At 33.4% G+C, this 59,069-nt stretch overlaps 9 protein-coding genes across 12 annotated transcripts; 3 read left to right on the plus strand and 6 right to left on the minus strand.

The window, feature by feature from the left end:
• Window positions 1-134: 134 nt before the first annotated feature.
• Window positions 135-1,683, plus strand: LOC117128334 (SKP1-like protein 18). Its single transcript, XM_033280573.1, has one exon. The coding sequence runs from the start codon at window positions 974-976 to the stop codon at window positions 1,451-1,453; it is 480 nt and encodes a 159-aa protein (XP_033136464.1). The 5' UTR covers window positions 135-973; the 3' UTR covers window positions 1,454-1,683.
• Window positions 1,684-3,855: 2,172 nt separating this feature from the next.
• LOC103839421 (aspartic proteinase nepenthesin-1) lies at window positions 3,856-5,864 on the minus strand. The gene has a single exon (XM_009115925.3). It carries the CDS (start codon window positions 5,316-5,318, stop codon window positions 3,951-3,953), a length of 1,368 nt encoding a protein of 455 aa, XP_009114173.1. The 5' UTR covers window positions 5,319-5,864; the 3' UTR covers window positions 3,856-3,950.
• A 222-nt stretch (window positions 5,865-6,086) lies between these two features.
• On the minus strand, window positions 6,087-8,605 carry LOC103839419 (fucosyltransferase 2). Its single transcript, XM_033278338.1, is given in 10 exon segments — window positions 6,087-7,235; window positions 7,237-7,317; window positions 7,319-7,419; window positions 7,422-7,589; window positions 7,592-7,814; window positions 7,816-7,877; window positions 7,880-7,984; window positions 7,987-8,410; window positions 8,412-8,470; window positions 8,593-8,605. Coding segments are annotated over 10 exon segments (1,266 nt in total). The 3' UTR covers window positions 6,087-7,205.
• A 1,253-nt stretch (window positions 8,606-9,858) lies between these two features.
• LOC117127707 lies at window positions 9,859-12,515 on the plus strand. Its single transcript, XM_033278339.1, has 6 exons — window positions 9,859-10,138; window positions 10,309-10,446; window positions 10,521-11,179; window positions 11,290-11,341; window positions 11,606-12,216; window positions 12,426-12,515. The coding sequence occupies exons 1-6, from the start codon at window positions 9,859-9,861 to the stop codon at window positions 12,513-12,515; spliced, it is 1,830 nt and encodes a 609-aa protein (XP_033134230.1).
• Window positions 12,516-19,018: 6,503 nt separating this feature from the next.
• On the minus strand, window positions 19,019-27,942 carry LOC103839418 (phosphate transporter PHO1 homolog 5). Of its 2 annotated transcripts, XM_033280493.1 has the most exons (10): window positions 27,053-27,942; window positions 25,180-25,646; window positions 24,960-25,089; window positions 24,611-24,731; window positions 24,249-24,507; window positions 24,064-24,168; window positions 23,783-23,977; window positions 23,421-23,705; window positions 23,179-23,342; window positions 19,019-19,272 (listed from the first exon to the last, which is right to left on the minus strand). In XM_033280493.1, the coding sequence occupies exons 1-10, from the start codon at window positions 27,675-27,677 to the stop codon at window positions 19,236-19,238; spliced, it is 2,388 nt and encodes a 795-aa protein (XP_033136384.1). In that variant the 5' UTR covers window positions 27,678-27,942; the 3' UTR covers window positions 19,019-19,235. The 2 variants fall into 2 exon arrangements, with proteins under 2 accessions (XP_033136384.1, XP_009114171.1); XM_009115923.3 differs by lacking the exon at window positions 19,019-19,272 and having other exon boundaries at window positions 22,768-23,342; window positions 27,053-27,677.
• An 803-nt stretch (window positions 27,943-28,745) lies between these two features.
• LOC103839684 lies at window positions 28,746-29,459 on the minus strand. The gene has a single exon (XM_009116177.1). The coding sequence runs from the start codon at window positions 29,457-29,459 to the stop codon at window positions 28,746-28,748; it is 714 nt and encodes a 237-aa protein (XP_009114425.1).
• A 599-nt stretch (window positions 29,460-30,058) lies between these two features.
• On the plus strand, window positions 30,059-34,667 carry LOC103839417. 3 transcript variants are annotated; one of them, XM_009115921.3, is made up of 8 exons: window positions 30,066-30,526; window positions 30,788-31,649; window positions 31,744-31,983; window positions 32,052-32,366; window positions 32,463-32,944; window positions 33,022-33,115; window positions 33,189-33,607; window positions 34,469-34,667. In XM_009115921.3, exons 2-8 carry the CDS (start codon window positions 30,792-30,794, stop codon window positions 34,470-34,472), a joined length of 2,412 nt encoding a protein of 803 aa, XP_009114169.1. In that variant the 5' UTR covers window positions 30,066-30,526; window positions 30,788-30,791; the 3' UTR covers window positions 34,473-34,667. The 3 variants fall into 3 exon arrangements, with proteins under 3 accessions (XP_033136380.1, XP_009114167.2, XP_009114169.1); XM_033280489.1 differs by lacking the exon at window positions 34,469-34,667 and having other exon boundaries at window positions 30,059-30,526; window positions 32,463-32,941; window positions 33,189-33,925; XM_009115919.3 differs by lacking the exon at window positions 34,469-34,667 and having other exon boundaries at window positions 30,061-30,526; window positions 33,189-33,925.
• Window positions 34,665-36,527, minus strand: LOC103839683. Its single transcript, XM_009116176.1, has one exon. The coding sequence runs from the start codon at window positions 36,525-36,527 to the stop codon at window positions 34,665-34,667; it is 1,863 nt and encodes a 620-aa protein (XP_009114424.1).
• A 6,930-nt stretch (window positions 36,528-43,457) lies between these two features.
• On the minus strand, window positions 43,458-50,412 carry LOC103839416 (phosphate transporter PHO1 homolog 5). The gene is made up of 10 exons (XM_009115918.3): window positions 49,803-50,412; window positions 49,081-49,438; window positions 48,864-48,984; window positions 48,646-48,775; window positions 45,528-45,648; window positions 45,171-45,429; window positions 44,991-45,095; window positions 44,712-44,906; window positions 44,349-44,633; window positions 43,458-44,266 (listed from the first exon to the last, which is right to left on the minus strand). The coding sequence occupies exons 1-10, from the start codon at window positions 50,410-50,412 to the stop codon at window positions 44,030-44,032; spliced, it is 2,421 nt and encodes an 806-aa protein (XP_009114166.2). The 3' UTR covers window positions 43,458-44,029.
• Between the last annotated feature and the right edge of the window lie 8,657 nt (window positions 50,413-59,069).

Here is a 59,069-nt window from a genome sequence, read left to right on the forward strand (position 1 = left end):
ATTGTTCTACAAAATCAACTTCAATTCATCAACAAATGAATAATATATAACAAAACCTAGATAATGTATAACAAAATGAAATGATTCAAACCTTAATCAAATCAGACACACGAGAGAGAGAGAATGAGATGAATAGACGTAGAAACGACAGATCAATTGAGAAACGATGACGACGACGATAAATAAACGGAGAGACGACGACGACGGATCAACGGAGAGGCGAAGACGACGACGGAGAGATGACGACGACGACGGAGAGATGACGACGACGAAATACAGCGATGAGGAGAAGAAGAAGCGATGAAACGAGGACGGCGACAATTGATTTCAAATTTGTTTTTTAAATTAGTTAAAGAAGAGGGCATAAGGGTAAATTGCCCCTTTAATGAAACCTATTTTTGTGATTTCTGATCCTGAGTGCTAGTTTGGGGAGAAAAACTTGGTTTAGTGTTCTTTGTGTCATTTTCTCTTTTTAAAAATAGCAAACTAAAATAATGATTTGTCGTAATACGATTGGCCGTTTAACATCTTACGTGAATGCTTTCAATGGCCTCAACTTTTATATAGTATATATATAGATTGTTATCTTGACTGAGTATATCACAAAGCTTCTAGAGTCTTCTACGAAATATAGAATCTCTGGACCGTTATTGATACATTGATCCCAAATAAAAAAAAAGAAGATATTTCAAAATCTCCATTTATCATATCTAATGGTTAAAGCCCCGTTATTGATACATTGATCCCGAAAGTTATGGAGTAAATTTAAAACCCCATTAATTTTCCATATTTAATTCTCCTTTTCCATATTGTTTTAGGAAAATAATATTTTCCATATTCCATAACTCACCGACCCTCTCAACATTATAAATAAGAGACTCATTCCCTCACCAAGACTCATCCTCAAGTCCATTCTACAAAACAAAACCCTAGAACTCTTCGCCGCTTTTAACCTAACTAATCAAAACAAACAATGTCTGAGTCAAACAAGAAATTTACATTGATAAGCTCCGATGAGGAGCCTTTCGAGGTGAGTGAAGCGGTTGCGCGTGAGTTCGAGATCGTAGCGCACATGCTCGAAGACGGCTGCTCTGGTAGCAGTATCCCGATCAAAACCGTCAACAGTAATATCCTCGGCAAAGTGATCGAGTATTGCAAGAAACACGTTGAAGTTGGTAACATCGAAGGAAACTCGGAGGAGGCTAAGAAGGAACTCGAAGAGTTCGACAAAAATTTTATTGCTGTGGAGATGGAGACGCTCTTTTCACTCATCCTCGCAGCTAACTATCTCAACGTCAAAGGCCTTCTCGACATTGGTTGCCAGAAGGTTGCAGATACCATCAAAGACATGGAACCAGAGGAGGTTCGCTCTATTTTTAAAATCCAGAATGATTACACTCCTGCAGAAGAGGAAGAAGTTCGCAAGGAGAACATTTGGGCTTTTGAGCGCTAATTTTTTTTCTAGTTTTCTGAATTTTGGTGTTATTTGTTTTTGTTTTTTTGATGACTTGGTTTGTCTCTTTTCTTTAAAATTCGTGAATGGTTTTTAATAGTTTTCTCCAAGTATGCCTTATTGAGTTATTCGTTTATTTAGTTTTAAGAGTTTTTGTTCCGTTTAGTTTCATGGTTATCATGTTGATCATGAATGCCTTTGAGTTTGAGATCGTTAGCCAGCGAGGATGAGTTTTACTTCCGTCTAGTTTCATGGTTATGTTGATCATCATTCTTTACTTGGACCGGTAAGAACTCTTACGAATCTTGATATATTTCACGACCAAAAAAATGACTTGAGATCTTCATGTTTATGTTCAATATAGACGTCGCCGCCGCTTTTTTTTGTTTTGTTTTGTTTGGGCCAATGTTTCTATTTAGGGTTTCTCTTAGTGTTATTGGTTTATATATTTTGATTGATTTAAAAATCCAAGTAAAATATACATATTTTTAAATTTTTTCGGATTAGTATTTACAAATCCGAAGGTTTTCCCTTAGATTTGAATTTTTGTATTTTTAACAAAAAAATCCATTCAAATACATTATAAAATCAAATTTATCAGTAAATCTTACGATTGAATAACACTTGATTTGATATAGAATTTATGAATCATTAAACCAATAACACATGATTTTAATATAGATTTGAAAATCATAGAACTGATAACACTTAGTTCAAATTTTCAAATCCATTAAAATACAACAACCAATAATCCCCATTTAAAACCCCCATTAATGGATTTTCAAATCCATTAAACATTTCTTACACAGAAGTCTTCTCCAAGCACATAGAAGCTCAAACGAAAGTAACCCACCGAGAATCGTATCCTTCAATGGCTCTATGAACCATAAAAATGTTAGAATCAAATTCTTGGGATTTTTTGGATGAATATGGAGAGAAAGTAAATATATGTTGTTTTTAGTTAATAAGAATTGAGAAAGTGTAAATCGATTTTTAGGTGCAGTAAAAGGTTCAAATTAGTTATTCATGGTGGTTGGTGTATTGATGGCAATGATAATATTGTGAATACTTAGAAGATGTGGGTGATAGAGTAAAATATGCATTTAAAAAAAAAGTGATGACATTTCGTTAATAATCCGAACTTTGAGGGTAAAAGAGTCAAGTCAAAGTTCAAGAAAAAACATGGGTTAGTTTTGTGTTTGACTTTACGTTTTGAGTCATATTTTGTAAAAAGTCCACTCTTTTAAGTAACTTGTAATATACATTTTAAATAAGATTTTAAAATCTAGTTAGCAAAAAATTTTTTTTCTAAAATCTACGGTTCAAAAAAACAGATTTAGATCTTTATATGCAAAACAAACATTATTTTACAATAACACTAGGGGGTAATTGGTTAGGCTATAGATGTATAAGTTTTGTGGTAGGATTTCATTTGTAGTTTTTGTTGTTGTAGCTATGTTTTTTGATTTTTTTAAAAAGTGAACGAATAAAAAATAAGGTTGTAGATGCTGTAGTTTTTATTTAGGATTTATTAAATGATTAAAAGTTGATTGGAAAATAAATGCTGTAAAAATATTGTTAGCTTTAACTTTCAAAATAAAACTACATCATCATTGGTTAAGATTATTAATTTAAAATAAAGTAAAAAAAATCAAATTAAAACTTAACCATTCATCCCCATATTTTAGAGATTTTTGCAGATCAATCTGAAAACATAGTATTTAACTATTTATGATTATGGTTTCACATGGACATATGAAAACAAATAATATAACTCAGTTTTAGCCTAGGTTTTCAATTAGTTACTAGATTTTGTCCCGCGCTTAGAAAGCGCGGGTTTATTTTTTGAATTTAATAATTTTTAATATAAATTTTTATATAAGATAGTTTATAAGTTTGACCATATTATTCGGAACCAAATAATCAACCCGTACCAAATTGAAAAAATAAAACCAAACTTGAACCAAAATTTATAAATAACCGAACATATCATGTATATTTATAACCAAGATAAATAGATACCTGAATTTTTAAAATACAAATTATATACCTACAAATATTAATTATATGTAATTTCTAAATAACCAAATATCTTAACTATATTATTTATAAGCTGAATTATCCAATAAAAACAAATTACTCAAACATGTTTTTCAAATATTAAAAAAATATCTTAATAAGTCCTCAACATTCAGTCTAATTTTCCACTAAAAGGAACCAAAACACCAATAAGTGGTATCCACAGTCAAACCAGTAAACGCAGTCACCATATATAATCTAGTTTCAGTTTAATAAAGATCCATTATTTAAAATCCTTTAAAATCTAAAACCCATATTAACTCGTGAATCTATACCAGATGACATGGTAAAAATCTAAAATAACATGATCATATTTTTTTAAATTTCATTAAATTTCTAATATAAATTTTACTTGACATTGTAACAACTCACAAAGCATGAAAGTTTATTAATAATAAGAGAAGCAAACAGTTAAAATCTACAATTTTCCACATTCAGCGGGAACAAACGAGACCTTATCCTTCTCAAGATCATGAACAACATTAAAATTCTGTTGCTGAAAGTTTCCAAAAATAGACATCCCATTAGATTTCCCCATAGCCAAACACAAAACGCCCGTACTCGGATCCTCCACCATGTAATTCTCTCCGGGAAGCTCCAAATCCGCACCCTTAAAATGAAAAACAAGCTTAGGAACAGCTAAGTTCTTCGCCTCATTAGGTAACGTATAACACAAGTCAAGTCCTGTGGATCCTGATTCATCTACTGGTAAACTCATCCGAGAAGTAAACTCCCTCTTCAAGGTATTAAACACAACCTCCTCTAGATACGTGATGGTCGTGCCAGAGTCTATGATCATGCCTCCAGTTCCATCTTCAGCTAGTTCGAACATAGACTTTTCCATAGAAAGACGTTTTGATCCAACGGTGATGCCTTGTAGGTCAAGGTAATAGAACGAGGGCTGTCTAGGGTTTCGTAGCAAGGACGTGGTTTTGATGAGTTCACCTTCTGACCTTCCACCGCTTTTCTTGACGATCTCCGAGGCTAGAGATCCAATGAACAGCGAGCTAGACGCTTCGGTATCATCAATGGTGGTTAAACAATAAGAGAACTTAGTCTCCTTGAGCTGAGTTATAAGCGAGAGAGGTCCACGACCAAGACCTACAAGACCCGACCCTTGTGAAAACCCGTCTCCTTGGTTCTCATCACCACACCCAAACCCTATTCCCGAAACCGAGTTTTCGCCACCGAAAGTGAAAGTTTCCATGGACAAGACCCCTCTTGTGGACGAGTAATCTCCATAGGTATACAAATACTCACAAGCTCCTCTCTCTTGGTTGCAACTAGACCGAGGCAAGGCTTCACAAAGACCAGAAGAGCATCCAATTTTTGAGTAAGAAGAAGACTTTTTCGGGTCGAAAATAGGAGTTGGTTGGTCGTAACAATCCGTGCATGGCTTGCATTGAGTCCATATAAGGTCACTTCCAGTATCTAATACAGCCGAGTATTTAACCGGAGGGTTTCCTATAGCTAAATCCATAAGAAACTCACCGCTTCCGCCATGAGTAGGTGCTTTAATGTTGTTAGTATCATCAGGACCTGATGATTCAGCCAAAACAGCTGCAGCTCCTAACCTGTTTAGCCTGTGGAATCCACGGTTAATACCTCTTTGGATCTTTTGGATCTTTGTGAGGTTTTTACCGGAATCCACATGTTGTAGACTTAATCGTAAACCGGATCTTGGAGGAGGATGGTTTGTTAATGATTTTCTTGATGATGAAAGAGCGATGAAACATGAGAAGATGATAAGAAAGAAAGGGAGTAACAAGGAGGAAGAAGAAGTCATGGTTTGTGTGTGTGTGATTGGATTGATGTGAGGATTAAAGAGTGTTAGTTACTGTTTATATAAAGAAGTTTTCGGACACAAGAGAAAGAGTTAGAGAGTAAAGTTCGGCGTGTAGGAAAATAGACATTGTAACTTTTTCCTACTTAAACTGAGGAGATGCTGTTTGAGAGATCCATTCAAACAAGCAAGGCCTATTCTTCCTCTCGTTAACTGAGAAAACTTTGAAACTATTTTTTTCTCACCTAAATCTATTGATAAAAACATAAGCAATTATATATGGGGCCATTGTTAACTAGATGAATGACTAATAAGATGAAGGAATTAGATGAAAAAAAATGGAATAAATTTATATCATCCATTTCTTCATCAAAATTGCAATGGAATAATTTCTTTGATTTTTGTTTACTTTTATTGTGGAATTGGTTGAATGCTCATTTCATTTGACTCAACGTAAATGGTATATATTTGCATGAAAATGATAAAATAAATTATTGCACATCATGATATTCCATAAAATAACAATCTAGTTGCAACTATAAATGGGCTCAAAACTATATTGAGATTGAATTTGTCTGTTGTTCAAAAAAAAAAGATTGAATTTGTCTAAATATTGGTAAACTGATACTGTAGATTAAGATTCTGATAATCTGAATCTAAATTTTTAATTTTTAATTAAATTGTAATTAACTTTTCTAAATATGTTGATAAAAACAATCAATTTACTACATGGACCTAGTGTTAACTAGACCCACTTAAACATGCTCATTCTTTTTTTTTCCCGTCAAAGATTGATTTTATAGATATTCATCAACAACTGATACAACACCAACAAAGACCAACGAACACATGATTAATTCGTGGTTAGCTAAGCTGACGGATAAAGAAATATCCTCGGAAACGAGATCCCACGCAGGGGAAGCAAATGCCCAAACGAACCCAACATTAAAGGGCGAGTACAAACTACAAACTTAAGCTAAGCAATTAGGTTTCAAGCTAGCGGTAATACTCTCCGCCGAACAGGTATGGCAGGCATCAAGAGAACCTATGAGACTGTTTAGCGGGATTGCCCTCGGCCAAACCACCGCAAAACCACTTTCTCCTAGAAACAACGAGGACACTCCTCAAGAACCAAGCAACACGAACTCCATAGACCGGCAAGCGAGAACCTCCTTCGATTCAATCACCAAACCCCCGGAAACGGCTTAGTCGAACGCGACTGTTGAACGCCTAGGTATGAAGCCACACAACAAATCTCCACGAGATCTGAACAAACAACTATGAGCCAAGCCCACCAATCCATAAACAACACGCACAGGCCACAAACGGCAGAAGGATGGATTAGACGGGATCCATAGCAAACTCTAACAACACAACTGAAACCTGTAAATGTGAAGACGTAACCGAAAGCAAGAGGGATATGCAAAATCAACAAAACTACACAGATCTAGACAGATATTCTTAGACAACAGGTTTTGTAGCTAGACCACACCGTTAATCATAAGATCCGGAGCTTTTATCTAAGAAATCTACACAGATCTGAGAGTATATGTCGATTTGGAAGAAGCACATCACTCACAAAACGAACCCTAAGTCGCACACCGAACTACCACAGAAAGAACTTGAAAGAAAATGAAGGTTTGGAACCGGCGCCGGTGCTAAACAAGCCACCACGCGCCGGTCGACCGAGTTGACTCAGAAGGAGAAGCGACGGGAAGGGGGAGACGATAAGAAGGAGAGAGAAAGGTGAATTTCTTGTAGAGCTCTCAACATGCTCATTCTATGTCTAAAGAAACCACTCATAAAAGAACATCAACATCTTGGGAATTAGTCCAAACATGATCATCCACTGTCTTAAAAAAAAAAACTTTACACTGTTTTGTCTTCAAGTTATGAGTTGTCAACAAGCTTAAGTCCCCATTCCCCAGCTTATATCCTCACAGTATCTCACGTGCTTAACGACGTCACCCGTGTCAGATCGCTTATTTGTTTTGCAATCATATATAGTAAGGAGGAGCATGGAAACAAGGACCTGGTGACATAGCTCTACCACAAGGAGGATTCATCATATCGGTTTGATTCTCTTGCTTATACATAACCCAAACGTAGACCAAGCACTAATAACCAACTTATAAGTCAAGCTCAATAAGTACATTGCCCCAAGTTTTCCTGTTATGCATTAGCTTTGATGTCCTTCGTGACTTGGCTGATGTATTCCAATCACATCTCTAGTTACCGTTGGATTCTCCCAGTACATTGTTTTCAAGATCTCAAGTATCCTGTTGTTAAAGAAGTGACCAACACAGCTTTGAGTTTAACCTCTTCTGATGGCTGCTTTTGTTCTTCTCCTGGTTTGATCAGTTTTGGTAACACTTCTTGGCTTTGAACGCAAGAAATGATCTGCTTTGTGACTTGTGGAGATACACCTGTTTTCTCATCAAAGACTCTTATCTGAAGACCTATCTTCTCATCAGCTTTGGCTAAGTAAGCTTTATAGTAAGTACCTTGTGATTAGTCCCCACACATTGTTTGAAGGATGGAAAAGGTAACGACCCAAGTGATCAACCACGGCACACTCTTTAGTAAACTCTGATCTTCTTCACAGAAGAACATTTTGTCATGGTCGTTGTAGTCATGAGCTAGATGGATGTAAAGATGAGACAAGACACGCTGATCAGTTTCCTCTTCAGCATATCTCCATGGAAATGAGCTGAGTTTTGAGCAAAGCCACTAAACTGATTAGCTAATGTGAAGTCTTTTGGTAACAACCAAGTGGTGTCTAGGAACGGTTCCCAGAATAATAGATCAGCGAACTGCTCTCCTCCTTCAACGACCAAGACTCTATCTGTCAACATTGCACACAGAAACGCTGAGGCAATACTTATAATCCTGTTGCCTAATCCACTAAACTCCATCAACACAACATACTTGCATCCTTCTGAGTCTAAATCACCGATTTGTTTCGGTTTAAGCAGTCTTTCAGCGTTGGTATATGGTCTGGTTCCTGGTCCACATCGTTTGTGAAGCTCTTCATAAGCTCTAAGCTTTGAAAGGAGATACAAAGAAGGTTTATACGGTGAAGGTTGAGATTGGTAATCTACTCATGCAAGAATCTTTGTTGAAACCAGACACAAGTAGTCCTCCAAGCAGAGAATCTTATGGAAAAACATTCAAGAAAATTTTATAAAACCATCACAAAGGCAAAACGTTTTAAACATATTTATAAGGGCTAATTGGCGAAATAGCTAAGTCTGGGAGAGAAATTAAGTATATTAACATGATTTTGACATAATTAAATGAGTAACAATTGTTTCTCACCTCATCCGGTTCTACCCTCCACGCTTACAAGTCTTCGGTGAAAGAGAGATAAATGACGTTTTGCAAATTAAATAGATGACGATGTGATAGAGAAAGAGATGACGTTGCGGGAAGGAGGAATGGATGATATTCACCATGCACTGTGCAGATCTTAAGGAGAGAGTAGAAGCCACGTCCTCATGAAAATAACCGCATGCTATTTACTGAGTTCAGTAAATATGTGGATGAGAATAGACCACCCTCAGAAAATATCTAGTATTCCATATATTTTGACAGTCTGTCCATCTCGTTGTTAAGTAAGAAAAAGACATTGACAAAGGTGAAAGCAGAGAACGAGTTAATGCTCAGCAGATTCGAACAGGTAATCATCAGTAACAACCAACTAATCTTTGTATTTATCTGTATTTGTAGTTGATGATCATTATAGTATTTAATATGTATGATTGTCTCAATATGGAATGGACCATTTGATGTAGATCTGAGATAGTAATTTTTTTCCTCCAACCTACAGATGACAGGGCAGGATAAAGTCTTGCTTGTACATGGGACGTGGGTCCGTGATAGCGATCAACGGTGGATATTTGAACCTGACATAACGGCCAAAGTAGAACATTTCATTCGAATTTTCTCCGGGATGACAATGACAGAGTTATTGACTTCGGTGAGAGAACGCTATCAACTATCATCGACAGATGCTACGCTGAAGCTTTCATATCAGTATCCCGAATGGGTGAGCTTTGGAGATGGAGAGCTCGAAATGCCTCAGTACATAACCGAGGACACAAAAGTCGGTGTGTTTCTAAACATGAGGAGATCTATTGAAGAAGTTCCTCTATATGTCTCTATCTACCGCCAATCACATGGAGGGAAGCTATTTACTAAGGGGCGCGAGATAGAACAGAAGGTGCCTATGGCCGAGGATGTTGGAGATGGAATCGATGAAGAAGACTGGCATACCTTTGCACTATCCGAAACCCCACTGACCATTCCACTCACTCAGCCGAAAACAAAGGCGATTCCACATTAAGTTCCAGACTATTCCGTTTCAAAGGCGGTGCGATCTGAAGAACGACTCCCTACTATTCCACTTTCTCCAGGTGGAATAGTAATCACAGAAAGAGGTGATCCCACCCGCGCTACCAGTCGTCAGACAGGCCCGAATGATAGGGAAAAAACAAACGTCCTGTGGAAGAGGAAACAGATTCAGTCTGACTCAGATGATGACATGGTCGTTCCTGTTGTTCCCCCAGTTGTTGGTGAAACCAGAGAAGGGTCTAGGCCGGTCCGGAGACGTCTATTATTTGGAAATGCTGGCATTCCAGACACTGACGGTAGAGTTGGAGATTCAAACTCTGGTTCAGTTGATTCTGAAGAATTACCAGTAGACGATGGTCTACACTGGGGTAAATTCGATGAAGCACTCCACGAGATGCTAAACAACCCGTATACGCCAGCTTTTTTTGGAAGGGATGCTCCACTTGTATTCAACAATCGGGAGGGAACAGGTAAAAAAAAACTTCTAAGTAAATACAAATGTAAAGCGACATGATAAGGAATGAAATTTAATAGAATGGATTTCTCATGCTGCTTTATATACTATATTCGTATAGTAGAAACTAATTCCATACTATATAAAACAATTGACATGCAGCTGAATGTTTCATTGACTTTGTAGGGGTTGACACGGCTCTGGCCGACATCCAATACGAGGGAGATGACTTTTATGTGGGTCGTGTTTTCAAATCCAAAGCTGACTGCAAAATCAAACTTGCAATACATGTTATAAACCGAAAGTTCCATTTCAAGACCACTCGTTCAAGCCCTTCCATACTACTTGCACAATGCGTTGGTGATGCATGCCCATGGCGCGTGTATGCGTCTTGTTAGATGCAAGTGGGAACTTCCAAGTCAGACAAGCTAACCATGTTCACTCTTGCACCGTTGACGACCGTAGAAACTACCACAAACTTGCAACGACTGTCGTGATTGGCCAGATATTGCAATCTCGTTTTGTTGGTATTAAGAAGGGCCCCACTGCCGCCGCAATAAGGAAAATATTGCTAGATGAATTTCATGTCAACGTTTCATACTGGAAAGCTTGGAGAGCTAGAGAGATGGCGATGGAGCATGCAATGGGGACAATGGTTGGAAGTTATGCACTGATACCTCCATATTTGGCACTCCTTCAGTCTTCTAATGTAGGAACCGTATGCTACCTGGAAAGTACGGATGAAGAAGAAGGTGGAACACGGTTTCAATACTGTTTTGTTGCTTATGGAGCATCGGTGACAGGGTATTCGTCTATGCGGAAAGTTATTGTTGTTGATGGGACGTCGCTTAAAGGAAAGTATGGTGGGTGTCTACTTTCAGCCTCAGCACAAGATGGGAATTTCCAAATATTTCTCCTTGCGTTTGCTGTTGTTAATAGCGAAAACGACGATGCTTGGGAATGGTTTTTCCAGAGGCTACAAACTTTTGTTCTGGATACCCCGGGCTTGGTTTTCATCTCTGATCGCCATGCAAGTATCGCCATTGGACTGAGGAAGGTAAATATCTGGACAATCTACATTGAACATTAAAGTTAGCACATTCCATTTTTTCCAACTATACTATATGTAACATTCACTGACTATATAATATATTTGTACTTGTACAGGTATACAACCATGCTCAGCATGTGTGTTGTCCATCTGTGGAGAAATGTGATGGCAAAATACAAGAGTAGCAGACTCGCCAACCTTATGTCCGCTGCTGCAAGAGCTTTCACCGTGACTGAATTTAATAAGAAGTTTATTGAAATTCAGAAAATCAGCCCAAATTGTGCGGCTTACGTGGTTCATATAGGTAACGATTATATCTGATATTATATAATATCCGACGATACTATACTATATTGCTTTATTTCTATTCTATCTAATACAAATAAAGTACTAAATATAAAACTGCCCACTACTTATTAATGTTGTTAACAGGGTTCGACCAGTGGACTAGGGTTCATTTCAGGGGGAATAGGTTCAACATCATGGATTCAAACATAGCTGAATCCTGGAATGGGGTGTTTAAGGAAGCACGTGAATATCTCCTCATTACCATGTTTGAGTACATACGTACAACAGTTATGTCTTGGTTCGCATTGCGTCGAGCGAAATCAACCCGGGAGCAAGGAACTATCACCCCAAATGTCAGGAAACTCGTGGAGGAAAACTTTGATCTCTCCACCGCTATGGCTGTACGTGATATAGCCGATCTTGAATACCAAGTGCAGGACCCCACCGGGGAGTGCTTCACAGTTTTATTGGGTCCCGGTACTTGCACATGTTGTGAGTATCAACTAATAGGGATACCCTGTATGCATGCGCTTGCTTGTTCAACCAGGGTTGGATTTCCATCTGATGCGATGGTGGCACCGGCTTACCGTGTACCAACATGGCGCCAAGGCTTCATTGGAAAAATATATCCGGTCCCATCTGTTGGTGGATTAGAACTCGGATCTGGAACTAGAGCTCCATTACTTCCACCGGCAGTACGCCGCCCACCTGGACGTCCTAGGAAAGTCAGCATCCTATCACGTGGGGAGTACAAGGTAATCTACTCTACCATTTATGAAATTTGTAATCAATGAACGGAATAGTTAGATCAACTTATGGAATAGTCAGGCCGAGTAGGTAATTGTTCAAATGGACTAAATATAAAGTACAATATGTAAATATTGTCGTAATACCTATTAATATGGAACGTTATATATTCTACATTTAGGCAAGAATGATATCTGTTTAATTGGTATGTAGAAAGGAGGAAGCTCGTCAAACAGGAAATGCAAACGTTGTGGCCGTTTGGGACACAACAGGGCATCCTGCCGCAACCCAATATGATAAGCTATAACTATGGAGAAGGCAGTTCGATGAAATCTTTTGGGAACTGGGTGATTATGCAGTAGCCAGTGTCGTCTAAAGACCGGGCATGTACAGGAAGTGGAAAGGGGCGAAAACAGTGTTTTAACCAAATAGAATGGTATATGCTTTACAGTGATATATCTATCTATTTGGTATGTACATATTATGTTATGTAAACCCCTTTAAATCACAACTCTTGTGGTTGTTGTACGGAACACCCCAGACCTTCTCTTTTGTCTAATATTAATAATGCCGTTCTCCACTATTTGCTCACACCTTATAAGCCTTAAGCGTTTAGGTTGTTGTTTCTATACCATTTATGATTAGTACTATACTATTACTAATACCTTTAAACCGTTAACAATAGAAATCCTAAACACAACATCTCTACTCTTGCGAAAAACTAAATTCTAAATCCAATACAATAACACCTTTTAATAATACAAAAACCTAAACATCAACACCCCCACCCTTACAGAAAACTAAACCCAAACCTCCCCCCCCCCCCCCCCCCCCCCAATAACCATAAACAACATAAATATCTTAGAAGTAACCCAAAAGATTCAACGTACTATACCATTTGTTCTAAGACTATACTATATTAAAGTTAATATGGTGAAGCTGAAATTCACATACAAACCAATAACCATTACAAAAGGAACTCTATACAGTTAAAAATTTTTTTGCAAAACACCCCCTAAAAAGACACATAAACCCAACAATCCAACCCCAACAAACCAAAGAACACATCCTCAACACTAAACCCAATACCTTTACACTCACTAACAATAAAAAGAAAACCTAAACCCGTAGGGAAAACTAAACCCAAACCCCCCACCCCACCCCCCCTAAACCCTAAACCCAATACAATACCCACTTGTATGATACAAAACGTAAACACCAACACCACCACCCTTTTTGAAAACTAAACCCAAACCCTCCCCGACCCCTTAATCCTATAGACAATACCATTACTCCTTGCAATGTGAATTTACCAACCGTCATATATGGAATAGATAGTATCGGAAGATTGGTCAAATAGTATGGAATATAGATGAAATGTGTAGAATTTACATAGGATTTTGTAGATGAACATAAACTTGGGTATGACTCAAGATAGACTGACTTAGCATAACCTTCGTTACACATGTTGTACAATCAGTACTCTAAACGGTAAACACTAACTGCTGAAAAATATACTATTTTAATTGCATGGAATAAAGAAACCTGGGACTGAGGACATCATAAGTTAAACATAAGAAATCATCGTTTGTTATTCTGAAGAAACAAAGTATCACAGAGTAAAACATAAAGAGGTAGGAGAAAGGAAATTCAGCAACACAATGTGGATTACATCAAACACGAATGAACATAAAGTAGTACAGTTCTGAAAACGACTAAACTGCAGGATTAGGGGGGACCACCTTAAACATACCCAGGGTAGAGATCGCATAGTTCTCCGCTGCAACACGAACCTCCTCTTCAGTGAGAGCCAGATCAATCAAAGACTCCATCAGTTGAGTCGGTCTGTTTACCCGGAGATAGTCCTCCACCCCTTTCTCCTTCATCCAGATTCTGTCCCAAACCAATCGAGGCGGTCCCTGTTGCAGCAACATCCTCTCCATCTCGCGGTGTTGACTGGAGAATAATACAAACAAGTAATATGATATGGAATAGTCTGGTGAGATTATGGAATGACATACTATAGAAGAATAATTTCATTGTATTGAGATTTACCTCGGGAGCACCAGTATGTGTAGTGGGTCGATCGGGATTAACCTCTGTATAGTTAAAATCATCATTCTGACCTGGGAATGGTGACGAATGTCTCCCAGGACTGAACCCATACGTTGCTCCCATATCCGCACCTCTAAGCCCGGACTTCAGTAACTGATTGATCTTATCAAACTCCCCTGTGACCTTAGTTTCCAAATGGGCAATCGCGGATATAGCTGCTTGTAAGTCGGTTCGAAGGCCTCCCACTTCAGAGTTAAAATGGCCCTTCAAACTCAGAATATAGCCCTCAAACATTGCAATTACCTTATCCTCGTATACGTCAGCTGCACGCCTAAGTAATGTTTCGACATCAAAATGGAAATTCTCACCACCATGCGGGACACCCGAGGGGTTAGCTGATGATTGCCCTCTCGGATCTCCAGGGTAACCACCACTCTCTGCGCCACCATGATGAGCATTATCCTTTTCAACCGGTTCTGGAACATTTTCATCACTTGACTCCGAAGTTTGTGCATGACCCTTCTTCAGTTTAACATCATCCGCTTTCACACCACCTGACCAAGTGTTATGCTCAAATGGGTAATCATCGTCAATCAAAGAACCAATGGTATCAACACTCGTATCTTCCTTATCTCCCAACCCACGATAAAGATCCTCCCTCACTTCATATGTGCTAATCAAAGACCGTACATATGCCTGCAACACAAATACAGGATAGAGAAAGTCAGGAAATAGTAAGTAAGTAGTGTGGTCAAATAAAGTCAAGTGTAGGTCCATGAAAGGGAAATAGTATGGTTTCAATTGACATATGGAATGACATATATATGAAATAGACAAATACATTGACTAACCTGTCCCAGTTGATCAACCGTCTTGGCCGAGACAATGTTGACTACCACCTTTCTATCAACAACTCTCCTGATAATCTCTTCGCTGGACAAGCTGGAATCTGCTAGAGGATCCGCACCGCCAGTCTTAATAATGATAGAAGGACATGCAGTCACAGTAACCAATACCATAGCATGGGTAAATCCTTGAATGGCCATTGTATCCTTCACATAATTAACTGCAGATCTTGCTTTTGTACTTCTAACCGTCAGTAAAAATGACTCCCTGCCCCATGGATACTTCAGGAAAGCGTCAAGATCACCAAGCATGCTCACTATTTTGGGTCTGATTTTTGTTGTCCCACAAGTTGGACACAGAATTCCTTCCACCAATACCAACAACGAAAGCCGCAAACGGGTTAACCGATCCTTGTATTTTTTACCCCTCACAAGCCGCTCCATGATCCATCCCGGTGTGGGCTTCTCCTCTCCATGAAATAAATCATCCCATATTGACATAGATGATTTCCCTTTACCGGACGCCTTCCCTCGCCCGATACCTCCAGTTAACCCAACCCCATCGCCACAGTTCAGTCCGGTGACCATAGCAAAGTCTTGTATGGCATAGCGTATCGACTTCCCAACGAAGATCCACCAAAGTTCATAATCTTTTGCAGTGACCAACTGGCGTGAGAGGCAGTAATGGAGGAACATTACTGAAAACGTATGCGAACCCATCTGCAAAACTCTCTGGAACTGCGACTGATTCAACATTTCCAAGTCTTCTTCCTCTAGTGCACTCTTTATGATGTCAATCCACCGTAGGTTGAAGTAGTTATTAACCCGTTTCCGCCCTGATGGTTCCGAACCCGCTTCAAACATTCTCAGAGGAAGACCTAATTCGTTCATTTTGGCACTGCCTAGCATGAAAACAATGCAACCCGTAAGAGTGACAGAGACATGAAATAGAGTAGCTACTTGCAATACTATTCCATATACCTATAGAATGCGATTCCAGTGACGGAGATGGTCTAGTATGTGCACAAATATGAAGTAGAAGATTCTGCAAACCTAACAAAAATCAATTACAATTCAAGATAGTTATATAGTCATATATTGTACAGATAATTACGGATCCAAACAAAAAAACCCAAAAAATGAAAACGATAGACAGTGAAATGGGTTTCATAATCCTCATTCTAGTATTGATTTCCGTTGCTATCTGATACTGAATATCTATCCCTACCGAGATGGCAATAACAAACTGTATAGAATGAAAACAATACCACACATAAAAAAGAGATTCAAAGTAAATGGAATAGCACACGGCATCACTATGTTATTCACATACTATATTACAATTGAAAAACAGAAATGGTCTAGTATGGTCAGATTTATGAAATATCCTAAGTCCCGGATTGAACAATGAAACCACTTTAATATTCAAAATCCTATTTTCGTGTTCAGATAATGACGGTTGAAAACCAAATAAACAGATAACTGAAAGCGACCACGCAGAAATCACAGTTACAACATTCCAAACAAAGGCACGGACTCGATTTTTGTTTCTATCTGCAATTTACTACCACGTGCAAAGACCAGTAAATCGATACAGTACAGAAAAGAAATAGACAATTAAAGCTCTCGTATAGTTGAAAAGAACAAAGAAACGGACAACAAGACTCAATTCCGGTCGGAGTAACTGAAATTTCAAGAAAATAGAAAAATAAATTCGAACTCACGAGAGTACCGGATGCTTTCTTGCCGGAAGAAGAACTGTAGAATGCCTTCCGTGTTCCGATTCGTCGGTCCGTGAAGTAAAATCGCGGTGACGAGCAGTTTAAAGTTTGGCAAAACACGGCGTGAATTTGCGGTGGTGATGAAAGAGAAGAATAGTGCTTAGTTTACAGAGAAAGGTATGGTAAAGTAAAAAAGGATTATGTGGGTTAACGATGCGCCACGACAGTTGCGTTAACAGTTATTTTTTTTAGTTAATTTTTATTTTTTGCCCGTTACTCCCGGTTAATAAGGAGGGCAAAATGACAATATTTTATAAAAGGTGAGTCATATATCGGTGAGTTAGGGAAATTAGCCATCGAGTGAATTATGCGGTTATTGGACGTCATACAGTGCAATTCCCCTATTTATAATCTCTTTTTTTTTTTTTTTTTGGTACACCTTTTGGATTATGATCACTCTGCAAGGTTGAATCATCTGTGGATGTCACATTTGGTTCTGGTTTTATTTGCATGATTCTTGATGCTTCTGCAAAGCCAGGGAAAATCACCATGAAATAAGCTAAAGATCTCAGTGATCCTCATTGCTCCAAACAACCTGTATCTCTTTTCTTGGACGCCAATTTGTTCTTCAGGATGTTTATCAATGGCTTTGGAAATAGATAATCTCCTTCTGGAATGATACAGATCCATCAAGAAACCCTAAGAATTGGGAAAACGAAAGTATATATCAAATCTAATCTCTTCTCCCTTTCACCCTTCTTCATCTGCTAGATAGGAAACAAACAAAAAAAAAGAGTATGAGAAGATGTAAAGACAGTCAGATTCACATTCACTTATAACCTTACCATAAAAAAAAAAAGAAACTGAAACTTTGGTAATAAAGACTTTTTGTATATATCTAATTTGAGCAAATGTCAAATTCACAAATCTTGACTTAACAAATACGCTAATTTAAGAAGATAGAGCGTGTTACCTATATTAATAAAGTTGCATGGAAAGGCTCCTCAGGCCTCCACCTCAGCACTCCTATGTCTAAATTTCGCCACGTGTCCCTATTTTACAAAGCTTTTGTTCGTTTGATTTCATTTACGTTTCTTAAATTATGTTGTTTCGTGGGTTTAATTTTGTTTTATCCATTTGTTTTTGTTTCGTGGGCCATTATCTTTCTCTCTGAATAGTTTAATGTGTTCCTGGGCTCTGGGCTCTTCTCTTCATCTAGAAAACTTAATTTGTTTTTTTAGGGTTTCTATGTTTCGCCATCGGGGTCTCTCCTGCTCCATCCTCTTCCAGAATCTGAGACTCCATCTCTATAACGTCTTCGGTTTAGAGATTTTTATTGGGCTTTTCTACTACTTTTAAACAAGGCCTATTGTTAACTAGGATTTGATTTTATTTTCCAATACGTTTCTGCTCTGGATAGAAGCCGTGCCTCTCTCGATATCACGATCTCTCAGCAATGAGTGTGTAACGGCTTGCCTTTCCAGAAATTTACTCCATTAATGGAAGCATTTGCTCTACTACTATGTTTGACGAAAACAGCCGTCAAGCTCTTCTCTTCCAACTCGATACCGTTCCCCTATCCCTTCCCATTGCATCTGTTGAGAAACGTTTACAGTGAGGAAATTCAGCCAACGATACTCGCTCATGATATATATATTTAGAAGTGTTTGAGAGGCCCGGAATGATAAGAAAAGTCGTGCGCGAATGGGTGTCTGATATGCTGTTGATTGATGGGAAGGTATGTGTTTTTTTTTGTTTATCATTATTAGTCTTATATTAAGATCTTTTGGATTTTCTGAATTTGCTGAGAAAATATCCGTAATGGTAACAGTGCTGAGATGTATTTTTATAGAATCTGATGGTAAGATCTTATATCAGTTTATGCAAACATAAGGCTTGATGGTAAGATCTTATATCATTCGTGCACTTGGTGATTAGATTTAACATGAAAGCTTTTGGTCATTGTTTCGGGAAGAATTGTTTTAAGCTTTTATTTTATTTTTAATTCTTACACTTAAACCAATTTTTACGTTAGATATATGTATGCAAGTTAGATTAATCTTGAGAAAAACTTTGATCCTGAAATTTTGGGTTGTGTGGACAGATGAGCATGAATCTAGATGGCTGGAAGTTCCATGAGATGATCATTTCTCCTTGCAAAACTTGCTCTTTTTCTCACATTGTTTTTTTTTTCTCAGGGCTGTATTTGATCCAATGGAAGGATCTATGGAATGACCCGAGAGAGCAAAATCATGCAGCATTAAGGATCAGATTTAACGTGGGGAGGAAATGATCTTATGGCGCAAGAACTCAGTTCTTCTCAACAACTCACTAACACGAATCTGAGCAGCTTTTTCATGTCTGATCTTCGAGTCATTGGTGAGATTCATCATGTTGTAAACAGAGCTACTTTGATTGACCCATCATCGCTCGATTTTTTTTGTTATTAGCGACGATGAACAGAAACAACTCCTCGACGGAAGACGAGGAAGGAATTTCTATGCTTTTCTCAGATTGTCCGACTCTTTGGAGAATTGGTGAAGTCTCATCTGCAGAGTCTGATAACAGATAGCTCACGACAAAGACAACAACAAAGCCCAAGTCGTTGAAGAGAAACAGAACACTACCAAGCCTCAAGATGATTTTGAAAAAGGAAGTTTCAAGCTCACATACAATGAGAATTAATTGAAGTCACCAAAAACAGAGAACGAAAGAATTGGTTCTTCAAACATCAGCTACCAACATTCGACTTCTTTGTCAGATAATGTCGAGCCAGATGCAGGGGCGATTACACAGATGAAAGATATGATATACACAATGGCTGCGTTTTGACCAGTGAGTTCTGGATTGGAGAGAGTTAAGAAAACTCTGAGGAAGAACGTGAAGACGGATCCTTAAGGAGAACTTTTTAAAAAATTGAAGCATCACCATTATTTTTTCAGTTCATGAAATTTCTACCTTTTTCATCTTTTATCATTTTGAAAAAATCTATTAAAACACATTCAAATCCTATGAATAATTTTAATCAATATTTTTCTTTCAATTGGATCAAACTTTGTAAGTTCAATCTTCCTATAAATAAATAATATTTAAATAAAAACTCATAATATAATCCACTGTAAATAATTATGAAGATAGATAGAAAATTAATTAAAATAAATTTGTTTACAATTTTGATATTCACAATTCACCAAATCCCACTCTAACAACCTTTTAATATAGAAAATGAATCTTATATATTTTTGTTACCAAACACAGAATTTGAACAAGTAATAAAAAAAAAGTTTACAGAAGAACGAAAACAAGAGAAATCTATTTGGAATAATCAAGCTCAGGCAACGGAAAAACTACTTTAAATTTTTAGTCACCAAAAGAAACCTTTAAAAAATAGTAAAAAACAAAATGATCGAAACACAACTAATAATCGATACATAATCGGCTGAGATTTGATTAAAAACAGTTAAAAAAAGCAAAATATATTAAGTAAAAGAATAAAAATAAATGGAAATAGACAATTTAAGGTAAATTCCCACAAATACTACATTTATATTAACATTTCTTATGTTTACACTAACCACTTTTAATCTAATTTTTAATGAAACGTAACAAATATTTATACCCTTAGGATTAACTAATATAGGCTTAGGGTTTAGACTTGAGAAGTGGAGTAGAGTTTTTGGAATGTGAAATTTAAGATTCTAATAAATATATAAATAAACACTTAAAAATATAATTTAAAAAATAGTTTTAAATATAATTTTCAATTTTTAAAAAGAAATTTTGAAAAAATTAAAAAATTTTGAAAAAATAAAATTCAAAAAAAATATTTATAAAAAATTCGAATTTGAAATAGTATATTTCGAAAACATAAAAAATAATTTTTTATTTATTTTTTATTTTTATTATTTTTTACTTATTTATTTAAATAATAATTTATTATATATATAAATAACAAAAGTATAAAAGTCTTTTGCCACTTAGGGTCTGACTGGTTTAACCGCAGCGGTTGCGGTTGCGGTTGCGGGAGTTTGCGGATGCGGGTGGTTGCGGTTTCTAGCGGTTTTAAGAGATTTGTACGACTGGTTCTGCGGTTATAAATTTGTGCGTTTGCGGGATACTTATGACTGGTCAACTACCAAATGCATCAGCAGTTAAATAATAAATTAACAATATTTACATTTTATACAATTATAAAAATATCAAAAATAATAATATTATAATAAATATAAAATTTATATTTAGAAAGTTATAGTTTAATTTTTTTTAAAATATAGAAAATATTTTTATTTTAAAGTTTTATAATATTAATTAAAATTTAATTGATATATTTTAGCATTTTTATAATTTCAATTTAATTTTTTTATTGAATTTTTTTATTTTTGTATTTATATTGTTTTGGAAAAAAAATAATTTTTTTTTATCCTCCCGCAAACGCCCGCAACCGCAAACGCTAGCTGGAACCAGCTTTTGAATTTATGAGGTTCAGAGCGATTTGGAGCGATTTGGAGCAGTTTAGAGAGGTTTGAGCGATTGTTGCAAAACGCCAGCAACCGCTACCAACCGCAAAAGCTGCGTTTGCGGGTGGTAGCGGGAAAACCAGTCATACCCTTAATGAAAAATGTATTTTTGAAAATGTTCATTTAGTCGTGGTAGAGATAAAAAGTGGTCCCATAAAAATGGTAAAGATGAAAGTGTCCCATAATATAACCCAAAATACCTAATTATAGAATTTTTTTCATAAAAATATATATAAAATATTAAAATATTGCTTTTTACATTTCATCAAACCAAAATAAACAAGTTTTTTAATAAATAATGTGACACATAAGAATAGTTTTCTATTCTTTTTTTGTCACAAACTCAAGTTAAAGAAACTTAATACCAAATTCATGAGAAACCACAACCAAATTATTAATATATAACTAAAGTCTATATTTTAAAAATAGTTGAGAAAACAAACAATAAATATAAAATAACAAATTTGCAAGACCAATAACACAAATTTTAAAATGATTGCAAAACAATGAAAAACACAAAGCATAAATCAAAAATTATTGTATCCAATCAAAATAATAAAATCCATCAAACTTTCGTGTTCAATGTGCGAAGAACTACTAGCATGTTAAATCAAATACATATGTTACTAACATCTTTAGAAATGAACACAATTACATGAAAAAGAAAAGATGAGAATACATAATAAATTAAATAACGATACTTTAAGAACATACACATTACTACTATATTATGTTTAGAGAAAAATTGTCAACTAAATCAAATGAGGAAGTTGTTTTCCGTTCATCAAATATTCACAACATTAATAAATTACAATAATTAAAATGAGATAATATGAAAATAAATGGTTGTAAAAAATTAAAAGAAGTCATATTGATAATAATTGTCATACAACACAAGTAAAAATTAATACAAAACATATACCACTGCAATAAATAGCAGTTCCGCACGTAGCGCGGACAAACCACTAGTATACATCATATAATCACAAACAAACAACAGAGAATCATACTAGCTTAAGTCCCTAGCTTATATCCTCACAATGTCTCACATGAGGAATCAAGAATCCTCTCTGTCTATCGTCACGATCAACCAAAAGGGACTTTCCCTATAAAGATTTGGTCTCCTTCACAGAAGAACATCTTGTCATGATCTCAATAATCATGCATGGACAAGGTGAAGATAAAGATGAGACAAAAAGTTTTATCTGTCGGCAACCACCTGATTCTTCAGCATATGTCTATAGCAACGAGAGGATTCTTGATTCAACGTATCAAACTGATCCATTTTCAGCTAAAGAACAAACAAAAGGACATTGTTTCAACTAAGCAACCTTGGCCTAAAAAGATACTCAACTTATTTTCTCAATACCCATTAATGTTTCCTTCAGTGAAACCTTTTGAGTATTTTTCTTGATGCAATAATATTAGAGAGTGGTCATTTTTTTAGTTCTGTTTTTTGGTGTCTTTCATCTCTATATACATGAGAAACTTATGACATTAAAAAAAAAAAACTCAAAACGAGAAATACATAGTACATTGCTTAATGGATTCTCTACCTCCCATCAACTAGATAGTAAATCCTAGTCCTAGAACTAACCACAACGTCTAAAAAAACTCTTACAAGCCACTGAGACTAACATCTCCTTCTTGATCTTTGATGGGTCAGCTTTTGTATACCCAGTCTTCTTTCTTACTCGATGTGGATGAATATAGTTGAATAATCTGACACTAGACAGTTTCAAGACAAGAGACCGAACAACTAGTTGTCTTTGTCGTCATCCTCATCGTAGTTGAACGGCAATGGAACCGTCTTGAATGCTCTGTACTTCCCCACATTGTTCAAATGCTCATTCTCTAACCTGAAGAAATTCCATATCCCACGTCGGATAATCTCTAGACTAGCTACAACAGCAACCATCGTCTGTTTATGCATAAAGGAGAAGTTGAAATCCAGTACGGTCTGCACCCACGCAAATCTAAGCAAGACGTTCAAGATCTGCACAGTTTTGTTTTTTTTAAGAAATAGAAAAATCAGTTTTGATCTATCAAGATGAGGGCTTATAAGTGCTCTTACCATGGCGATGAAGTATACTTTCTTTTGAGGAATAAGGAGTTTATCCCTGAGCCAACGGTTCTTAGAAGTCCTGTTGAGAAGACCCCAGTCTAAAACCAAGTCCCAGTAAGTACAGAAAATGGCAGCAATAGCTGAGAAGATCCCAGCTAACATTCTCCACACAAATTGATTATCCTTGTCCACACTGTAAGCTGTCCTTAAGCAGACAGCCACTATAGTCAAGAAGTACTTGATCCCATTGTATCCTTGTTCTGCGTTTTTCTCTTCAAATAGACGTCTCAAGCACTGCATAGAGATCATGTTTAAGCAAATGTTATAATATGAATGAAACAACAGACAGCTAGATTTTTTTCTGAAGGTACCTGAAGGAGACGGCAGACATATGGGACGACAGCAACAATGAATAAGAAAGCATTGTAGGTGTCTGAGTCAGTGCAAGTGTTTTGTCTGAGTTTGTAATCTCCCCAACCGTAGTGACATATGTAAAACTGGACGCTTCTAAGAGCTTGCACCTGACTTGTTAACTGATCTCCCAACAAGAAATCAGGTAAAGTTACCTGCATGAGGATAAATGCGAAAAATCAAGATTTAAGACAAGAGCCTTTTATCATCATCAGTGAGATCGTTTTAGTTTCTGTTCTACCTTGTAGAGAGGAGCAGCAAGGCAATGAATGAGGCATGTGAGGAAGAACAAGCGACTCGAGCGGTAGAAGATGTTGAATGGTAAGACTAGAACTATAAACATAACCTAGATCACAAAGTAAACCATGTTAGCAATAACGTCATATATTCAAAAGCTGGTTCTTTAAAAAAATTGTATGGACTTACAATGAGGAGGATAAGAGGAAGAAGTTCGGTTAATGCTTTGTAATCATTAGTTTCGGGGTCAACCTCCATGTCAAGATTGGCAATAACACAAAGAAGGGCTAGAACTCCAATGCTGAAGCCCACAAGTAGGACTTGTCTATAGCTAAGTTCTGTTCCTTGCTTGAACCCGAATATGAATGAATAATTCACTCGATACCGCCTCCAATAGTAAATGTTTGCAGCATACATAAGTATGTGCAGCACAATGAACCCAAACAAGCTGCAATAACAACAAAGGAAGGAAGAGTGGATTCAAACAAACAGTTTTCCACCTTAAAATGTTTGGTACAATTTAGTAGATATAGAGAGTAAGTAGTGATTACCTGTAAAGAGGGAACATGGTGTTCATGTACTTTTTGTGGCCATCCTCCTGCAATATGTTCCGGGTGCGTATGATGGCGAATAGAGCCACTACTAGAGAAAACATGCATCCACCCAAGAAACCTGAAAACTGAGACCCAAAATTAGAAACTGACTAGCATAGGCTGAAGGAGACAACATAAAAAAAAATTTTGGTTCTGGAAATGTCTTAAATCTCGGTATATAGTTTTCCAAAAGAGGGAAAAGAAAAATCATTTTGAGGTAGTATAAATACGGATTTAAGAGGTAATTCCACAACAAATATACAAACCATATAAAAATGTTTTGAGGTAGTATAAAATATGATTGTACCTGTGGAGAATGTAATACGATGTCTCTCTCTTTGAGCTTGGGGTCTCAAGATGTTCATTCCTTTTGTTCTGTTAGCATTGGTGAAATGCTTTATGAACGTAGCTTCAACACGCTCCATTAGTCTAATAACCTGTGACGACAGTGGAGTAGGAGCAAGAAAAGATCAGCTAAAAGGAGAGACATAATAAGAATCAAAGGGAAGACATTCTTCTTTTTTTACCTCATCAGAGCCACCAAGGTAAGAGTTATCAATCATTTTCATGTAAGACTTTGTAGCATTCCTCGAAGTGACCTTATCATACTTCTTCAATATCTTGGAAAACGCCAACACATTCAAGAAGCTGTAGCTTTTGAGTAGCCGAAGCTTCTGGTAGAACTCGACGAAGGCGCGTCTGAGCTTCTCCTCGACTCTTCTCAGGTTATCTCTGCTGAACTTCATCTCCGGGTTCGAGGACTTTAAAACGTGTTTAATTGTGGAACGAGGTGTTTCTTTCGTATTGTTGATCTTGACACGGTCCAATACCTCGATGGAAGATGGTCTTACAGCGTTTAGTCTACTTATGTCCTCGAAAACGACTTTATCTTCTTCTTTCTCCACATCATCTTCATCTTCGTCTTCGTCGGATTTACCAGCTTTACTTGATCCTCCTTCCTGTATTGCTTCTAAAGCTTGTGCTCCAAGTTTCACTGCAACCAAAACCGGCATTTGAAATAAATCAGATTTCAATTTTGAGTGATTCGGTTTACAATGGTTCGATAAAACCGAATCAATCATTTATCAAACCGAAGAAATAACCAGAGAGAGAGAGAAAAAAAATCATTTTAAATGAGATTTTTAACATTAAAATAAAAACGCTCAAACTAATTTTATAATTTTATTTAATGAATTAAACCCTACCAGATCATAATTACCATTACTACTGGTAAATTTTTAATAATTTTAACATCAACATTATATATGTATAAATTAAAAATGTAGGGGTTTCTACATTAAGTAAACATAGTTTAGGGGTTTTACCATTAAAAATCTAAAAAATCAATATTTATAATATTATATAAAAATTAGTAATTTTAATTTTCAAAATTAGCATTTTTAACTTTTTTTGTAAATGTATGATTTTGATGTGTTTTTAACATCATTATATATGTATAAATTAAAAATGTAAAACCCCAGAAAATATAATAAAAATTATCTAAAAATTTATTATTACATTTTTATTAGACAAGATATAATTTTTATTATATTTTCTTGTTTTTTATATTTTTAATCTTTTAGTAATTTTACTACAAGTAAATCTTTAGATAATTTTTATTATATTTTCTGGATTTTTTACATTTTTAATTTATACATATATAATGTTGATGTTAAGAACACATCAAACTATATTTACAAAAACTTTTTAAAATTCTAATTTTAAAAATTTAAGTTATTAATTTTTAAATAATATTATAAAACTTTGATTTTTAAAGATAAAACCCCTAACTAATGTTTATTTAATGTATAAACTCCTAAACTAAAGATTTATTGGTAGTAATGATAATTATGATCTGATAAGGTTTAATTCATTAAATAAAGTTAGTTTGAAAAAGTTTTACAATATTTAGTTTGAAGGTTTTTATCCAAAACAAAAGGTTTTAAGTTTTAAACGTTTAAAATCCTTTTAATGTTGCCTTTGTGTCACTGTCAGATAAATCCGGAAGCAATCATCAATTTAACAGCTGTCGCTAGTCGGTTCAACAAAAAGATGTCAATTTAGAAATTTGGTAGGGGTCACGGTTCTATAAACCCGAGAATCAAACCGGTGAGAATGCACAGTCACGGACCCAACTCACTAAGTTAGGTAATTCGACATAAATTCGAAATAATCAAGGTTCAATAATATTACTCGGTACATAACAATTCTACATAGCCGAAATTTATAATCAATATAACCAGAAAAAAAAAATCAATTTCAATCCATCCCGTGTTACGGGCCGTGAAAATCGGAATCAATTATCAAGCTATCACTTTCAATATAGTGACTCGGTACAGCTACGGTTCGATAAAACCGATTATATTGCACATCGCCGACTCACTAAGTTAGGTTACTTACTGGATCTAGCACCGGCGGGAGTAGAAGCTGCGACGGCGGCGGCGGAAATATCGACATTAGAAGCTAAACGAGTCATCTCCACCGTCCGCTCCTCCCACGGCCAACCATCAGGATGCTCCACTTTCACCCTAAACGCGATCAGCGCATCCATCTGTTTGTTAAGCATCACAGCTTCTTTCATCACTTCTTCAACTTTCTCCTTATAAAACTTCTCCACTTTGTTGAACTCGTCGTCTAGCCGCCGGAAAAACACCGTCTCGTACTCTCCTCCTTCCTCCGCCGCCATCAGAAACGTCGTCTCGTATCCGTGACTCGCCGAGTGGACCAGAATCGGCGCCGATTTTATTCCTTCCTCGATGTCGTCGTCTGAATCTGAAAATGGACCGATCTGTGCACCACCGTGGCCGTGGGGATGTCTCTTTCTCCCCGACTTTGCCAGTAAGCCGCTGAATGTTCGGTAAATAGTCAGTTTCCGGTGGAGATGATGGCCGTGACCGTGGGGAGGATTGTTTTTGCGTTTGAATTTGACGATCTCTTTTAATAGAGATTTGAGATGATTGTAGTCCATGTAAGCTTCGTGCCACTCCGGCACCATCTGCGACGAAAATTCTTTCCCGAACTTCATTATTTCTTGTCTGAAATCTAAGCTTTTGGTTTTTTTTGGTTGTTTATGTGTCTGAAGAGTGGTTAAGAAGACAGGAGTACTTATAGGGATGTGTTAATCAGTGACAGGTCGCAGTATCTATGTGTCATTATATATTGATTTGAATTAAAATGGCAATGTGTATCAATTTTTGATATGGTTGAAAGTTGTTGAAAGTGGAGACCCATTTACCAATGTTTTCAGAAAAAGTTAACCAAAGCGCGTGGGAACTGCCCCCACGGACATCAAACATATTTAGAAACGAATAAGCAAAGCTGATTATTTTAAAATAAATTTCGATAGCAATCCGAATTATTCAAATAAAAAGATTGAGAAATTGGAGTTAGTAGCCTTTTTATAGCCACCTTTGTATAATTACTTTTTTAAAGTGCACATGAAGGTTTATATAGTTGCTATTAAAAACTAATTTAGATTTAATCTAATCGACCAAATTATAAAAATGAATTAGTGCATTAAATTCGTCAGAGGGCACATTAATAGAGTTCTCCATGAGGCGGACCAAAAAAAAGTGACATTAACGAGTCTTTTAATAGTAGAAGAAAAGAACGTCGCAGTTTAAGTTAATCTGAGATGACATTAACTAGATACACCATAGCCATGGGCACAGAAACCGGACCAAAAACCAAATCTAATTATCCGAAAAAGGTATTCGAGTATCCGAAAAAACAAATTTCAACTTTTTATATAAGATAAAATGTCATCAAACCCACTCAAACCCGGATGGATAGGAAGAGTAAAAACATCATAACCACCAAACCATATTATCTTTTAAGTACTCTCTTATATTATATAGATGTGATATTTTTAGATTAAAATACATTAAATACTTACAAAACTAGCACTTTACTAACTCGAAGTCTGGTTAGATTGACAAATATGTAAGTGCATAACCACTAGACCACTTACACTAACATGTTAACTAATATATTAGATTATATATTAAACGGGTACCTGAAACCGAACCAAAATCTCATTAGTATCTATTGGATATAAAAATATTAGTATCTTTTTTTTTTGGTCAAACCTTCTTCATATCAACTTAAAAACAGAGTTTACAACCGAAAAGTTATTCCCACTCGGGTTGTTTGACAAACAAAACAGAGCATTTTTAGCAAGAGAGTCTGCAACTTCATTGCGGCCCCGAGGGATAAAACAAAATGAGATAGAGTTACAAAAATCACTCAACACGCCGAGGTCATGGAGTAATCCTTGCAGAGCCACCACAGTTTTCTTTCTTGTGATGAGGTCAATTAGACACTTAGAATCTGAGAAACAGATTATGTCTGTTAGACCATGAGAGACAGCTTCCAAGAGTGCTGTTTTAAGAGCCATAGCCTCTGCCACGAGCGCTGAGGCCACATTTCGACGAGTCACAGTTCCTTTGAATAGAACCGAGCCGCCAGCTTTTGTGCTTACCCATCCCATGCCTCCTGCCAGAGATGTTCTATTCCAAGCTGCATCTGTATACAGAGCTGAGGTATTTGCTGGTATCTGCGGAGTTAAGTTCATAAGTGGACAGTCTTTAAGTGAAACAGAGTTTGGTTTCTTGGTAGGGAGCCTTGTCGCGGTTAGGAGATTGGTCGCCTCCTGCCATTTCACAGCCGCCTTTATAGCCTTGAGCATCCTCTCTGTTTCCGAGAAAGACTTATCCTCGAACAATAACTGGTTCCTACTAGTCCACAAAACCCAAAAAATCCATGGGTATAAGGGAGTTACCAGACCAGTGGGAGGTAGATTAATCATCCTAGTGCATGTTTGAAGAACTTCCGCCAAAAATTATTAGTATCTAAGTGATATAAAATGATTTATTCGATATATCTAGAACCGAATGGTTCCTATCCAAAACCGAACCAAATATCTGAATACGCCATATAAAGTTCACTATCACATGGAACACTGGGATAGTGCTAGCTATATTTTCTTTATACCTAAAGTATTCTCCTAAGTCGAAGCTTGGTCTGGAACTTAGTTCGTTACTAGATGATTTAAATCTTGTGGAAACCCCCTTGGTCTAATGGTTTGACTAAGGGTTCATTAATGCTTATACACCAGCAGGTCCTATTTCAATTCCCGGAGAAATCGATTTATTAAACAATTATACATGCTACAGAGAAAAGGCTTACAAGGAATCCTCAACATGGTGCAAGTAAAACTTGGTTAGGCGTGATCTTCATAGGACGGCTCAGGTGATGCAGTTAGGCGTAGATCCTTATAAGGCAAGTAGTATTGTCGGTTGTCGGATTGTCTATGTAATATTTCTCATAATCGTAATATCATAATAAATCAACGTTAAAAAAAATGATTTAACACTTTATTTGGGCAATTCGTTATCTTGTTATCTACTTTTCAAAAACAATATGGTCTCAGTTAGTCTTTATAGTCATTCAATTTTTTCTTGGGAAATTAGTTAGAATAACATACATTTTATGAGAAATTACTAGAGTAACACACACAAAAAAAGAAAAACGTGATATGTTACAAAAGTTCAGAAATACCCCATTATCTCATTAAACACATGTGTAATTAAAAAAATAAAAAAAATAAAACCCTTAGCCAAAAATGTATCACTCCACGCTTTTCCCTTTCACTCCAAGATTTCCCCTTTCTCAATAGACATGAACCCTAAATCCCAAATTGTCAATTCTTCAACAATCAAGGCTCATTTGTTTCTGAATTGATTTCTCCTTGATTCCGACTTCGGGCACCGTTTTCTATCACTAAAAACTGCGGATTCACAAAGGGAAAGTGAATTAGAGAGGCAAATCCGACGATCCAAAATTACGTTTCCGAAATCGAGAGTTCCATCTTATGTAAGTGGCTTTCTACTCTTATTCTCGTTGATTACTTCAGTAGTACAAACTCGCATCCCCCTCAATCTGTTTAGTTGACACATAAATCGTGCCACCAAGGGTAAGTCGCAAAATTTTTTTGATTTTGGTGGTTCTGGGTATCATTGAATTTTATTTTACGGGTTGGATTGCATCTTTTTTTCATATATTATTAATTGATAGTTGGTAATTAAACATATGTTTTTCTAACTACATTGTACATTTTTTCTATACTTTTTACAGAGAGATGACTCTATCAAACAGTGCAAAAACATATCCACCAAGGTTGTATGAAGAGGGGAAATGTCCATTGCAACATCGAAGCATGAATCACAACTCTCACTTGGCTGCTTTGCAGATGGTCGAGGAAGCAGTTGGCTTAGATGCGTGGGAATCCATTAAAACATCATCTGTTGGAGTTATTGTGAAGTTGAAAGAGATGGATTATACATGGTCAGCCAAGGCAGTTCACCATTTATTGACAAACCAATTGGTGGTTAATAATATCCATGAGATATGGTCTATCATAGAAGGTCAACCAATTAGGCTATCTCTATATGAGTTTGGTCAGATTACAGGTTTTAATTGTGAGCCTTTCGACATAAATGATAAGGTGGAGGTTGATCATAAGCCGTTTTGGGAAGAGATTGGTGTGTCTCCTTCACATGGTCCTATGTTTTCTGAGCTGCGCTTGTTGTTAACTCAGATTAGGAATTGGTCATTTGAGAAGAGAAGAATGATTGGCTTACTCAGTGTCTTATCTATTGGAGTACTTGGCATCTCTCCTGGCAGTAGAATTCCTTTGGAACAAGCAAAGAGAGTTCTAGACATAGAAGCATTTGAGAGATACCCTTGGGGACGTGTCGCATTTTCTAGCCTAGTAAATTCAGTGAAAGTTATTTCATTTGAAGAAAGGAACAAGTATACTCTTCGCGGATGCGTACATGCTCTCCTAATCTGGGTGTATGAGTCGATACCTGGTATTGGAGAAGAATATGGGAATCGTATAGAGGGTAACCAGGTTCCTCTTCTCTCTTGGTCTGCATCCCGTTGCCGCATAAACTGGAATCTGTTTTATAAAAAGGAGAAAAGTCTCCATCAGAAGGTTAAGTTTTTTTTCATGATTGTTAGCTCTTATTAAAAAGTGATCACTTGACATATTAAAATACTAACATATCTTTACATTACTTGATTGGTAGGTACGAGTCAGACATCTCATTGTCAAATCAGAAGCTGAGATATACCCTCAATGGCCGGAGGACAAGGTTGATGATGATCTTCACAACTTGATCACAGACATTCTACATGGCGAGCTCGATGATACATATTGGAACCAGAACACACGTAATGCACCAGTAGCAAACAAAGCGAAAAGAAAACTAGCGAGCGAATGTGAAGCGTGTCTCAAGAAAAAAATGCCAAAAGAGAGGACATCTGATGTGAGTATATAAATTTTTTTTACGTACATGTTTAATGTTTGTTACTGAGTTTGTTTACTGGTTTATAGTATGCATGTGGATCCGGCCTTAGGTTCGATGGAGATGATGGATTCAAGCATGATTTAATTGAAGCAGTGAAGACACTGACTTCAACGGTTGCAAGTATGGACAAAATAGTTGCTGAGAAGGTGTTGACTGCCGTAGACACAACGATTGAGGCAAAAGTAAATGCAAGAGTTGGTCAAGCCGAGCTGGTACTTGCGAAGCAAATCTCAACGTTAAAAGAAGATGTTGCTATACTTCGAGAGCAGATGCAAGCCATTGCCCCAAAAAATGATGCACACTTTGTAAACCAAGAAGATGAAGTCAACAGCAATGACCCCGTTAGTGTTTTGCTTCTCGTACTAGTATATCTATTTCAGTTCAAAGTATCTAACTACTCAAAATTAACTTGTTATTTATTTTACATACTGAAATAGTCATGGATGGTCCAAGACAAGGCACCAACACATTTGGATGCTGCAGCAGTGCAATGTGTGGTTAGAAAGAAAGCCAAAAACTCAGAGGTCAAGCTAACGTCTCATGTTCTACTTGCCACTGATGGTGAGAAGGTTGTTGGAAAAAATCAAGCAAAAAAAGCCGCTGGAGATTTGAAAACAGTGAAGAAGGAGAAGAATGTAGTTCCACAACTCAGAGATTCTGCTGAAACATGGTCTAATTCAGAAGACAGGAACAAATATGGTAAACTAGATGCCACATTAGACCAGTTGGCAGCATCATTCTTGGATGGACCTTTGCAAAAACGCAAGCCACAGCTGACAAAGACTCAAGTGTATCCATATGTGGGGAACTCAACTGTGAAGAGGATCATAACAGGTGTCTCTAAAGCCTACCATGATCCTTTAGCTAAAGTAGATGAGACAAAATTTAAGAAGCTACTAGATTATCTGCACAATATTGCGTAAGTGTGATGACTAACATTTCTTATTTGTTCTCATTACTGTTAAACTAACTTGAGCTTGTTTTTATTCATTTCAGTGGTGATAATGATGTAGACACTCACTTCTACATGAGGCTAATAACGCCAAGAGATGATTGGGAAACAGATGAATCCGGGTGGCTAACAGATTCTGTAAGTTTCTTATTTTTTCTTGTATTTACGTCGAATTTGGGTGGCTAACGGACACTCATTTTTTTTTTGACAGAATATGGCATCTGCAATGCTTATGTTTCATAAAAGACATATGAAGGACCCGTCACCATACTCTTCATCAAGGATCGCTTTTCTTGACCACTGGTTTGTCAAGTCGTGGGTCAGAGACTACAAGACATACGATCCTAAGACATGGAAGTTCTCCGACACTTACAAGAAGGTCTTCAATGGAAATTATCCTACAGAGTTTTCCAACAACAGACAGTGGCTGAAGGATGTGGATCGATTGTTTCTTTGCCACTTGATAAATGGTAACCATTGGGTCGCTTTAGAAGTGGATCTTCTGAAGAAAATAATCCATGTTTACGACAGCATACAGACAGTTGTCCCAAGCATCACGGATCTACAAGAAGAGTGTCGTCCTTTCATGAAGATGATTCCTCTATTGCTGAATGAAATGGTTCCAGATAGGAAAAAGAGTTCACAGCAGTTCAAGATTTCAAGACTTAAAAGTGTGCCCAAGAATAAAATCCCTGGTGATTGTGGTGTTTACGCTCTGAAGTATATAGAGTGTAAGGCGATTGGCTGTGGTTTTGAAGGACTTTCTGACCAGTGTATTCCATCAATGCGTATTAAGTTAGCTGCTGAGATCTATGATGAAGTTTCGGGTCTGTAGTATTTTCATGTTTTAGAAAGCAAACTTATTTACTGCTACGTAGTGTTTCATGTTTTGGAATCATTATCTACTTGATGACTAGAAGTTGTGTAACTTGATTATGAATTTTAAGTAGAACTCGTATGGGTGACTATTACTTTGAGACTAGTTGTTTATTACTCTGAGTCACTTAATTTTAGTCTAACCAGAAACAAGAAACAAGTCCCGAGAGTTGTCTCAGCAGAAACACGAGTAAATAGTTTAACCAGAAACAAGAAAAAATGAGTTGAATTGTCTCAGCAGAAACAAGAAACAAGTACAAACAGAAACAAAAAAACAAGTCAGTCAAATTGACTAACCAACAGGACATGTTTTACAATTGTGACCAACCTGATTACAAATTGAACATTTATGCTCTTTTCTTGGGCTTTTATTACTTTCAACTTTCTCAAACCAAGATTTCATTCTTGATTTTTTGGGTCTCCCTGGTGGTTGTCGAACTTCAGGTGGCAAACAAATTTTGCCTTCGACATTGTCAGGTACCTGCGTCTCAGAATCTCTTGGCATTACTGCTGTGGAGTAAGCATTGTACAAATAGTTCGAACGGTAGTATGGATGACACAGTGAAATCCTTGATAACTTTCTCGCCTCAGCTGCTGCAATTGCATGAACGCAAGGTAATTTTTCCAAGTCAAATCTGCGGCATGAACATCTCCGCTGAGTCAGATTCACTATGTTTGTAGATGAGACACTTGACACCTGATATTGGTGATTATCTATCTGTTGTACGTTTAAAAGCTTAGCGAATTGTACACGACCCTACACAAGTATGTCTGCAATGTTAGTTTTGTGTTCCATAAATAATAGTTCATTTTAGAAACTCATGTTTACCTCTAAAAGCTTCTCTACTCCACGAGTTAAAGTTGTTTTCATGCAATATGCATCATTCTTCCGAGTCGAAAACCAGCGCGTCATCATTTGCCTTATTGCTTCTAAAAGTCTTACAACGGGCAAACTCCTTGCATCTGAAAGCACTCTATTTATAGATTCGGCTATGTTAGTTGTAGTCAAATTATACCTATCACCAGGAAAATGAGCACGTGCCCACTTCCTTACATCTGCTTTGTGCAAGTAGCCATGCAATGCCGGATGCATAGATTTGATCTCCTCAAATATGGTCTCAAAATCTGAAAGTCTGTATGAATTTGCTGCCTTTTTAACCAAGCCAAACAACTCCCGACCTCTAAACTTTCCCAACACATTCTTGTATAAGTGATAAGTGCAAACTCCACGGCTGGCCTTTGGATATACATGGGTAATTGCATTTCCAATTGATTTGTGCCTATCTGAAATAATAGCAAGTTTTTCGTCATCTGGAATCACACAGTTGAATTGTCTGAAAAACCACTTCCATGATTCATCGTTCTCCGTATCGACTATCGCAAATGCAATTGGAAAAATCTGAAAATTGCCATCCTGTGATGACGCAATTAGTAGAGTCCCTTTGTACTTTCCTTGCAAGAATGTGCCATCGACAACAACAACCTTCCTCATGAATGGAAACCCCTTGATGCTAGCACCAAATGCGAGGAAAAGATACTTGAATCTGTCACTAGAATCTACCTCTAGGCGAGTGAATGTCCCAGGATTTGCCTCCCTAATCATGTGTAGATAAGCAGGTAAATCATGATATCCACTCTCAGCAGATCCCCTAACCAATTCTCTTGCATATTGCAGCGTCCGATGAGCTTTCCAGTAGTCAATCTTTATTCCAAAGCACATGTTAAGCGACTGCATCACATGACTGGGCAAAATGCTTGGCTCCACTCCACCAATGAATTCAGTGTATAAAGCTCCAAGAATCTCTGGTGTTGCTTGTCTGCAACGAGCTGATCTTTCTGTAACTGAACAAGTATGTTCTGAAACATAGCCGCGTATAGTAAAGTGAGGACTATCACTTGTTGGTGATGCTCTTAATTTCCAACTACAACCTCTAACCCAACACTTTACTACTAACAGATCAGGTGTTGAGTAGTCGACATCGTAATCAAATTGTTGCACTACCGTCAGCATCTGAAGTCTTGTTTTCAATGCAGACTTGGACTCAAAACTTTGGCCAACAACTATATTTAGTGAACTCAATTGTTGTCTGACATGCGTAGTTACAGCCTTTGTTTTTTTCAATGTAGTTGCTAGCCCCACCTTTGGCGTGTGCCATTTCTTCGTATTTATATCTACTCCTGGAGGTACTCCGTAGGCTATAAAGTCCTCATCATCTGATGTCGCACCATCTGAATCATCACAATAGTCAAACCGCTCTCCATCGGTGTCTGAGTCTTCAGCAGGACTAGGATCAGATTGATTCACGACACCTCCATGAGTGCTCTTTTCCATCGTCTTCCTATTGACTCTGCAAGTGACCTCCACGCATAGCCGAACGTGGTCAGACTTCAGGTGACGAAAGAAACCTTGTAATTGACGGAAATTCCCAATTCTCACTGGTGGTGTGTCAAGAGTTAGCTTCAACAAACTCTTCCTACTGAGCATGTAACTCAACTCGATACAAATACTTCTCTTATCTAACCCGTAGTCCTCATAAACCATGTTTATCATATCTTCGAAGGTTGTATTGTCAGTTACAGGAATAACTTTGCTTCCTCTTCTCTTATCAACGTGAAACATCCACCTTTCCTTCTCCAGTAACCACTGGCCACAAACTGCTATAACTTCCTCCATAAATTTTCCTTGGGAACTTGAGCGTAATCCACTTGTCAAAAAATAGAAATCGTGACTTGTGGGAGAAGAAGATGTTACGGCTAAACATAAATCGTGACCTAGGTTAGTTATTGTTTTTTGGTTCATTAGTTAACCCTTTTTTGAATTAGATAAGTTAACCAGATTTTTTAATTAAAATTGGTTAATTTACTAAACCGGAATCCACCAAATTAAAAGGTCTGCTGATACCTCGTAAAATTAAATATGCTACACAGTACATAAAAGCTTGCTATCAAATAGAGTTATTTTTGTAATTAATTTATAAGTCTGCCACGAAGGATACTTATTCGAAATGTTTGCTGTAAGTAAATGAAACAAATATAAGTCTGCTACCTCGAAAATGAAATAATATGCCAAACTACAAAAAAAGTCTACGACAACATTTTGGTTTACTTTGTAAAGTCTACGACATATTAAAAACCTGCTATCATACGCAAGAAAACTGCTATGAAAAGGCTGCTAACTTACAAAAAAACTGCCAACTTAAATAAATCTATGGTAATGAATAGTAGACTTATACTGAAAGTCTTTGACGAAATAAAGTCTTTTTTGATAAGTCTGTTGTATGTTATAAATCTGCGATAGCCTAGATAAACTGCCATAACGTGTTACAGATTTAAATCGGCAGACTTATTTGTCCGTCGTGGCAATTTCGTAAATATATTTTTTTAAGTGACGTGGCAAAAAAAATAAAATGGCATTTTTGGTAATTATGTTTTTTGTTACTTAAAGAAAGAAGGGCATTATGGGTATGAAAAACATTTCTGTAATTAAAAAAAGTTATAAGCTAATCTAGTAATAAAAACAATATTTAGTGTTATTTGAGTAATCTTCCCTTTTTTCTTTCGTAAAAAAAAAACTCGTGGAAGTATTAGAAAATATGTGAGCTCTCGAAAACTTGAATAACATTTCAATGGAGTAATATAAACAGAAATAATTTCTAAAACTAAACATATTTTTACTTAAAACCAACAGAAACTTCAGAAACTGAATTTTCTTTTTGGTATTCTTGCCACGTTCTCAGAAATTGAATTCCTTTGAAAAATCAAAATCTCAGAGAGTGAACAAATTATAAAAACAAACTTATAGAGTTTTTTTCTAACACCACAAACTTAGAGAGTTACTGAAGGCATAATTGATGTTCTTGTCATGAAAATAAAAAAACAAATCTTTATAAGAAAAAAAAAGAAAAAAAAGACTAAAACTCTAATCTCTCTTCTCTCTGGCGGCCGCCGGAAATCAACATTTTTCTTTTCTATTCTTCTCATGTCTCATGTTCTTATTTGTTATCTTCTTGTATTATTTATCTGCGTTTTGTGGTCGCGGTGAGATTATTTTGATTATTTTTGAGTCAGATTTTGTAGCTTACGAGCAAATCCGATGATTTTCGACGAGTACTATCTCGGTGTGGCAATGTGTGTTTGTCTACTCAGGTTTCTATATGGATTCTGACCAGAGTTTTTAAGAGTTTCTGGCTCGTGGTGGAGCAAAGGTCTTCTCGTTAAGTTCTGGATTCTTGTGGAATGACGGTTTTAGTGTTTTGTTGATTTGCTTAACCTCCTCAATGTTTCGGTGGTAGGTTATTTTTTATCTTTGTTAATAAGCTAATAGCTACTGTTAGACTATCATAGGTCAGAATTATTGGTGGGAATTATCTTATAGAAACGGATCCTTAAAATTTGAGTTCTTTGCAAGCCACTATTGTGGATAAAAGAAGAGCTAGTTTCAAGAATCTGAGCTTATGTTTTTACAGTTAGGTCTCTAATTTTGGATATTTCATATCGATGGCAAACATGCAACATAACCGTATTATCTTTATGACTCCTTCGTTCATGCTCATTATTATTTTTTGTATTCATCGCATTACTCTCACTTGTACAATAGAGTGGAAGCGGTAAGAGATCAGAGATCATGGTCCTCTGGCTCGTCATGTTCTCTTTGGCTGCAACAACTACTCAATGAGGAAGCTTATCAGTAAGGTTTACGTCTTGAGAATTAGTACAAAAACCAGTTTGTTGATTGGCACTATTTCATTTTTTGGCGGATTATTTATATATTCTCTTTTGAGCTCTTTATGTCACCTACTGATGATTCTTTTAATTTATTTAGTTTTTTTTGTAAAGATGGTTGTTTGAACTTTGCTTTCTTATGGCTTGAAACTAAACAGTGTTAAAAAAAATTGATGTTCTTGTCTATGAAAATAAACAATTAACTGGAAATAAATCATGATTTAATAAACAAATAAATAATTAAGTGTAATAATATTAGCTTAATAACAAAATATATTTAATATTTTTTAAGGGAGGGTCCAACTTAAAAATCACACATGAAAAGAGTTGAAACTTCTACTTTAATAATATAGACTAGAACTTGATCCGCGTGTTCGCGCATGTGTTAGTGTTTTTATTTATGTTGATTTTTGCTTTCCATGTGAACATTATATTTTTAGATGTGTGACCATTTTGTTATACAATTGTATCGCGATATTAATTTTTATTTTTTTTTATAAAATTTTATTTGTTTTCCATTTTAAGTGTTATATTTCTTTTAAAAACAACTACATTACAGATGTATCATATATTTGTCGTAATCTATTGATCATATTGAAATTGTTTAGTAAATAATAATATGGTATCAATTTTAACGATTTTATATAAGATTTTATTAGTTTTCCATTTAAAGTGTTCTATTTAAAAAAAAAATAATATACATTGCAGATGTATCATATATTTGTCGTAATCTATTGATCATATTTAAATTGTTTAGTAAATAATAATATGGTATCAATTTTAACGATTTTATATAAACAAAATCTGTATATTGCAAGTGAATTTTATGTTTTTTCAGAAATAAAGAAGAAATATTTATTTAGCAATATGTAATATACTTTCTTGCATAGCACATTACTCCTAAAAAATAAATATAGATAATATCTAAAATGTTACATAGCACATTATTCCTAAAAGTTATTGAATTAATATTGGCTATATATATATACTTTTTTTTGAATAATCCAGTATATCCTGGCTTCCACCGAGGTGGGTTCAGAATTTGCAGCGAGTGTTTGTAGCAGCTTATATTATTGGCCGGTCATCAGACGTTAGACAAGCCCGGATGTTAAATTTTGTTTCCAATGGTCAGCGGGATTCGAATCCATGTCCATATTGGAGTCGAAGCTCCCTCGAGATCACTGAACCATATTATCGTATTATATTTTCGTCCACTAATCTAGTCATATCATATTATATTATTCAGCCTACCTTGCACCGATATCTTGGCTTATTTTATCGTACCTATACCATCTAATTAATTATATCATCAGTTTGATAAATACATAAGAAAGCGTGTACAGTCCACACTTAGCTTTATCATGCTCAGAAACTAGCTACTTGAATAATTTCTAACTTGCTGAAGATCTCAAACTTCTATCTTAACCATAAATTATTCTAGTTTCACAAAATGTAAAATACTACTCCCTTTGTTCTTAATTGATTAATATTCTAGTTTTTATTCATATTTTAATAAAACACACTAAACTTACATAATTTTTTATGTTTATATTCTTTCTACAACTTTAAGCCAATAAAAAATTAATTAATGTAATTTAGATTTTTGAAGTTTGCAATTAGTTTATAAAATATGCATTAAAAATGTAAAAAATAAATCTTTTAAAAACTTTATTTTTCTCTAGAATATATATCTTTAAAGAACGGAGGGAGTACTAATTATCTTGGTCTTGGTTTGACCTCGCCAGTGATATTGAAGTAACCTACGTGGATCTCTATCTATTTGGACTTAGAAAGTCATAGTAAATATAACACGTTTTTTTACTTTTTTTTGCGCACCTACACGTTTTTTACTTCTACCAAAGAAAAAGGCACACGCATTTTTACCATAGATAAATCTTCAGGGTTTTAAGTAATCACAAATTACGATGTAGGAAGTACAAGGCCAATGAATATTATTGTCTTTCGAAAGTAAGGAAATCATACTATATAAAAGTGATTAAATTCAAAGCTTTTGGGACTATCCACTTTAGTCAAAATATTCTCATCCAAAAAAATTTAAAAATAGACATCATTTAAAAGATAATTAACTAATATATGACTTTTGATATTACTAGAAATTTCAAATTTGTAATTGCTAATTTATTAATAGAATCATATATCTATATTGAATTATGTTATATTTTTAATCGTTAGACTTCAAGGGTAAATAAATTATTAATTTATAATATATATGGTTTATAGGGACTAAATTCAAGGCTTTTGGGACTATCCACCTCAGCCAAAATATTCTCATCCAAAAAAAATTAAAAATAGACATCATTTAAAAGATAATTAACTAACATATGACTTTTGATATTACTAGAAATTTCAAATTTGTAACTGCTAATTTATTAATAGAATCATATATCTATATTGAATTATGTTATATTTTTAATCGTTAGACTTCAAGGGTAAATAAATTATTAATTTATAATATATATGGTTTATAACTTTATATTGTAGTTATAAATAAAGAGAAAATAATTCTACTATATAAAAGGGACTAAATTCAAGGCTTTTGAGACTATCCACCTCAGCCAAAATATTCTCATCTAAAAAAAAAAAAAAATAGACATCATTTAAAAGATAATTAACTAACATATGATCTTTGATATTACTAGAAATTTCAAATTTGTAACTGCTAATTTATTAATAAAATCATATATCTATATTGAATTATGTTATATTTTTAATCGTTAGACTTCAAGGGTAAATAAATTATTAATTTATAATATATATGGTTTATAACTTTATATTGTAGTTATAAATAAAGAGAAAATAACCGGAGAGGGTGAAGAAGCTTATGTAAAATTATGTAATTAAAATGGTAAAATGGTGAGTATGATGAGGTGAATCTAAGAAAATTTGTTGTACAAATTATGGTACTTTCTTCGTCCACTAAAATGATTTAAAATAAAATATATATTCACATAAATAAGTTAATATTTGTTGTTTTTTTTTTGATAAGATTTTAAGATTATCATTTTCTGAAAGGTTACACTGTTGTTTTTAAACAACTTATTACAGCAAGAAAAAAAAAACAACCAACAACAACTCAAGGTAAAAAAAACTTTAAGGAGGTCTTATACAAGAAAGATAAAAAAGAAGTAGAGAAGAGGAGAAAGAAGAACTTGCCGGGTAAGAGAGAAGACGGTCACGCATCATATGGTCGAGAAAGGCAAAGATGACTGATGAAGGTGAGGAGACAGCTGTGAACACACGAGCATTACGCACTTTCCACAGCAGGTAGATGGCTGACTAAAAGTAGAGCTTGATGACTGGAGTAGCATGCGCATCTGCGTTGACGCGAGGTTGATTGATCCTGGCTGCAATAGAGTGTAGATCAGTCGGAGGAGAAATCCAAACTTCAGCAGCAAAAAACTCCCATATCAAGCGAGAGAAAGAGCACTCAAAGAAGAGATGATGGTGAGTCTCTATTTCCAGATTACAAAGGACGTACGTTCCTGAGACATTTAACTCCCAACGCCTCAAGCGATCCTTGGTTGGCAGTCTTCTCCGCAAAGCCAGCCATGATATAAACGCATTACATGGAATATGTTCCTTGAACCAAATAGTCTTGTGCCAATATTTGTTGTTGATAGTGTTTATATTCTTTTCTGACATTAGTATCCATATTTTTTAGTAAACTGATCCAAAGAGATTAGTTCGTGGAGCTAACCAAAGGAGGATTATAGTGTTTATTTTGGAAAAAGTAATAGGTTGAATGATAAATGGTGTGCGTGCTTTTTCACATGGAAATCTGCACATATATTAAAATTGTAAGATTTGAATCATAGAGAAAATATAGTGTATATGACTGAAGTTGGTCCATTACGAAACTAAAGATGACTAAAATTCTTCTTTGTCAAAATGCATAGATGTGAATCTTATATGAATAGAGTTTTGCATTGCTTATAGCAGTGTAATAAACTCTGTGTGTAAAAGAGAAGAAATGTTATATAAGTGAAAACAAAATTATGATTTTTTTTTCTTGTGCCTATAGGCTCTTCGCAATTTGAAGAAGAAAGAACATATTCTGTGAAAATCTCTGGCTCGGTCAAATTTTATCCAGTTGTTTATAAAACTGTTGTTATCTGATTCATGTAAATTTTCAGTGTTGATTTAAAAGCCCAAACAATCAATCTATACTAACTTTTTGATATTTTTTTCTGTGATTTGAATTTAAAAAGAGATAAAACTTTCGATAAGTTATGTAAACTCAGAACAAGTATTTAGCTTTAGAAATTATTTACATGTTTCAAACTTATAATATATACATATATAATGTTTAAAATTATGCATATAAAACCTGTGTAAAATGTGCCTGAATATGTTTCTCTTCTTTAATGTGTTAATTGTACTATATATAACATTATTTTAAAATTTCAAAAAGTTTATATCACATACAAAAAACCATCAATAAAAAATATAATTCTCCATCTACAACAAGAAAAATGAAAAATTATAAACATATAAATTTAAATTAAGAAAAACTAACATTAGAAAAACAAGAAGTTAATGTAAAAGAAAAAAATCGACAAATAATATTATAAATAAAATAAATTTATAAAACATAATCCGCGCGAAGCGCGGAAAAGATCTCTAATGAATATAATGTCTTGTAATATCTGACAAGAACGTTCCACTTCGTGAATTCACAAAAAAAAGTTTTTAACTTTAAAGTATAAACTCCATGTCGGCTTATGGCTCCGGAAAGATGGTATCTTTGCCGGCTTTGTGTATGTTTCTCCCGGTTTAATCTCTCAATCTAGGGAAAATTGTTTTTTAAAGCAAAAAAATGATAAATTTGCCTTTTTAGACTAATCTCGTATACTTTATGTCCCATTAGGTTAATTATTTTCAAAATGGCAATAATACCCTTCAAGTTGTATTTTTTTTTTTTATAAAAAAAATCGATTTTTTTCAAAATATGAAAGTTAATATTCCCAAATATTTTGTTTCCATATTTTTAGAAACTGATTTTTCATCCGTAACATATATTTGATTCTTGATACCCATGAATGTTTTTTATTTTTTGCTAAAGATGATACCCATGTGTTTCCTTCAATTAAACTTTTTTTTGTTCTATGATGTCTTGATGCAATAATATTTTGAGAGTAGTCACCTTTTAGTTCTACTTCTAGGTGTCTTTCCTCTCTAGTCTCCATATACATGAGAAATGATATCAAAAATTGAGAAGAGTACATTGCTTAACGGCCTAGAATCAAATAGTAAGTCCTAGTTCTAGAACTAACCACAAATTTTTAAAAAGCTCTTACAAGCCTTGAGATTAACATCTCCTCCTTGATCTTGATGGCTCGGCTATTGTATAATCCAGTCTTCTTCTTACTCCATGAGGATGAATTCAGTTGAAGCATCTGACACTACACAGTTTTAAGACAAGAGATCAAACAACTAGTTGTCTTTGTCGTCATCCTCATCGTAGTTGAACGGTAATGGAACCGTCTTGAATGCTCTGTACTTCCCCACATTGTTCAAATGCTCATTCTCTAACCTGAAGAAGTTCCATATCCCACGGCGGATAATCTCTAGACTGGCTACAACAGCAACCATCGTCTGTCTATGCATAAAGGAGAAGTTGAAATCAAGCACGGTCTGCACCCACGCGAATCTAAGCAAGACGTTCAAGATCTGCACAGTTTTTTTAGAGTTAAAAAATCAGTTTTGCTCTATGATTCAAGATTATGAGGAGGGGGATTTTTAGTGCTCTCACCATTGCGATGAAGTAAACTTTCTTTTGCGGGATAAGGAGTTTATCCCTGAGCCAACGGTTTTTAGAAGTCCTGTTGAGAAGACCCCAGTCCAAGACTAAGTCCCAGTAAGTACAAAAAATGGCAGCAATAGCTGAGAAGATCCCGGCTAACATTCTCCACACGAATTGATTATCCTTGTCCACACTGTAAGCTATCCTTAAGCAGACAGCCACTATTGTCAAGAAGTACTTGATCCCATTGTATCCTTGTTCTGCGTTTTTCTCTTCAAATAGACGTCTCAAGCACTGCATAGAGATCATGTTTTAAGCAAATGTTATAATATGAATGAAACAACAGACAGCTAGATTTTTTTCTGAAGGTACCTGAAGGAGACGGCAGACATATGGGACGACAGCAACAATGAATAAGAAAGCATTGTAGGTGTCTGAGTCAGTGCAAGTGTTTTGTCTAAGTTTGTAATCTCCCCAACCGTAGTGACATATATAAAACTGGACGCTTCTAAGAGCTTGCACCTGACTTGTTAACTGATCTCCCAACAAGAAATCAGGTAAAGTTACCTGCATGAGGATAAAGGCAAAAAAAAAATCAAGATTTAAGAAAAAGTTAAAAATACAATTATCATTCAACAATTTATGTTCTACCTTGTAAAGAGGAGCAGCAAGGCAGTGAAAGAGGCATGTGAGGAAGAACAAGCGACTCGAGCGGTAGAAGATGTTGAATGGTAAGACTAGAACTATAAACAGACCCTAGATCACAAAGTAAACCATGTTATATAGCTGACTTTGGCATTCAAAAACTGGTGTTTGGATTTATGGACTTACAATGAGCAGAATAAGAGGAAGAAGTTCGGTTAATCCTTTGTAATCATTAGTTTCGGGGTCAACCTCCATGTCAAGATTGGCAATAACACAAAGAAGGGCTAGAACTCCAATGCTGAAGCCCACAAGTAGGACTTGTCTATAGCGAAGTTCTGTTCCTTGCTTGAACCCGAATATGAATGAATAGTTCACTCGATACCTTGTCCAGTAGTAAATGTTGGCTGCATACATAAGTATGTGCAGCACAATGAAGCCAAACAAGCTGCAAGAACAAAAAAAGGTAGAATGTATCTGAATAAACATTTTTCACCTTAAAATGGTCAGTACAGATTAGTAAGAATGGAACCAAATCAGGTTTACCTGTAAAGAGGGAACATGGTGTTCATATACTGTTTTTGGCCTTCCTCCTGCAAAATGTTCCTGGTGCGTATGATGGCGAATAGAGCCACTACTAGAGAGAACATGCATCCTCCCAAGAAACCTGAAAACCGAACCCAAAATTAGAAACTGACTAGCATAGGCTGAAGTAGACAACATAATTTTTTTTTAATTCTGAAAATGACTTTCGACAATCTATTAGGATTAGGAAAACAGATTTTAATAGATAACTAGATTTTGATCCATGCAACCGCACGGGTGTTTGTTTTCACTTTTCTATACATAAATTATTGTTTTAGAACATAAGTGTTATATATTTTTAATGTTAATCATATACTTAAATATTTATATAACTATTTCAAATACAATAATTGTATAATTTACATGTTATAATTAATTAGTTGTTTAAACCTTATGTATTTGCCACTTCTTATTATATATTTATCTTATTGTATTTGCATTTATTTATTAAGTAAATTAATATATTCATGAGAAAATATATTTAAAAAATATTTTGTATTTAATTTATGCTAAATTCTGACCCGTATTTCAAAACTGGATTTCTTTTTACCAATATTTTTATGCTTATTCATTTTAGATAATTTATTATTATATATATAAAACTATAAGATATGTTAATTTTTAGACATGTATTATATAGTTTGTTAATTTTAAGCCGTTCTATCATCATATTATATTTTATATAAATAGTTTATATTTATGAAAATAAAATTTATAAATTTATCAATTGAATATAATTTTATCATATTTATTTTAGTATAATAATTATATTTTAACATGATCATGACTCTAAAAGTAGACAATATAGGATATAATTTATTTATTTTCATTTATAAACGATAACTAAAAATACATTAAGTTATTGTTTAAATATTACACAGATTTATTAGAATTTTTAAAATATAATATATAAATATATATTATATTTAAAATGAAAATATATTAGGATTAAAGTAGTTACAAAGATTTTATATTATTAACTTTAAAGAAATACAAGTTAATTTTTATACATGTATTATATAGTTTGATAATGTTAACACATCTTACCAACATATTAGATTTTATTTTTGAACATAAATATTTTATAATTACGAAAATAAAATACATAAATATATAAATTTAATATAATTTTATTATATTTAGCTCAATATAATAATTTTAATTTAATATGATTGATTATGATTATATAATAACTAAAATTTTATAGATTTTTTTATTTTTCATTTTATATAACTGAATATATTAATGTATAATAATATTTTAAACTAATTTCAAAATTAGTGAAAATATTTAAATATAATTTCGAAAATGAAGATCTTGTAAAAATCTTTATAAACAGATTTGTTAGAATTTTAAAATAAATATATTTATATTTAAAATGAAAAGATATTAAAAGATACTATGATTAAAATATTTTAAAAAATATATTTATTATTAGTCTGAATTAAAATATAATATGAACTTCTATGAATAGGTCCATTAGGTCCATTTTTAAAAAAATCACACATGAATCAAGGTTGTGACTTCTGTTTTAATATATAAGACTAGATTTTGACCCGTGCAACCGCACGGGTGTTTATTTTCACTTTTCTATACATAAATTATTATTTTAGAACATAAGTGGTATGTTACAAAAAAAAAAAAAAGAACATAAGTGGTATATATTTTTAATGTTAATCATATACATAAATATTTATATAACTATTTCAAATACAATAATTTTATAATTTACATGTTATAATTAATTAATTGTTTAAACCTTATGTATTTACCACTTATTATTATATATTTATCTTATTGTATTTGCATTTAGTTATTAAGCAAATAAATATATTCATGATAAAATATATTTAAAAAATATTTTGTATTTAATTTATGCTAAATTCTGACCCGTATTTCAAAACTGGATTTCTTTTTACCAATATTTTTATGCTTATTCATTTTAGATAATTTATTATTGTATATATAAAAGTGTAAGATATGTTAATTTTTAGACATGTATTATATAGTTTGTTAATTTTAAGCCGTTCTATCATCATATTATATTTTAAATAAATAGTTTATATTTATGAAAATAAAATTTATAAATTTATCAATTGAATATAATTTTATCATATTTATTTTAGTATAATAATTATATTTTAACGTGATCATGACTATAATTTATTTATTTTTATTTCTAAACAATAACTTAAAATACATTAAGTTATTGTTTAAATATTACACAGATTTATTAGAATTTTTAAAATATAATATATAAATATATATTATATTTAAAATGAAAATATATTATGATTAAAGTAGTTACAAAGATTTTATATTATTAACTTTAAAGAAATACATGTATTATATAGTTTGATAATGTTAACCCATCTTACCAACATATTAGATTTTATTTTTGAACATAAATATTTTATAATTACGAAAATAAAATATATAAATATATAAATTTAATACAATTTTATTATATTTAGCTCAATATAATAATTTTAATTTAATATGATTGATTATGATTATATAATAACTAAAATGTTATAGAGTTTTTTATTTTTCATTTTATATAATTGAATATATTAATGTATAATAATATTTTAAACTAATTTCGAAATTAGTGAAAATATTTAAATATAATTTCGAAAATGAAGATCTTGTAAAAATCTTTTTAAACAGATTTGTTAGAATTTTAAAATAAATATATTTATATTTAAAATGAAAAGATATCAAAAGATACTATGATTAAAATATTTTAAAAATTATATTTATTATTAATCTGAATTAAAATATAGTATGAATTTCTATGAATAGGTCCATTAGGTCTATTTTTAAAAAAATCACACATGAATCAAGGTTGTGACTTCTGTTTTAATATATAAGATATAATTATCTTAAATAGAAAAGTAATACTAGGATCCAATCCGCATTAATACGATGGTAATATTTTCTCTTATGTTTGTTTGATCAAATCAAGACAAATGATTGCACGTTCTAATCATATGTGAAATTCAGTTCAGAAATTTAATTGAAGAAAATCTCAGGTTGTTAATGCATTATGATAAGATATATCTTATTATGATTGTACCTGTGGAGAATGTAATACGATGTCTCTCTCTTTTAGCTTTGGGTCTCAAGATGTTCATTCCTTTTGTTCTGTTAGCATTGGTGAAATGTTTTATGAATGTAGCTTCAACACGCTCCATGAGTCTAATAACCTGTGACAATGGAGGAAAGACCAGTTTTTTTTTAAAGAGACATAAGAATGATCAATCAAACTGGATAAAAAATAAGACATTGTTTTACCTCATCAGAGCCACCAAGGTAAGAGTTATCAACCATTTTCATGTAAGACTTTGTAGCATTCCTCGAACTTACTTTATCATACTTCTTCAATATCTTCGAAAATGCCAACACATTCAAAAAGCTGCATATGTTTCCATCAAATATCAAAACAATTAATCATAAAGTTCCAAAAAAAAAAATTCCAAAGAATCAAATCATCCAAAATTCAAGAACGTACCTGTAGCTCTTGAGTAGCCGAAGCTTGTGGTAGAACTCGACAAAAGCGCGTCTGAGTTTCTCCTCGACTCTCTTCAGATTATCTCGGCTAAACTTGAGCTCCGGGTTCGAGGGCTTTAGAACGGATTTAATGGTGGACCGAGGTGTTTCTTTTGTATTGTTGATCTTGACACGGTCCAAAACCTCGATGGGAGATGGCCTTGCAGCACTTAATCTACTTATGTCACTGGCCGCTGTGTCGTAAACGACTTTTTCTTCTTCCTTCTCCTTGTCGTCATCATCTTCGTCTTCGTCGGATTTACCAGTGCTGCTCGATCCTCCTTCCTGTATTGCTTCCAGAGCTTGAGCGCCAAGTTTCGCTGCAACCAAAACCAGAATTTGAAATAATCAGATTTCAGTTATGTGACATAACCGTAATTAAATCATTAATCAAAACAAAAAAAAATCAAAAGTATTCCAATTTTGCCCTCTAGGTTCGGTAGAATAATACTCACTAGAATATAACCATACAAAAATCAATTTAAATCTGGCGGTTGAGTGTTATGGTCTGATAAAACCGGAATTAATCATTACATTACAGCTGAAACTAGTTGCTGCAACTAATTCAGTTTAGATATTCGGTACGGTTACAAACCGGTGAGTTAACCGGAATCGATCATTAATCTAAAACCGTTTAATATATGCACATACAGTCACATGCACTCTTGAGTTATGTTTACTTACTGGATCTAGCTCCGGCGGGAGTAGAAGCTGCGATGGCCGCGGCGGAAATATCGACATCTGAAGCTAAACGGGTCATCTCCACGGTACGTTCCTTCCATGGCCACCCATCAGGATGCTCCACTTTCACGCGAAACGCGATTAGCGCATCCATCTGTTTGTTAAGCATCACAGCTTCTTTCATCACTTCCTCAACTTTCTCCTTATAGAACGTCTCCACTTTGTTGAACTCGTCGTCTAACCGCCGGAAAAACACTGTCTCGTACTCTCCTCCTGCTTCGGCCGCCATCAGAAACGTTGTCTCGTATCCGTGACTCGCCGAATGGACTAGAATCGGCGCTGATTTCAAACCTTCCTCGATGTCGTCATCCGAATCTGAAAAAGGACTGATCGGTGCACCACCGTGGGGATGTCTCTTTCTTCCCGATTTTGAGAGTAAACCGCTGAATGTACGGTAAACAGTTAACTTCCGGCGAAGATGTTGGCCGTGAGGATTGTTTTTGCGTTTGAATTTGGTGATATCTTTTAAAAGAGATTTTAGATATTCGTAATCCATGTAAGCTTCGTGCCACTCCGGCACAATCTGCGATGAAAATTCTTTCCCGAACTTCATGTCTGAAATCTAACCTCTTTGGTTTCTTTGTTTGTTTGTTAGTTTGTGTCTGAAGAGTAGTGATGAGGACAGGGGATCAGTGGATGTATTAAATAGTGCAGGTCGCAGATGTATTTAACTATATTCGATGTCTGTGAAATATTTTGATATAAAATAAAAATGGCAATGTGCATCAATTTTGAATAAATTAGAATTGTATCTTTCTCAATCTTGTTGAGAGTTGAAATCCATTTACCGATGTGTTCTGAAAAGGTAACCAAAGCGCGTGTTGACTGCCCCACGGACATCGAATATAGTTAGAAACCATAGAACAAACAAAACTGATTAATTAAATAAAAAGTTGATACTGAATCGAGTTATTCAAATAATAATTGAGAAATTGGAGCGAGTAGCCTTATTGGAGTAAGTAAACATATATTCATCCCAATTTTCAGTCTAACGAATTGAGTACACCAAATTATTTGAGAAAAATTGGGATGAAAATAATTTTGCCAAGCGGCTCAAGAAAGCTGAACGTCGACGACAACTCGTCGTAAGGTAAAGTTTTTTAGTATAAGAAAAACGTCGCAATACTGTTATATATGACATTTTATAAATCTAGTTATACGATTTATTGACCGGTGATAGTCTTAGACTCTTAGTATATGAATGATCCATATTTTAGAAAAAAAAACTGTTTTTAGAAAATCCATATTTTACCTTTTTAATATATGTAATAATAGTAAATTATAAATTTTAAAGACATTGTATTTACTGAACTTTGATTAGTTAAAAATCATAGAAAATAACTAAATACAAAAAATAATGTATTTATTGTCAAAATTTTATTTTTTTTCTTAATAAATATGAAAACTCTAGAATATACTTCATTTGTTCTGAAATGTAAGATGTTTAGAATAATTTTTATGTTCCAATATATAAGATGTTCTCATCTTTTTAGGTAACTTTAAGTTTATCAAAAACTGTGGCCAATCAAATTTAATAGTTATATTTTGTAATTAATTGAGTAGTTTTTAGTTTATAATTTTAATGATACTTTCTAGATAAAAAATAAGTTTCTTAATAAGTGTGTACTACCCAAAAGATCTTACATTTCAGAACAGATAGATTATGTTATTTTGAAACGGAGGGAATATAAATTAAGTTGGTCGAATTGTAAACTTTTGAAACAGAGGGAATATAAAGTTTCGAACTCTTTGAAGCCTTTATCACTGTTTTTGCGACTTCACTCGCTGATTTGTCCGCTTTGTTATTTATAACATACAATATATATATATATATATATATTGTAAACTTTTTACTTCATTGTAGAAAAATATAGAAAACGTTTACTTCTATTCTATTATTTACTCTTATCATATATAGTAGATAAACAACTAATTCTTACTTTTATGCTATCTTCTAAACATGTTTATTCTAACCATGTGTATGTGTTCTATCATGTTTAGAATATGTATTTTATATTTTTAGTCAGTATGTATTTCTAAATCTGAGAAAATCTAAGAAACAATCTTAACTAATTTTATCCAAACTTATCTTGTTTTAACATAAAGTTACATTGAATGGTGTTGAATTCATCTCTTTTTTTATTTAATGATCTTCGTCTTTTCTTCTTCTTCTCTATCTCTTGCTTATCAAATCAAATGGTTTGTATCTATGTAACATATGGTGTTTGGAGACCAGATGCGAATAACGAGTGGAGGTTCATTGTTGATTCGTCTTCGTTGGTCTTCGTTTTTTCTCATATGAAAGGTAGAGTAAACGAGGAAAAGGACGCAATTAGACTTTTAGGGTTATTTTTCTTATTTATACTAAAAATTTATTAACAAAATATAAGGGAAATTCTTTCAAAAGACCTAAATAAATAAAATTAATTTTATTTTTATTATTTCCGAATAATACGTATTTGAATTCAAACTTTTTATATTTTTTTATTTCTTCAAAAAAATATATTCTGAAAACCGAAATTGTCTTTGTGTAACTATTTTTAAGATTTTTTATTTAATTTTTTATTATTATTTAAGTTCATCCCAGAGAAATTTTCAAAATATAATCACTTTTTTAGAGTTAAGTAAATTATGTTAAATTATGTTATTTGTTTAATTAGAGGGTTAATTTTGTATTTTAAAAAATCAAAGGTATATTTGGACAAACTTATAGACTCAAAGGTATAAGGGGACAAATTCATTCCCAATATAGTTCAATTAGCCAAATTTCATTTAAACAATCCGGAAAAGTAACAGAATTTCTAATGTTTGATCTAATTAAAGCATAATTAATATTCTTTATATATATATATATATATATATATATATATATATATATATATATATATATATTTATATACAGTTAGCTGTAAAGATGTATTAAACTGAATCGAGGATGAAACTTAAACATATATTCTCTCTGTTTATTAAATACACTTTAGTTTTTTTTTATTACATAAAAAATATCGTTTTAGAATTTCAACGTAATTTATACTTACTTTCAGCTTAATATTAGTTGCAAAATGCATTAATTTTATAATTAAATTTATTTACCTCAAATATTATTAGTTAAATATTATATTTAATGAAAATTTTAATGCATTACAATTATCTTTTAATATGTGTGAAAAGTATTTAACTGACACTCTCTACGAGAGAATATAAACTTGGGGAAAGTTTTTATATTTAGTGAGGCCTAAAATTCAATATATTAACAATTAAACTTAAAATCAAATATTTTTAACATGAAAGAATGTATTTTTACTTGTTTGCTAGTCTTCTCCACATTGATTTAGATGCATCATATGTCCCTATCTTAAAGCTTTTTATTTGCAGAAATACTATAATTTAATAAATCTTTCATTTAAAAAAAAAACTTATCAATTGGTGTAAATTCAACACTACTTAACGTGTGATTTCAACATACTAAAATAGCAGAAATGTTATCTAGCAGATAAAAATATTCCCTCCACTTCATAATAGATAAAGTTTTGGTTCTTTACACACAGATTAAGAAATTATATTTTCTAAACAACAAAAATCATTGATATATAATTTAAAACTAATTTTTTTAATTATAAAAAATAATAAAAATAAATTGACTATACAGTTTTTGATACAGTTATAGTTACCTAGATATATGAAAATTAATATGGGCTAGCTTTATCATAGTATATTAATTCACTAATTTTATCATATCACAAGGGAAATCCTTTCTTGAGATCTCAGACTTCGATCTTAGCGGTAAATTAATTTCATAAAATCTAAAATAACTACTCGGATATCGAAGTTACCTACGTGCACCCCTATCTATTACTCTATTAGGAGTAAACTTTAAAAATCCATTGCTAAATAACACGTTTTTTTTTACTTCTACCAAACAGGCAAAAGGGCACATGCTTTTTTTCTGGCACATGCATTTTATCATAGATACAAGAGTTATTTTGCTTAATATTTTCATAACAGCTCCATTGATTAAAAATATAGCTACGCATTGATATTTATGTCAATGTGGTATGAAAATGGACAATATTTTCTTTTCTTGAGAGTTCGTTAATACAATAGTCGATATTGTACTATACTATATTTGTTAAATATATAAAACAGAACAATTAATTTATAACAACAATATATTGTGAAAATGATAAAAAAAAATAAGAATGATGAGAAAGATGAAGAGTTGGCGAGGAGTAGACAAAGGAACAAGCAGAGGAGAAGGAGGAAGCAGTAACAGAGAGAATACTATTCTAGTTTTGAAATAGAATGGAACACAATAACATTGTATTACATTTTGGAAATAAAATCTAACTATACTATATATATATATATATGTGTAAAATAAAATATATTTAAAATCCAGATTATGAAATTTATATAAAATTTATAAAATACATGTTTTTTGATAGTTTCAAAACATATTATGTGTAGAAAAAATATATGTTTTTATTATGTAAACTACAAATTAAAGTTCAATAATTGTCTTAACAGAAATTAAAAGTATTTAAAAGTAAAAAGGAAAAACATATTTGTAAAAAAATAGGAAAAAAAAAGAAGAAACTATTCAAACGTAAATGTCTGCATGACAAGGACAATATGACAATTATTACACAAATATCTAACCTTTTCCTAGCTATGTATATATACTTCATTTAAATTTTTTACAATGGATATGGTCCCAAATTTCTCTAGATACAAAGACGGTTTTAGCTTATAGTTAGGTATTCACAGATTATAATGTAATATCCGACAAGAACGATCCACTTCGTTGAATTCCAAATATCTTAAAAAAAAAAAAAAAAAAAAAGAATTCCAAATATCTTTGTTTGTATAAAGTACAAGTGCGATGCAGACTGTTTTTTTGGGCAATGCATACTCTCTCTGTTGGTTAAAAAGTGTTTAAAAATTGTTATTTTATATTTCTAATGTAATTTTATATTCCTACTATTATGTTTTCTGCTTCATTTTAGTTAATATTTAAGGTTTTTGCACAAATATTAAAAAATATAAAATTATATACAATTTATATTGGTTAAATAAAAATTAAATTAAATAAAATTAATTCAACCAATAAAAATATAATGTTTTGTAATTGGTCACAAATTTCAAACGACATTAAATTTATTATAGAATACTTAAAAAATTATTTATTATAAAACAAAATAAAAACATTAAACACTACTTAAAGTGCATAGGGAGTACACCAAATCTATTTTTACATTTTGAATAATCAACAGATTTCTATTTAAATATTTTTCATATAATTAATTGCATATTAAATAAAAATATATTTGTATATTATATAGTTTTTTCAATTCCGTGAAATATATTAAAGTGACATTTTATAAGAAATGGAGGGAGTATAATATAAGTTTAAACTTTAAATCATGTGGAAAAAAACAAAACTTTAAGGCATATAAACTCCATACATACTAATTACTATTCTACACTAGATGTAATAAGGAAAACAAAACATTGATTATTGATAGACCATGGATTTGACCCATTTTCATCTATGGTTCTAGGTGTTTTTACTAATAATTATTATATTATAGAGTCTATTTATTATATTTATAAGATTATGAGTGATTTGGAGATAAGTGATGATTTTGGAGCATTTTGGAGATATTTGGAACAAGCACCCGAGATGACTATCGAGCTCGACCATCGGTCGATATTAGAGAGGAATAATCGATCGATGTTCATATCTTGACATCGATCGACAGCGAAGCGCGCTGAAAGCTTGTTTGGTCACAGCCGACTTGAAGCCCAAGTCTTCACCAATTTACAAGATTACCGCTGACGAGTTTTAACCTAATTATATAAGCTTTGTCGCCATGTTAGAAGTAAATAGTACTTTTCTTGTTTTATTATTTTCACAGCAAGGTTTTCTAAAATTTTGATAGATTGGAGAGAAGATCCAAAGTTATAATTTTGATAGATTCTGAGTAGTTCTATTGTTAAATTTTAGGGTTTAAATAGGTTAGGAGAGATTAGCCCCAACTATAGATTGCTGAGTTGTTGTAATTATCATTAGGATTGTTCATTAATGTTTGTCTCTAGATTAGCTACCTAGAACTTGTCCTAGGATTGATAGATAAAAGCGAGAGCTTCATTTTCATCCTGAAAAAATTTTAATGAGCTAAGTTTCTTGCTATGAGTAAGGCAGGCGAGAGCTGATCTAGTGAGCTTAGTAAGCTATCATATAAAGCTTAACTGGAAGTGCGTCGATCGATATCATTATTGAATAATCGATCGATGGAGCGAAAGGTGTATCAATCGATAGGATCATCGATCAACACTTTCTATACGATAGTTGAGATCGTTAGATCTAGTTAATAGACAAGTCTAAACATGCGAAAGCTGATAGACTTGTTGACTAAGTAGTTGAGCTTTACATTATCATGCATGCAACTCATTAGGTATCTATAGGATCATAATCTCAAGTTTCATGAATAAAAACCCTAAGTTTAACTATTTATTTTTTAAGTACCAAAATCTCAACCAATCAATTGAACAAAGACTTAGTCAATATAAATCTGTAATTTACATTTAAATCTCTAAAACCATCTAGTTTAACAAATTATATTAGATTTTTTAGGTTTCCTAGCTTTCTGTGAATTCGATCCTTAATTACTATAACTCGATCTTTTATTTGAGCGAGTATAAATCACTCTTTAGGATAATTTGAGTAATATCAATTATTCAGTGTGCAATTATGCATGAACGTGAAAATTAAGAAGATAATGTAACTTATTTTTGGTTATTTAAACAATACAGTGTAAAGTTGTAAATATAAGAAAATACTGAAAAAGAAATACTAATTATTTGACATCGTGTACAGCTATGCATAATAATGAAATCTACAATGCACTATTTTTGAAGTAATAACCCAGCTACATTGCTAACTTTTTAAACTTAACATTTTTTAAAACTTAACATTGCAACTATAAGTAAAGTTGTCATAAACAAAATTGCAACTTTAAGAGTATGATTTGATGGTATTATTAGAGTAATAAAAGTTGGAGTAAATATTTTTACTCTCAATCCCACTTAAATACATCCACTCAGGTTGGAAAATGTAGAAAAGAGTTTCCACTCAGTTACGCTAGAAAATAAAATATTTGGCCAATTATTACTGATTTTCCACCATATATATATATATATATATATATATATATATATATATATATATATATATATATATATATATATATATATTTAACGTTGAAAGACCATTTTATTATTCAAACTTGAGGTGGTTTGGGTAACCAAACCGGAATAAAACAACCAATAAAAAATATTTTTTTCATCATATTTTTACTCTAGAATAATGAAAAATAAATAAGAGTAACGCATTAGATAATTAATTCTTTTTACTTTATTTTTCTTTTTTTAATTCTGATTTACGCGCTCTGATGTTTCAAATCAAACCCTAAGTTAAAGAAGACCAAAGTATTATCAGCGAAACATAAAAACACTTTATGCGAGTGTGCTAGTAATATGTTTTTTTTCCTTAACCCTATAAGTGTTTTGTTATTAACTTTGCTTACATTTTATCTTTGTCAAACTCAATTCTTATTTTGTAATATATTTTTTCCTATATAGTTAGTATATTTATAAATAAAAAATTTAAAACTAACCTTTTTTTTAAATGAAGACATATTAACTTTTTTTTGGGTTTGGTTGGTGACTTTAAGTGGTAAATTTTTTTGCTTAAAGTAAACTGTAAATAGTTAAAAATAATGCAAAAATATAAGAGAGTGATAAACGAAAATGATCCAAGATAGAAAAGCATAACAGTTTAGTACTAGTTTCATCTCTATTTTCAACGTTTTGAGTAAATTATTTTTTATTTTTACCAAAAAAATAAATTTATTTTTACCGCTTTGGAGTTATTAGTGTTTTATTATCGTACCACTTCGTCTTCTTTTTGATTCTTCATTAGAACATCTCCCATATATGACTATAATATCTCTTTGGATTTACATAATAATGAATTTGGATTCGCTTCTAATTCTATTCTATTTCAGAAAATAGAATAAAAAATAAAGATAAATTAATTATTCTTTTTATAGAATAATTTCATTTTTAGTCTATTATAAAATGTAGAATAAAATATGGTTAAAACATTTTATACTATTATTTTATAATAAGAAAAATAAAATAATATTGATGATACTCATATGAAAAGCAATAAACCCTATCGCAGAGGTGATAAGGACTACCAATTCAACCATTATTGGTCGGTCATCAATGATAAGTTACACGTAATAGCGATACTGATATTTACACTTGTATCATTAGTGATGAAATATTACTAAACAAAACATGGGATACCACTTTGTATAAACTGTCCTATGCAATCAGATTCTCGTTGCCATTTATGTGTGCTCTCCCAACGATTGTTATGGAAATCATCTCTTTTCATAATGATTCAATCTGTGACCTTGTCAAATATGTTGATTTATACTGTAACTTTGTTTTTTTTTTAATTGAAACGCTAGAAGTTCCATCTTTGTTGTGAATTCAAGCATTTTGATTGGTGTGATTGGTTTTCACAAACAACGGCGCTCCAACAAAGTCTTATTACGCTATCAATTTGGTACCCAACGTCTTTAACTTTTCAATTATATCAGTAGTGGCCTATCTGAAACTTGACAACATATACCACTTTCGTATAAATCTGGGAGTGCAGTGACTGGCTGCTGAAGAGACGGCCCGAGGAAATCTTAATTTTTTTTTTGACTAAGAATCTAAATTTTGATCATCCATCTAATCTATTAAAACAGAGTCTTATTTTTTATCTACTGTTAACAAGTCATACTAGGACCATATTATGACATATTTCATTATTTACATTTATAATAAAACAAATATAAATATAAATTTATTACCAAATTCTGTTGAGAAAGAATCTAACAAAATATTACCAACCTTCTAAATATTTTTATAAAATAACACTTAATTAATTTCGTAAATAAAAATATAACTTTATAATTCAATGTTATTTAAAAATTTATTATAAAACAAGAAAATAAAATTCTATACTATTTGATATATATTTTAATTATATCATGTATTATATTAAAATAGAAGTACTATATGAATTAAATATGGGTAAATTTATATATTTTATTTTTAAAATAGTTTCATTTAAATAAATTATCACTC

The sequence above is a fragment of the Brassica rapa genome, chromosome A09, assembly GCF_000309985.2.
Source record: "Brassica rapa cultivar Chiifu-401-42 chromosome A09, CAAS_Brap_v3.01, whole genome shotgun sequence".
Classification (NCBI taxonomy): Eukaryota; Viridiplantae; Streptophyta; class Magnoliopsida; order Brassicales; family Brassicaceae; genus Brassica; species Brassica rapa.

Excerpts from the sequence above, each read along its gene's own strand:
- LOC103839416 (XM_009115918.3), bottom strand. The coding sequence starts at position 50,412 with ATGAAGTTCGGGAAAGAATTTTCATCGCAGATTGTGCCGGAGTGGCAC. Across the intron at positions 45,096-45,170 it reads TTCCTCTTATTCTGCTCATT|GGTCTGTTTATAGTTCTAGT; the intron begins GTAAGTCCATAA and ends TTTGTGATCTAG. Across the intron at positions 44,907-44,990 it reads TTGCTGCTCCTCTTTACAAG|GTAACTTTACCTGATTTCTT; the intron begins GTAGAACATAAA and ends ATCCTCATGCAG.
- LOC103839684 (XM_009116177.1), bottom strand. The coding sequence starts at position 29,459 with ATGATTAATCTACCTCCCACTGGTCTGGTAACTCCCTTATACCCATGG.
- LOC103839418 (XM_009115923.3), bottom strand. The coding sequence starts at position 27,677 with ATGAAGTTCGGGAAAGAATTTTCGTCGCAGATGGTGCCGGAGTGGCAC. Across the intron at positions 24,508-24,610 it reads ACCATGTTCCCTCTTTACAG|CTTGTTTGGGTTCATTGTGC; the intron begins GTAATCACTACT and ends TTGTTATTGCAG. Across the intron at positions 23,343-23,420 it reads AAGTATACTTCATCGCCATG|ATCTTGAACGTCTTGCTTAG; the intron begins GTAAGAGCACTT and ends AAAACTGTGCAG.
- LOC103839683 (XM_009116176.1), bottom strand. The coding sequence starts at position 36,527 with ATGGAGGAAGTTATAGCAGTTTGTGGCCAGTGGTTACTGGAGAAGGAA.
- LOC103839417 (XM_009115919.3), top strand. The coding sequence starts at position 30,792 with ATGACTCTATCAAACAGTGCAAAAACATATCCACCAAGGTTGTATGAA. Across the intron at positions 31,650-31,743 it reads AGAAAAGTCTCCATCAGAAG|GTACGAGTCAGACATCTCAT; the intron begins GTTAAGTTTTTT and ends CTTGATTGGTAG. Across the intron at positions 33,116-33,188 it reads CCGGGTGGCTAACAGATTCT|AATATGGCATCTGCAATGCT; the intron begins GTAAGTTTCTTA and ends TTTTTTTGACAG.
- LOC103839421 (XM_009115925.3), bottom strand. The coding sequence starts at position 5,318 with ATGACTTCTTCTTCCTCCTTGTTACTCCCTTTCTTTCTTATCATCTTC.
- LOC117127707 (XM_033278339.1), top strand. The coding sequence starts at position 9,859 with ATGGTCGTTCCTGTTGTTCCCCCAGTTGTTGGTGAAACCAGAGAAGGG. Across the intron at positions 11,180-11,289 it reads TCGCCATTGGACTGAGGAAG|GTATACAACCATGCTCAGCA; the intron begins GTAAATATCTGG and ends GTACTTGTACAG. Across the intron at positions 12,217-12,425 it reads TATCACGTGGGGAGTACAAG|GAGGAAGCTCGTCAAACAGG; the intron begins GTAATCTACTCT and ends GTATGTAGAAAG.
- LOC117128334 (XM_033280573.1), top strand. The coding sequence starts at position 974 with ATGTCTGAGTCAAACAAGAAATTTACATTGATAAGCTCCGATGAGGAG.